Here is a 50,520-nt window from a genome sequence, read left to right as displayed (position 1 = left end):
GACGAATAAAAGGAAGACGAAGACACCGTGATGAGCCAGCGATAATGACCAGCAAACGTATGATGCTCTAGCAAATACAACTACTGAAGGAGAATAGCAGCTTACGCAGCGACAGCGGCAGCGGCAGCAGCAGATATAACTGCAACAGCAATAAGTGCTCGATTTACCATGGTAAGCTCATGATGATGTTGTGCATTCCAATGATAAAGATGTTCCATGGAATAATCGCCTTTATGGTGCTGGTAATTAAGTGTTTATTTTCGCAAAGCAAAAATAATGATGATTATTTTCAAAAATTAGAGCAGGGGATAGAAGCAATATAACTGATTGTTTTGTACGAATTCTTTTTGGGGGCAACTGAATATGTGATGATAGGTGGATTACTTCTGCAATAATAAAAGTTAAGGCGTTTAGTAGTGAGAGGTTGTAGAGAATTTGTTGTTAGTAGGGCAGGTGCAATTGAAAATAAAGGTCAAAGGAATTATTTTATAAAATTTAAATGCAAAAATACTCGAAGAAATTTGGGTCGATTAGTGATTCATACGAATTAGTTAAAAAGGATAAAAAGGAATGTGTCCGGCTGTGCCTGCATAAAAAGGAATTAATTCTGCCTAAAAAGCTTGAAATTTTAATAAAAATTAATTTGTTTTTAATTTTCTACAAAGTTTGATATTTATATATATATTTATATACTTATGTATATAAAAAACAAATTTAAACTAGTAAATAGTTAATGTAATGTGTTGTGAACAGGAGTGTGTTAACTAGGGTGGCTCAAAAAAAAATTTTTTTTATTTAATCTCTTATTCCATGACCCAAAAAAGAGGTCTTTTTCTTAGTTTCTGTTTATATTTAATATTTAAACGTTCGGCAAACGCCTTTAATGTTGCGATTAAACTCCCATAGTAAAAATGTCCACTTCCATAAATTTGACGTAAAATGTTTGCAGATCGATGCTATTTAATCTCTATTATTCGCTACGCTAAGTCTATGTCGTTGTTAAGTTCATCCAGCTCATTGTTCCATCGCCATTACTCCCGTCGTCAATGTGCAAAGGCCCAAAAATCCTCCGCAAAATCTTCCGCCCAATGAAAACAAAGCCTTGGATGAGTTACGCACAAATAGCTAAAGCTAAGGGAGGTTTGCCGGCACCAAACTATGGGGCTATGCCAGGCAAAATCCTTACTGGGGTGGTACAACCAAAACAAGTTCAAAAACCTCATACCTCTCCCCAAGGATAAAATGAGAATGGTCACGGGCATTCTCACAGGCTATTGCAGACTGCGTAGTTATCTGCGCATGATCGCGATTTGGTCTACGGACTTTTGTCGTTTCTGCGACTAATCTCAGGAGACTCCAATGCATCTCCTCCTGAAATGTATCGCTATAGCGCGGAGAAGGTTGAGACATATCGGCCATTTGCAACTGGAAGAAAGGCACATACGCTCATCCCAACCCAGCTCTGTCTTAAGTTTAATAAAGGAACTGGGTCTAGATGAGGTTCTGTGATGAGTAGAGAGCACAAAAGACCATGAGGTCGAAGAGCAAACCTCCAATAAATCTAAATCTTAAATGTGACTCACATGATGGGCATAAAAATATGTATGAATATCAGTTAATCTGCTAAGAAATAACAATTCATATAGAGAGCACTAGAAGGGCGCTATTACTCTGGCCATAACTGTATGTTTTGGGAATGATAGGCCCAATCCAAAATAGATTATGTGTATTTGAGTCGAAGGCGCCGCATACGAGCCGTACGCCATGCTGGAATGAACAAAAACTGGCAGCTTTCTACTTTTGCCATACGGCAAGGGCGGTGAAAATAACAACTGTTTAAAGAAGTACAATTTTCCAATGCGCAAATTTATATCGATGATGTTTTTTATTATATAAAATTAAATGCAGAAAATAAATGAAATTTAAATTAATTGTGTAAATTCAAATGCACGCTTTATCTTTTCCGTAAAAGCTTGAACGAGTAGAGAAAAAGCTACGCATAACCAAGTTGTCCTGAAAAATTAATTTGCGTCCCGATCTCGAAGTTATGATCGCACCCACCGTCTACGACTACATTAAATTATATTAAAACCCCTTTCGCTTCAAAAAGCATTAATTTTATAACATACATTCTGTCAAAAAAATATAGGAAATGGTTTACTTAAAAAGCGAGCGTTATACATAGATCAGTCAACCGCAGGTGTGCTCTTCGATTTTCACTATGGATAAAAATATCGAACAAAGAATTTGTCTTAAATTTTGTGTGTTTGAACGGGATTTCGTATGCCGAATCCTTGAAAATGTTGCAGAAAGCCTATGGCGAGTGTACTTTATCAAAAACACGGGTCTACGAGTAGTATAAGACTTTTGCAGAGGGCCGCGAAGTCGTGGAAGATTTGCCCCGATTTGGTCGCCCATCAACGTCTTCAACGGATGGTGCTGGAAAACCATTATTTAAGTTTGAGAGAGGTAGCTCGTTATCTTAGCGTCTCTCACGAATCTATTCGCAACATTTTACACCATCAATTGAGCATGAGACACGTGGCTGCTCGACTCGTTCCAAGAGAGTTGAATTTCTTTCAGAAAATTCTTCGGAAGAAGGTGGCTGAAGACATGCTTGAGCTAGTGAATTCGGACCCAACGTTTATCCAGCGCATCATAATAGGTGATGAGACGTGGGTATAAGAGTTTGACATGCAAACCAGTCAACAGGCGACTGAATGGCGCTATCCACATGAGCCGAAACCGAAAAACACACGTCACAGTCGGTCAAAAGTGAAAGTCATGCTACTCAAATCAAAGAAAACGATTATCCTGGTGTTGTATTATACTTTCGGAATTCATTCCAAATGGTTCTATGGCAAATAAAGAATATTATTTGGATGTTATGCGACGTTTGAGAGAGAATGTGCGTAGGAAACGGTCCAATTTGTGGAAAGAAACTCATAGATTTTGCAGCATGCTAACGCACCGTCTCACAAAGCTCATAATACTTTCGGAATTCATTCCAAATGGTTCTATGGCAAATAAAGAATATTATTTGGATGTTATGCGACGTTTGAGAGAGAATGTGCGTAGGAAACGGTCCAATTTGTGGAAAGAAACTCATAGATTTTGCAGCATGCTAACGCACCGTCTCACAAAGCTCATATTGTAAACACTTTTTTAACCAAAAACTCGACAAATATCATCGAACAACCACCGTATTCACCGGATTTAGCCCCTGTGACTTTTTCCTTTTCCCAAAACTTAAATTGGCACTCCGCGGACGCCGCTTTGAGTCGATTGAGGTCATTAAGGAGAAGATCTCTTCAAACGCGGTTAAGAGGTGCTTTGATGACTGGACTAATTGCTGGCAAATGCATATTGCTTCGAATGAAACTTATTTTGAAAGCGAAAAAATAAATTTTGATAATTAAACAATTATTTTGCGTTTTATTGAACATTTCCCGGTACTTTTTCGACAGAATGTATTTCACAACCAACACATTCCTCGACATTCACAACATGAACATCTGTTGCTTTTTTGCAATACTTTCATTGTAGCACCACGGTACGTTTTACACGTCACGTCAGACAAATGCGTTGCCGCAAAGGACCCATTATGACAGCCCTATGATGCACATCCTATGACGAAAAAACAAACTTAAAGTACTTTCACATATGCGTTAATTACCGATAAATCCACAAAATTAATCTACCCGTTCACATATGACAGATTACCTGCAAAATTGATAATCAGCTGCCAATACTATTGTGAAAGGTTTTCTTCATAGAAATTATTTATTTTGGTGGAATATTTCGGTGGTTTTGGTTTGGTTAATTATTATTAACTTTAGCTAATTTAGAAAAAGGAATAGCTAATTTAATTGCGCTAATAATAATCAGTTCGAGGAAATCCGCAAACGACGTCTACTGAGGTTTCAAAAAATTATGGCAGCAATACGCACTCGAAATTCGATATTACATTTTACGAGTATAATAAGTAATAAGGGGACACACGTTTATGGACACATGTTTTTTTCTGTAAAATGAATCTATTATTAATAATACCTAACAAACATTTTATTAGAATTATGTCCGCAAACCTGTTTTCTTTGCCGGCATCCATTTTATTTAGTTTTTACTTTGACGTTTTTCTTTACACGCGTAAATATAATGGTCTATTACACAGAAAATACAGGGTTGTATGTCAAAAAGTATCGTTATTATCTGAAATTATTGTTATACAATCTCAGATTTTTGGAGAAATGTTGTATGTGAAATCTCACTTTTTAATTACGGATTACGGAGTTAATCTCGAAAAAGTAGATAATCTACTTATATAACAGATGGCGCAAAATTAATCAATTATGGAAAGATTTATAATATTTGCAAATATCGTCCTACGGCAATCATATTTGACACTTGTGAGCTAGACAGCTGCAGCATATAAACAGACAAGCAATGGAGCACGTAAGGGTCAAAATAAAGATTTCCATCATTCATTCATCATTATTTTTTTTTTTTTTAGTAAAAAGTTTAATGGTTAATTTTACGCCACCCGATTAATTTTGCGCCACCCGTTATATATAATGGGCGCGTACACTCTTTTTGGGTGTTTGGCCGAGCTTCTGCCCCTATTTGTGGTGTGCGTCTTGATGTTGTTCCACAAATGGAGGAACATACAGTTTTAAGCCGACTCCGAACTTTTTATGAGGAGCTTTTTCATGGCAGAAATACACTCGGAGGTTTGCCATTGCCTGCCGAAGGGTGACCGCTATTAGAAAAATGTTTTTATTAATTTTGGTGTTTCACCGAGATTCGAACCGACGTTCTCTCTGTGAATTGCGAATGGTAGTCACGCACCAACCCATTCGGCTACGGCGGCCGCTTATACAGGGTCCGCCATATAACTTTACGGAATTAAAAATGCGATAAAAAAGAAACTACTTAATATTTTTCCAAACTGTTTTTTTTTATTTTGAAGTACAATCCTTCTGGTTAATGATGGAACACAACTTCATTCATATGGCTGCCTCGGCTAGCCATGCACCATCCCACACGATCGGTCCAATTTTTCAACACATTTTTGAAATCGATTTTTTCGCAATTTTTCTCAATTCATCCGTACAGACAGCCTGACGGGCAGATACGGCTAGATCGATTACTACTTAATAATCCGAACTTTTCCGTATACATGTATGGCTGTATAATATCCATTTGCTTGTTTCAACCAAACGTCATGTTAAATAATTAGAACACCCTAGTATTCCAGTGTGGATGAATATAACAATGAAAACCTCCCCAACATCATCTTTTACCTGAACAGCGCCCTTGCACGCCTTTCTTGAATGAAAACACATTCGTATTCATATTTTTTAAATTTGCATATATTTTCTAAAATATTGAATTCTTTGCTAAATTGCAATTTGCGTTGTTGATAGATAGTATTCAATTGTTGTTGTTGGATCGTTGTCCTTGCGTTTATTTGCTCTAGTGGATTTAGTTATGCAATTATTTAGGTGCTGTGTGTGTAGACTACAATTTGCTGCTGATTGGAAATGCAAAAATTACATAATTTTTTTTTTTTGTGTTTGTAATAACAATTTTTTTTTATTCTATTTAATTATAGTTAGAGGAATATCGTTTTATATGATATGCTACTGCAATCTTTTGACACAGTTTAAGTACAATTCGTCTTTTCTTTTTCATGCATTCGATACATTTTACAAGCATTGCACGCAGAATAATAGTCGTAAAAATATGACTTGTTTTGAAGGATTTAAAAAAAATTCATTTTAGTGTTAAGAGTGTAAGTGTACGAGATGTGAGTTTTGATATGGTTCCGTTAAGATTTGCATGTAGTATATTTATTCCTGTTTTTGTTTTTGTAATCGTGTAGATTCAACAGTGTGCTCGGTGTAGATATGCGATAAGATATGCGTAAAGAGAAAAAATGGCCTAAAGCTATTTAAAAGTGATAGTGTGAAATATATTTTTTCATTATTTTTTATTAATGTTTGTATCGGGTATTTTTTTAAGCTTGAGAACTTAAAATGATAATACAAAACAAAAATATTGTTGGATTGGATTTTTTTATTTTTTATCATAATCTGCGAATTAATTTCATGACATTTATTTTTTTTAATGTGATATCCGGCATATGTCCCCGCGGCTACGATTTACATGATCCATTCGACGAGTTCAATTTTTGACTACTTTTTCCTGGCCATATGGCGTTAATGTTGGCTTGAATATTACAATAATTCGATTGTTAAGCGCGCTATAACTCAAGTAGCGCCGTTTTGTTGGATTCAAATTTCGTCGATATTTAGCTGATTACCTTTTGGAAAGAAAGTTCCGTCAGCATGGCTCGATAGCGCTTGCCATTCACCGTAACGGCAGTTCCTTCCTAATTTCGAAAGAAATTATACCGAAATTCACTATGCTGTGCAACTACATACAGAGAATTTTTGAAATTTTTAAGAAATTTGATATTTTTATGGAAATTTGTTGGATTTTTTTTTTAATTTCTTGCAAAGATTGAAACTAAAAATTCAAAATATTCTGATTAAAAGGTTTGAAATTTGATGAAACTTTTTTTTTAAATTTGTACACAGCTTGAAACGTTAAGTTATATTTTTTTGTTGTAGTATGAACTATATTTTTATAAAAAAAAAAATTAAAAAAAAAAAATTGAAATTTGCGCTGCTATTAAGTGAACACATGTGTATATACAAGGTCTGTCTCAAAAGTTCACCAACTAATGCAAATTTAAGAGAGCTAAAAAAAATTTAATAAAATTGGTTTGTTTTATTTAAAATAATTCCCTTCACCACTTTACATGGTGTCTCGGACGCCGTTTTATCGAGTTTATAGTAGATCTTTATATTGCTTCTTTGCTCAAAATTTATTCGACCGATGGTTCAAAGCATGATTCGAAATAATAGTCGCAATACTTCAGTTACATACAGAATTTGATTTCGGCGAGCCCGAAAAAACAATTGGTACAATGAGGAATGTCAAGCTGCTCGCGCAAGCTAGCCATGTAGGATCGCTACCGGGAGCTGAAAAAGGCAGAACGAAATAAGTGAGTGCGAGGAGCTTGAAATGCTGGCCAAAAGAAAAACGCCCGAAAATTCTACCAGAAAGGTAGATTGGGGTGTTTTCCTGTAAGAACAAAGACGACGATCTGGTGACTGACGTCCAGAGCGTGCTTAAATAATGAAGGTTACACTTCTCGAACTTGTTAAACGGTGACAGCTGCGCATGTCACAAAGAATGTGAAGATCCCGATGGAATTTAAGTGTGCTCTACCCGATCCACAAGAAGGGTGATACTGCAACCTGCGCCAATTACCGCAGGATAAGTCTTCTAAATATCGCATATAAAGATCTATCGAGCGTATTTTGTGAAAGGTGTGAAAGGCTGAAGCCCACCATTAGCCAACTAATTAGACCTTGGACCTTATTAGTGTGGCTGGCATATCCACCATCGACCAGATACTCACTATACGCCAAGTCTTGGAAAAGACCCATGAAAGGAGAATCCAAACACCGTATTTTCGTCAACTTCAAAACTGTTTTCGACAGTACGAAACGGAGTTACCTATATTCCGCGATGCCTGAATTTGCCCCTTAAAACTAATACGGCTATACAAAATGACGTTGCTCAATACAAGCAGCGCCATAGGAATTTGGAAGGACCTCTCTGAACCGTTTGATACCAAGCGAGTTTCAGTAACTCGCTGTCGTGTGGCTGCTTTAACCTGATGCTGAAAATATCGTGCGAACCGCAGAACTTAATCGCTCAGGCACAATATTTTATAAGAGCGGACAATTGTTGACGTATGCCGATGATATTGGTGGTAGCAGAGGAAGAGAAAGGCCTCCTCTGCGTTGGAAAGATTAGGTGGAGGACTTAGATTCACTTGGTGTTTCAAATTGGCGTCGGTTAGCACGAGAAATAAACGACTGACGCGATTTGTTACACTCGTGCAAAATCACGTAAATCAAGAACGAAGAAGAGAGCCAACGTGACGCCGCTGCAGAAATGAATTACCATCAGAGTTACGTACAAATTTTTTAAAAACGTTAAAAAAAACTTCAAAAATTTCAGCTCAATGGATCTTGAATATAAACCAAAAGTAAGGCTCTACATTGCAATATCCGGGAAAGGAATTTCGAAGCCTTTGTTCAAGCCAAGATGTTCTTGGCCGAATGTAAATCTGGGTCGCTACGGTAACGCAGGACCGAATGTCGGGGGGACACTACTCTTATAGCTAGACTAGCTAGACGTAAATGTGACAACATAAAATAAAAAATAAAAAAACAGCAAATTATTTACTACACCCACTTGTGGAACATAATATATACTGTCAAAACAGCAACAACTCAATTCTAGTGGAATGATAAAATTAAAGGCCACAATGCCAATTCTTGACTAAGAATGTATGTATGTATATATACAAGGTATTTTTAAAACGTAGACAATTTTAAAACTTAAAAGTATTTTCTAAGTGAGATATTTTTTTTAATTGCACCACTCTATTATTATACTTTTTATAAATATATTTTTAGCTATTTAAAAGCAAGGCGAATCTATACAAGGTGATATCAGTAGAGCAGCTGATTTTTTTATTTTGCCTCAAATATTAGGATGTCAGCACAAAATGAAGTGGCGAAAGCTAATCTATTTTATTTCAACCATTGTACTAAAATTCAAGTAAAACACTCTTCTTCTTCCTATTTTTTTTTTTTTGCAGGTACCATTGGCGTGAGCTTGACAGGCATCCAAGTATATGATAGTGTGAGTGCTTCGTCTTTTTGCGTATTGGTGGGGTTGATATGCCAAATTAGAATTTTTATGGTAATATTAAAAATAATAGAAAAAATATGGAAAAATTGGAATCAGGTGGTATCAGCTATGGGCATTTTTTGACAACCAGCTGAAAGTGTTTTTACTTATGGATCTATACCAAGGCGAATTGAGTACCATAGATGGCACCTTTCCAAAACAGTTACTTTATTTTTCGCGGTTTTGACAAGTCTGACGACAGTTCCCTTTCCAAGACAAGGCAAACGAACAAAACGAAAAAAGAACTTGCATGTTGGTGAAAATTCAGTGAATGGTTTGGTAATATTTGTGAGATTTAGGCTAAAGAAACTAATAAAAGCGAAGTGCTGCATGTTAAATTGTGAAAGCACATATTAATATTATAAAGGGCTTTCCAATAACAGGTGTTATTTTGAATAGTCCGCTATTTCGGTAGATGTCACTTTTAAAGCTGTCATTTTTTGATATTTGACAAGTAGAAACTACACGATTAACAAAAATGGAACAATACACGATTGAACAACACATTGAAATGATTAAAATTCAATTTAAAATTTTCAATATAAACATTTTTCGGTCATCGTGAAGCACCTTGTCGGACCGCAATAAAGAAATTGGTGAAAAAATTCGAGCTGTTGGGACAAGTTATTGATGTGAAGAATAAAACTCGTGCACGTCGCTCAAGAACAGCCGAAAATATTGCTGTTGTAGCCGAAAGTGTTGAAGAAAACCCAGTTTTGTCTATTCTTCGTCGTTCTTTGGAATTAGGCATTCCACAAACGTCATTACACCGTATTTTGCATAAAGATTTGGGTCTTAAGGCTTATAAAGTACAGTTAACACAAGAACTCAAACCGGCCCATCATCAACAACGTCGTGTCATTGCTGATTGGGTCGTTGAAATGCATGAAAATGATCCGGAATTCCATCGAAAAATCATAATGAGTAATGAGGCCCATTTCCACCTCGGTGGCTTCATCAATAAGCAAAAATTGTCGGATCTGGGGCTCAGAAAATCCAAGAGTTATTGTTGAAAAACCTCTCTATCCTCGTGGTTGTTTGGTGCGGTTTATGGTCCGGAGGAGTCATTGGACTTTACTTTTACGAAAATGAAGCAGGAGCAACAGTTACGGTGAATGGATTGCGCTATCGAAAGATGATTCACGATTTTTTTTTAATGGCCGGAATTGGATGGTATTGATCTGGACAACGTTTATTTTCAACAAGACGGTGCTACGTGCCGTACAAGCAACGAAATCAAATTTTGAATATCCACCTCTTATTGGAAAACCCTTTATAATGCCTCCAAATGCAGTTTGCTTCCGTTTTTATACGGATTGCGCATTGGCAAGAGTATGTGTGTGTATTGTTTAATTTCTTCTGTTTGATTATTCCCACTGTCTTCTTCTTCTTCTTCACAAACAAGTAATTCCCCTTTCTTTTGTTTGTTTATTCATGGACTCTTACGACACAGCGAATTCGCAATCTATTTCTCTATTCTTATTGGCTGGTACCGGTAAATCAGCTGATTTGTTTTTTTTTTTTCGCCGAGTCCATGCGGCTGTCAGCAAAGAACGAAACAAGGCGAATTCATTCTGTGTTTTCTACTTTGACAATCAAACGTGCAAAACTTTAATGAATGCACTTTGTTATTACTACTCTACATGCGGACTGATGCACAAAATATTGCCAGGTATGCATTTGCCTTATTTAAAGGGGTTTGAAATTTTCGTGTTTGATAAACAGCGTTTTGATGTGTAACTTTTTTCATTTAATATGCCATTGAATATTTTCTTTTCTTTAGCTAGCACAAAGCAAAAGTACTTTTTTTTATATTTTGTATAAAAAACTAAGATAAAGTATATGTAACCCATTTTGTAGAAACGAGATTTTCACATTTAAAAAATTAAAACTTTCAACAATTCAAATAAAGTTTAACGTCGAAAAAAAAAATTTTATATAAAACATCCTTAATGCTCAATGGAAAGTTCACTTAACTATTATACATATAAAGCACATGAAAATTAAAGCACTATTATTTAGATGAAATATATTTGTTGCGAATAGCTTTTAAGTATTAATCTAACAGCACCCGACGGGGCAACTTTAAGTTTATCAGTTACTTCTCACAAATATTGCATAGAAATTATTTAGCTAATAAGAATTATAATAATTATGAGTTGCTTAGCAAACTAAAAATTTACAATTTAATATATCATTGAAGCTCTTCTCGCACGAGCTTATCTTAAAGTAACTCAATATGTAAATTGTAAACTAAATAGACTTATGGATTTTCATTCACATGTCAGACTCCTTTCTATCAAAATGAAGGCTTTTGTTTTTAACATATTAATTTTCGTGGGTAAATTTGCACTCTCAAGTCTTTTTACTAAACTATAAAATTTTTAAAATTAAATATAAAATCGCCTACGAAACATATTATTGTAATAAACTTAAATCATACTTGACTTGGTTAAAAAAGGCAGTTTAAGCTAAAAAAATATTCTAAAAAATATTGGAATGTTAAAATATGCAGCAGTAGTTGTTGTAAAATTCAACAAAATGGAATGCGTTGTTATAGTCTTAAGCTGCAAAGTGTTTGAATTGCACATTAAAACACTTATAATTTTGTTTATATTTATAATCATAAGAAAATAGATCACTCTAAGTAAGTCTAAAGCAGCAAAATTTCTTTTTGAAAATTTTCATACGCTTATTGTGGCATAAGAATTATAGTATCGGGTTGGGTTTATATGTATTAACAAATTACTTATAACTGTTTTGTAACATTTAAAGTTTCAACAGAGATCTTTAATTGTGAACTTTAGTCGAAAATACAAATTTCTTGAACTTTCTTTCCATACATACGATTATTTATGTTAAGTACATATTTTAAATATGATACACCATAAAAAGTGGCTTTGAAATAGTTGCCTTAATAAATTTTTGAATAATGTATTTCAAATGGGTGTATATGTATTTCCTTGTTTGCAAGATATGTAAAAAATGTGCAGTTGAGTTTCTAAATTTAGTTCGTTTCATTATAATTCGTCTGTAGTTCAGCAGCATATTTAGTAACACAAGTATTTTTGTGTTTTTGATATGCACATTGTTGTCGTTGTTGCTCTTAAAATGTTGCGATTTACAATAATTTGTATCTCGGCTTGAAAAACAATTAAATGATAGAGCAATAAACGTGCGCTAGTCACTAACTGTCGAATAACGTCTTCGAAAAAATGTATTTTTTGAAATTTTCAAAGCGCTCAATTTTTATCATTTAATTTCGCTTACTTTCGTCTTGCGCATTTCATATTTCCCGCATGGATTATTTCCTCAATTATAAATTTTTTTATAAGAATAATTTCAGAATAGTAATTTTCTACTGCGCCTTACAATTAAACCCAAACACCATGCGGATTTTTGCTGGTGGGTACCGCATTTTCCAACTGCCTAGGTGAGCCGATTATGCGACGACTACTGCCGGGTTTATTGGAACCTGCAAAGTAAAAAGCATTTATGTATATATGTATGGTATATATGTATATCTCTTATAAAAACATAACCTAATAAAACTAATTCACTTACCTTCCATAAAATGCTTAATTTCTTCGGACGTAGTGACCGTCAGACTTTGCAAATTTACTTCTTTCATTTCGTTGACCAATTGTTCCACCTAAAATATAACAAAATTGTTAAGTTATATATTTTTGCCGGCATTTTTTCTCTTGCACACCTGACGCTTCTTTTCTGTTATTGCATTCTCAATTAATAAGATTTCTTTCTTCAAATTTTCTGCAGTTTTATTGGACGTGTCCGTGTTGTGTATAGCCTGGTCGATTTCGCTTTGTATGCGCTCCATTTCCATGAGAAAGTCACGCTCAACATTTTGACTAAAAATAAGTAAAAAAATAACAATAATTTAGGATCATTCTAATATTTGGTACTTAATGGAGTAGTTGTTGTTGTTGTTGTTGTAGCAGTATCTTCGCCCTGTCAGTGTAGTGTAAATTACCGGTCGTCTTCGTCTAGCTCATCTAACGGTAGGCCCAGGAAACTGGCAGTTTCGACGGGTTGGGTCCAGAGGGAGAGAGGTGTTAGATGAGTGGGTTTGATGGGGCATGTGAAGAGGTGGTTAGTGTCGTGCGGGGTACCTTCACATGCAGGACATATGTTTAGTATGTCGGGGTCGATTCTGGATAGGTAGGAGTTTAACCTGCTACAATATCCAGAACGTAGTTGTGCCAAGATTACGCGGGACTCTCGAGGAAGCTGGAGCTCTTCGTCTGCGATAGGTGGTGGTTGGACTCCGATAACGGCATTCGGGGGTCGGGAGCTTAGGAAGGTGGTAAGTGTCTCCCGATGAATGTCGTTAATAGCCTGTCTGTATACTGTCTGATCCTGGAGAGGTCTGTCCGTTTTGTCCTGGATCTCGTCCACGTAATTGAGGAAGTGTCTCCTGATGTGCCTGGGAGGTGGCTCAGGCTCGAGCAGGTGTCTGCATGGGTGAGGCCTACGGTGACACCCAAGCAGAAACTGCTTGCCGAGCATTTTGTTATGCTCCTTAACCGGGAGCATGTGCGCCTCGTCATGTAGGTGGTGAATAGGGGACATCAGGAGACATCCTGTCGCGGTCCTGATGGCAGTATTCTGGCAGGTCTGAAGCTTCGTCCACTGCGTATCACTGGTTCCAGGCGACCAGACAGGCGCGGCATAGTTCAGAACCGGTCGGCCTATTGCTTTGAAAGTCGACAGCAACATTTCTTTGTCTTTGCCCCAAGTGCTGCCGGCAAGCGACTTGAGGACCTTGTTGCGATTCTGTACTTTCGTTGCAATAGCGGTTGTGTGCGCCGAGAAGGAGAGCAAGCTGTCAAAGGTGACTCCCAAAATTCTGGGGTTGTTTATCGTCGGAATTGGGGTATCATCGACGTGAACCTGAAGTGGCAGCTTGACCTCCTTTGTCCAGGTGGTAAATAGGGTCGCCGTGGATTTAGTGGGAGAAAGTTTTAAGTTTCTCGCAGTGAAGAAGCGAGAAAGGCTGGCGAGGTAGTCGTTTACTTTTGAGCATAGGCCATCAATGTCATTGCCCGACGCCATTATCGTGCAGTCGTCGGCATATGAGACCAGTGAGACTCCCTCTGGTGGCTGGGGGAGTTTCGAAATATAGAAATTAAAAAGCAAGGGTGAAAGGACACCACCCTGCGGTACTCCTTGCTTTATTTTTCTTTGTTTTGAGGTTTGGTCTCGAAATACTACCGACGAGTGACGACCACTCAGGTAGTTCGCGGTCCACCTCTTCAGCCCTGGCGGGAGTGTCGACTGTAAAATGTCATCTAGTAGCGTGGCGTGGCTGACTGTGTCGAAAGCCTTTTGTAGGTCCAACGCTACTAGGACAGTCCTCTCGCAGGGGCGGTTTTGGTTGAGGCCGCGGTTTACCTGGGTGTTTATGACGGTGAGTGCCGTGGTGGTACTGTGCACTCTACGGAAATGCTGGTGTGGGGCTGGAGTCAGGTGTTGAGTGAGGAGTGGGAGTAGAAGGGCCTCAAGTGTCTTCACTACTGGGGAAAGGAGAGTTATCGGACGATAAGACTCCCCTTGGTTGGCGGGTTTCCCAGGCTTCAGCAGTGGGACCACTCTCCCTAATTTCCACTTATCAGGAATGATGAGAGTGGCCATAGACAGGTTGAAGACCTTTGTGAGATATTCTACTCCCAATGGACCCAGCTTTTTCAGCATCAGCATGTTTAGTCCGTCGGGGCCAATGGCTTTTGATGGTTTCATGTTTTTGATGGCCCCCTGAACCTCGTCGCTGGTGAAAGCAAGCGGTGTACTGTTGTAGGGCAGTTTGTGCAGCCGTCTGGTGGCACAACGCTTGGATCTGTCGACCGGAGGATGCAATATAAATTGCCGGCTAAAGTAGCTCGCGCATCTCTTCGGGTCCGACGAAGTACGACCGTTGAAGGTGATATCCACCTTGTCGTTGTGCTTCGTCGGGTTCGACAGGGACCTTACGGTGGACCAGAGCTTGCTCACACCAGAGGTGAAGTTACAGGACTTCAGATGCTCTACCCATTTGGTCCGCTTATGTTGAGTGACCAGTTGCCGGATCTCCAAATTGAGATCCTTTATACGAGGATCCCCGGGATCGGCCTGGCGTAGACGGTCACGCTCGTTTGCCATAACGGCTGCTTCGGCTGGGAAATTGGGACGTAATTCCCGGATCCGTCCAGCAGGTATGAAGCGAGCCGCGGCGGCTGTAATCGCCTTGCGGAATGCGCGTTCGCCTGCGCGCACATCGGTGGGAGTGGGTAGGGCTGCGAAGATGTTCTCGGTAAATTCCGCGAATCTGGTCCAATCAGCTTTGTTAAAGTTGATATATGACCGGTGATCCGCGGAAACAAAATCGGCGGGTCTCTCGATCGAGATGATAATGGGCAAGTGGTCTGATGCAAGCGATAGCATAGGTCGCCAGGTTATGCTATTTATCAGACCAGCGCTAGCAATTGTTATGTCAGGCGAGCTGCTACAATTGCCCACTACCCTAGTGGGGGCGTCGTCGTTTACAGTGCTGAACGTCGAATCGTCTATCTGCTCTGCCAATAGCTGTCCCCTACGATCATTTGGCAGGCTTGAATGCCAAAGATCGTGATGCGCGTTAAAGTCACCTACTACCAATCGGTTTTCTCCCCTGATGAGCGCACCAATATCGGGGAGATATCCTGCCGGGCAGCAGGTGACAGGGGGTATATAAATATTATAAATTTCGAGCTCGGCATCGCCTGACCGGACAGCTATACCTTGACGTTCTAAGGTGCTGTCCCTGCGGTCGATGCCTTCATCAATAAGACGATACTGCACTGAATGGTGTACTATGAACGCTAGGCCACCACCGTTGTCTCGCTCGCGGTCCTTTCGGTGCACGTTATAGCCGTCCCTGGTAATCAGGGGGGAGCTAGCGTGCAGTTTTGTCTCTTGGACCGCAGCTATCTTAATTCCGAACCGATTCATGAAGTCGACTATTTCGTCAATCTTGCTCGTTAGTCCGTTGCAGTTCAGTTGCAAAAGCTTGAAGCTTCGCGGGAGGGTCGTCGTAATTCGGGGGGTGAGGGATGCGTGATGTTGTCTGCGTTGGACCTGCTGTGCGTTCCGCAAAATGGGGAGTGGCCTGATGTTGTCGGGAGGCCGCGCCACGGGGGGCGGTTGCGGGTGCAGAGCTCTGCAGCATTTCTTTCTTTATTTATGCTTAGTCCTACCATAAGTTCTGTTACAAGCTAAGTGCGCTATATATTTAATCATGTAAATATTAAAAAAAAAATAATAATTTTCATTCGAAATGGTCACCAATTACTTTTACACAAGCCTTCAAACGATTGGACTATTCAGCTATTGCAGCACGCAAGATTTCCAGGGTTATTGACGTCGCTGCTCGAACCAAAGATGGTTTGATACTCTCCAAATTTCTGTGAGGTCTTCGACAGGCTATGTTCCCCAATTCTCTCCACAAACTGTAGTCCAATGGATTCAGATCTGGAGGAATCGAGGAATATTGCTTTTTAGGCACTGCTGTGTCGTTTTGGTCTTATGGGCAGGAGCGGAATCTTGCTGGAAGATCCAACACTCTCCATTGAAGAGAATACTGCTAAACTGCTTCACCACGCCTTCCAAGACATCCTCCCGATACACTTTTACCGCGGTCTTAACATCTTGTTCGCAGAAATGCCTTTGCAAGACTCTTCCCGCCAAACCATTACGGAGGCGGCATAGTGCCCGCGCTAAACCTTCGAAACAACATTTTTTGCGTCTTTAAAAGTTTTAGCATAAATTTTGTCGTTTTGCTTATTAAAAACTTATTCAACAGTGACAATTTTCTCATCTGTGGAAAGAATATTTTCATGGCCGTTAACCACGTGCCACCGACGTAGCTGCTGGCATCTGTCGCGTTTAATTTTCTTCAAGCGCGTTGTCAAAATATGACCAGTTGAGAGACGGAAGGCTTACAAGTGGAGATCGTCTCTAATTGGTCTTCACATGGATCTGGTCGATACATTCATTTCCCCGGACATGATTTTCTGCTTTCTAAGAGGTTTTTTTCGAATTCTTTCTCGAACAGCTTTTATGGCGGCACTAGTTCGAACCAGCCGAAGACGACCACTTCCTTTTCAGTCTGTCACTTCAGACGTTTGGGAAAAACGATTGATCGTGCGGTGAGCAAACATTCTCGAAATAGTAATTCAATATTTTTTCAGCAATTCGTAAATCTCACTTACACTTTTACCACACTGTTGCAATGCCATTTTCCTTAGCTTCCCACTCCGTTGTTAAGATGCGAAATTTGCCACAAAACTGAGTACAATTTATGAGTAGACAATGCATACGAACAAAAACAAAAATAACGGAACTTCTTTCTGCGAATTTGTTCTCGTCGTATGCATTGTAAAATTTGCCATTGAGTTTATGACAAAACTAAGTATACACTTAGACTTCGGACAGGTGGTTTTGCTGGGCCTCTTACAAATTTCTTCCAGCAGAAACATATAATTAGAAAATTAAACATTTAAAATTTATAATTACCGATTCGCCTTCTGTTTAGTCACATTACTCCGCTGCTCCACTTCAATATCGTTCATCAACAGGCGAATCTTGTTCTTGCACTGCAGCAATTCAGTTTCGCAATTAGCCAATTTGGAACGTAGCAAAGCAATTTCAGATTTCAAAGTCTTCTCCTGCTGCTTCACTAGTTCATTCTCTTCCTCAACATACTGTAGGGTTTGCAACTGTAAGAATAATCAATATTTTGTAAATGTGTGTATTTATCAAGCCACCATCATTGATATTACTAAGCACTATAAGTGAAAATTATTCAAAAAATTCGTACACGATCCATATTACAGGAATTTTCAGTTTGTTCTCCGTGTAACGCATAATTCAAGTAGAAGCTGAGATATCTCAGTGAAACAGCCGTCTTCAATAAACGATATTTTAGGCAATTTAAAAAATTAGATGCTAAAGTGCTAATTGTAGGTATATGAATAATTTTCATTAAATTAGAAATAGAAACCTTATATGATTTTGCTGTTTTTATTCCACTAAAAATATTAATTTATATTTATATATTTATTTCGACCATATATTGATTCCGAACGTAGACACTTCTTTTAGCTGCAATTAGTGGTGCGTAGCCATAACGCCACAGCCGCAACATTACAGCATTTGTCTATTAGTCAAGCCGTAAACACAAACAGCTGATATTGAAGTAGAATTAAGGACAACAAACACGGATAATTTTCCACCAAGTCTATTAAGTTTCCGTCGTTTATTTCAAATTTGTATTGCAAATATCAAAACAAAGGTCAAGTATTTCACAGCTGCTTACTGTTACGGCGAAAACCCAAAATTCGATAGATACATACGGATGCGGTTATGGTTACGGCGTTATGGTGCGGTACCTATATTCATTTAAAGTTATGGTTACAGTTACGGCTTAGGTACCGAACCACTTAATCGCAGCTTTATTTATTAATTTCGATATTTAATTGGCGCGTACACCCTTTTTGGGTGTTTGGCCGAGCTCCGCTTCCTATTTGTGGCGTGCGTCTTGATATTGTTCCTACAGTTTCAAGCCGACTCCGAACGGCAGATATTTTTTATGAGGAGCTTTTTCATGGCAGAAATACAATCGCAGGTTTGCCATTGCCTGTCGAGGGGCGACCGCTTTGGAAAAATGTTTCTTCATTTTGGTGTTTCACAAAGATTTGAACCTACGTTATTTCTGAATTCCGAATGACAGTCACGCACCAACCCATTCGGCTCAGCTACCAGCTTAAAAAAAAAACATTCGAAAAAATGCATACTATGCTTACCTGCTCACTCCCCTGTCGAAAGATCTGATCGGCTTTAGTAATTTCACGAGAAATCGCTTCAAGCTCTTGCGCTTGATCACGTTCTTTGTTCTCCAAATAAATTATCTCGGCATCGTACTGAAGGTGAAATTAATCAAATATTACACATTTTTCATCTAAAATATTTCAAAAGCTACTTACTTTACTCAACTCCAGTTGTTGCGCCGAAATCTTTTCTCGTTGAAATTTGATCAACTGCATCAAATCATTGTATTGGGTTGCCTGAAATATACTTTCGCTCTCCTCTATACTGCCGACACTGCCACAACCTTCCCTTACTCCTACACCGTTGCTACTGCCGCTCAAATGCTCCACGTCGTAATCGCTAGTGTTGTTGTAATCTTGGTTATAACTATTCACCACTGCAGAACCCAGTCCAGCTGATGACATTTGCTGAGTATGAAGTTGATGTTGCTGCAATTGCAAGGGGCTATTGCGCGGTGGCGGAGGATCACGGTAGGGTGGTGGAACTAGTGCGCCGTTCGCCGATATTGTCGGTGCATTTTTATACAATAAATCTGGCGGCATGTCACCGCCACTACGATTAACATTACCATTGTAGATATCGAGGAGATTTTCGCTGCTACTGCTGCTACAACTGTTGCTGCTATTGTTATTATTGTGCTGATGGTTGCCGCTGCTATTGAAGTTTTTGCTGTGCGGTGTAGCATACAGCACATCCGGACTGTCTGCGGCTATGCGACGATCAAGCGATTCTCGCACAACAGCCAAATTGATTTCATTGATTGATTTGCTAGTCTGCGTACCTAATTGATGATATATATTATTGTTATTGTTGGTGTCACTGTTTGTGTGCTGCGAATCGTTAAAAAATCCGGCACCGTCGGAAAAAGTGTGAGCATGCGTTCGGGACATTTCAGTGGGATTTGAATGGGATTTCTCATGGCGCGGTATGAGCTGCGGCAATGGCGAAGAGTTATTGTTGTCTGCTGTTGAATTGGGTGAACGTGAGATGCGCGCGTCGTGAGGAGAAAGTGGAGAGCTTGTGGGTGTGGGTGATTTTTGGAGCGGCACATGTTGTTGGTTGTTTACATTATTATTATTATTGTTGGTACTATTAATTTTACTGTTATTAGGACGCTGTGGAATACCCTTAACAATTCCAATGTTTTCAATGTGTTTAACATCATGAGGTCTGCAAGAAATATAGGGTTAAATTTAATTAAAAAAATTAATTATTCCAAAGTCATACGCACCCAAAACTTTTCTTTTTCAATTCTCGTGATATTTCTAGGTGTGGCGATATATTCAAATTCGAGTTTAATTCGGACAAGTGTGGAGACTTTACTTGCTGTTGATTATAATTACTGCTAGTTGTGTTGTTATTATTGTTGTTGATATTACTATGACTATTACTAGTATTATTATTATTGCTATTGCTTAAGCCTAGAGGCTTTCTCAACATCACAGCTGTGGCATGGTTAGTAGTACTGCTGTTGTTATTGTTGCTAGTGTTGCTTGCAACAGTGTTTTCTATGCGTTGCGCTTGTTGTTGTTGTATTTTATTTTCCGAACGCTGCAGTATAAATTGCACATCATTGGCATATTCACCCCATTCTATCAATAGCTTAAGCGGATTTTCATTCGGCGCCAGCAAACGTTCATTGTTGCGCCAACGTTCTATAAGCGTAAAGCGGCCCACTTTACCAGTGGCATGCGCCAGCGCGAAAACCACATCCTATTAAACGAGAAAAAGCATTGGTAATCTTATTAAATATACTCATAATAGAAAATAATGTATTTTAACAATATATAGCTCGGTAACCACATACCTACCAAGTAATAAAATATGTGTGTATAAAACATAAGAGTGTGCGCTTTGATAGCCACGCATCAATATAGGCTTAAATTACACACCCATTATATACAATTTTCTTTTATACCTAAGTAGCTAAAATTAAATTGTATTTAATTGGGTTTAAATTTTAAGAGTGAAATTTCATGTTAACAATCACGAACCTGACATGTTGTGTTCACTGTAACGCCACACACGATCCGCTGAATGCCTTCCACCCATACTTTTAATTCCATTGTTAGACACTATTTGGGCTTAATGCGCCAATTTTAAAAATTTTTCTAATAATTATTAGCTCTAGATTTTATCGTACTACATTGGGATATCATCCAAACTTCAACCGAATGGTTTTGCTACCAATATTGTAGTGGTTGGTTTCTGCAGTCAGCGCGAGCACGATGCGTCTGCAACTGAACGCTCCAGTGAAGCGAAATAGATTTGTCGTTGTTATTACGGTCACTAATGTTCTTACTTTTTTAATGCATTTTGATTCTTGCAACATGCAACAAAAACATTAGTATCAACAGTGTACGCCCTACTGTCGCAAACATCTTCACACATTATATCAATTCCAAATTGTTATATGGACTAAACTTTTGTATTTTGGCTTTTTGTATGCATTTTCATTTAAAAATTTAACTTTGTGCATCGGTCTCAGAGGAAGTTAAAAAATCGATTCGTCCAAACAAAATCTCGCAGAAATTTTCACTTTCCACAATACACATTAGATGTTTCCCTTTCTCATCACCAATTATTGCCTCGTCACTTCATTTGTTGTTTTCATCTTGAGTGCTGCAAAAACTGCACTTGACAAGTTCTAGTTGTGCATTGCACAAACACCTGTGTTGTTGTATGTGTTTCGGAGAAGAGTGCGAGGAATGTTATTGAGGGCGTTTAATATATGATTCACTACAAATTCCTCTTAACTGGGTTAGCTTTTTTACATTTTCATTGATTTTGTATACTTATTTCCTTATGAATGGTTTTATTAATGCAAGCTTTTATAATACAAACTGCAATATAATTTATTTTCTCTAAGCTTTACTGCACAAAATTTGTAACTTGTTCTTCCTAAAATTCCTCACTGAGAAAAAACGCCATTTTGCCCTTTCGTTTATCCTGTTTGTGGCTGACATTTATCGTGCTTGCAATGCATTCTGTTGTTTAGACATAAGCGCATAAACATAAAGTCAACTGAGTTACCTACTTCCTGGCTAAAAGTTTAGTAGTAACAATTCTAAAATTATACGCTGTCGTTAATTTTCCTTCTGATAACGAGATAAATGTACAGCTTATGAGAATTTGATAAGTTTTACGTCGATTAGAATTTGATTAGTTGACAACTAACAAATTGGAAACGTTTGGTGAATATACATATACATCACTCTATTGCTATTGGTATTCATACCTACAATAATGTTCTAAAAAACAAGCATGAACTTTTTTTAATTTTACGTTTGGTATAATTTTTTCTTGAATTGATTTTTAAAAAAGGTTTATGCTTAAAAAAGTAAATTTGCAACTCTGCAGCTCTGTTTTTGTATGGTTTGTATTCCCTGATTTTCCAATTGGAAGTGTTGCCCTATCGCACTCTTATAAAATCCATAATAATTCATTTTCGAATATATTATTCGAATTTAATCATTTAAAACCAAATTTTATCATAAAGCTGTGTTTTGAAGTTCATACACTTTGTATTAATACATATTTGCCAATTAATTTATCGCGCCTAAGAATCACATTGAATTTTTCCGCTGCATTCGTACGCTATTAAATCTAATCGGAATAGTACTCAAAGCTGGCAACTCGTCGAATTTCCCAATTTTTGTCTTCGTATGTGAACTTTTTCAGTTCTTTGCAGTGGTTTTTTCAACTCAGCAATGAATGTCCGACAAAGTGTTACACTGTTATTCTATTTCTGCTGCAGTTATTAAAATTTGTGGAAAATGAAAAATTTATTGATTTTGTTTTGGAAAAATTAATAGAATTTATATTTTTTTCTTGTGAAACGAACAAACGCGTATGTAACGACTTTATGTGCAAAAGAAAAGTTATTTTGCAGTGTGGTTGGGGGAAAGTTCGCAGGCAGTGAATGAAAGTCATAAAAAAGACGATTGGAGGATTGTGTTTGTCTGGTTGGTATGTGGCTAAAGTCGCGGATACAAAAAGAAAGGTGTGGAGCTGTAAACATAGTGGATGAAGTGCGTTGATGCCACAAGGACAAAGCGCACACAGCTTTGAGCAATACAGCAAATTCATAGCTAAGAGATAACAACTGAAACAGAGAAAAAAGTTTACGAAACAAATACAAAAAAAAGGTTTCCCAAAGCGGAAGTTATTAACTTCCAAGCAAGTGGTTCAGCGTTTTTGCTGCTGCTGCTGCTTGTTTGGTGTTTGCAGTGGTCAGTCTTGAAAAAATCGTTAAGTATAACTGGCATTATAATCATAATCTTACTGTGGAAGAACCTGCTCGCTGCGACCGTTCCAACATGTCGAGTCGCAGTCGGGCAATACTCAATGTGAACCTCGATGCCGCAATGGCCAACGATCCATTGCGAGAACTCTTCGAAGCATGTAAAACGGGTGACATTGCAAAAGTAAAGAAGCTCATAACAACACAGACGGTGAATGCGCGAGACACTGCTGGTCGCAAATCGACGCCTCTACATTTTGCAGCAGGTAAATGCGTATTTTAATGATTCATTCTACTTACTGGCTACAAGTATTTGCAAAAATAAAGAGTGGTTTAAGGCTAACATTGGAGATGGTCGTTGGGTGTGTTGCATTGATGACGCTGCTGCTGCTGCTGATGCAGCATGAAGTACATACACAGTTAGCTACATAAGCGCACGCTCATTCAAGTAAACACACCAGCTAGGTATGAGCGTCCTTAACTTAATTCGTCCTTGAATCACTGGGGCATGCGACTGACGCGCTGCATGTAGTCTCTGCGGCTGCGATTGCGTCTACAATGCAAACGTTGCTTTGACCCAGTTTGCCTGCTGAGTACATGTGCTGCATTTCGGGGTGCGAGGTAATGCGGTACCAAGGGTGGGATAGTTCTCACAAGGGCAAGGGAGTGACTGACACTATACTTACTATGTGTCGAATAGAATGGTTTTGATGAGGGGGTTTCGGGTCGGTTGTGTTTTGTTGTTATATATATGCAGTTAGCGACGACTGAAGCTGCAAGGAGCTTGTTGCGTTGGTCCTTGCTTTTGCTGCTTCTGTTTGACTTTGCTCTATTTTAGCTTAATTTTGTTTTTCATCCAATGTTGTTGTTACGAATAATAGCTGCTACACATTGTTGGCGCTGACGTCTTTCGACATATCCTGACTGTTATTGTTTTACTTATTTACCTCACTGGAAGCTTCAACGGTGCGCACATTTTATGCTTACGTTTATATTATATGAATAAATGCGTTCATCAATCAATGCGCGTTCAAGCGGTGAGCGTTTCTAATCACGGCATCTAATCAGTTGCTGCAAATTAATTTACTGGTGCTTATGTGCATGCATATTTGTAGTTTTTCTTAAGCTTGGTGCACATGTATGTGTGACTGCACATAGCTTATAATAGTGCAAAAATTGTCTATAGGACAAAATTAAGACACTAATTCACCTTCACGAATTTATGTCAGCTTAAAATAGTGTATAAATACAGTGTAGGACAAAATTCAAAAAAATTTCTAATGAACTCTACAAATTAATTATTTCTTATTAGTTTTATTCCAAAATAATTCTTGTTATACATTAGACATTACATTGGAGGTCTTATAATGATATCAAAACGGTGCTTTAATGCTACTGGGGAGTGCCAGTCTGGTATTTCACCTACTTGCCTACACATCACGACTCACTAGGTTAAACCCATCACAAATCCAAATGTTTCTTAAGCTCAATTTTTAATTTACTATCCAACTTTTGTGAGCTTTTCAAATTTAAAAGGTTTTGGAAAATAATTTACTAAATAAATTGATGCATTCTGTTTTTGTATCATAAATTTGATTAATTTGAAGTGTGTAAGATTAATTAAGTGTTTTTGTATCAAAAATTAAACTAATTGTAGTAAAATAATGAATATTTGAATTTCAATTGGTGATTTATTGCTCAGATCATTGTTTAGTATGGCAGTCTTGTAAAACAAATTTTTGGGAGATGATATTTAAGTAGCAATTCTTGGTTTCATAAAAAATAGATCATACGATATTGTAGATCCAACGACCGCGGGAGGTGTTTAATTGCTGTTGTACCAGCTTAAGGGGTAACACCACTGTAGAAATTTCAAAAAATTGATTTTTTTTTTTATAAGCTTAAAAAATTCTTTGAACCTTTTAAAATAGAGAACAAAAAGTTTTGTACGTTACCGAAGTTTATGTCATAAATATTTTAAGCTTTTAACCAAGCGTTAGTGACTGCTACCTAACGACTTCTCCAAATTTCCAAACTTTAAACGCGTTTTTCTCAAAACACGTTTTCTGAAACTGGCACGCAGCATAACTCAAACAATTTTAAATATTTTTGATCAGGTTTTTCACTACGTCTGTATAATAACCTTCTTAAGAGAAGAGCGTAGGGGATTTTCGATAGATTAATTTAATTATATTGTTATAATTATTTAAGTGCCGTTTTTTTAGTCCAAAATAGAGTTTTTTCCTTCAAATGCTTGCTAATTCCACAAAAATAAATATTTTTTAAATCCCCTACGTGTTTCTCTAGCTATTCTTATCTAGATTAAGAAAAAAAATGTTTCTTTGTTCCAGATTAAAATTTGCATCCTCTGTGCTGCGTGCCGCGGAGCTCTTTCAAGAGAAACCACATTACAAAAATGTCTCCTATGCCGCCAATTTGTAAAATTTTTCGATCAAACTTTGTAGTTTTGTATTTTAGTATATAAGTTATAACTTCCCAAATCAGAGTGATTGTTTTCCCTTTCCTTCTATACAAAAAAATTCTTTAAAAATCGTGTTTATTTTACGCGTGTACAGTGGTGTTACCCCTTAAAGAATTCGCAATAGAGCGCAAGTGTGAAAACGTTCGAAAATCCACAAAGCAACAATGTGGCGAATAGTGCGTACATATATACATTTGCAGGCAATATTCAACATTCTATTGAATTCGTTAATGTTTTCTCCGTTAACGTTAATTCGCATGAGATGCTTCCCCGACAGTGGGCTGTATGTTACCGAAACGATCTGGATTGAAATACGGTCAAGAACTAGGTTAATTCAGCAGAATACCTCAAAAATTGTTCGGGAATCTTTTATGCTATTGCAACAACAATAAGAACCCCGAATGACACTAGCTATCTTTTCATATGCTCGCTTAAGCACTTTTTGGGAATAGGTATAATGTTGTTGTTGTTAGCAGCTTGCTATACCTTGTAAGGGCAATGTTGTTACAGGTCGTCTTCGTCTAGTTCATCTGAGGTTGGGCCCAGAGGGTGGTTAGGTGGTTAGTATCGTGCGGCGTGCCTTCTCATGCTGAACATATATTGGGTATGTCGGGGTAAATTCTGGATAGGTAGGTGCTTAGTCTGCTACAGTATCCAGAACGTAATTTTGCCAAAGTTACGCGAGTTTCTCGGGGTAGCTGAAGCTCTTCATCTGCTATGGGTGGTGGTTGGACTTCGATTACGGCATTCAGATGTCGGGAGTTTAGTAAGGTAGTGAGTGTCGCTCGATGAATGTAATTTAGCGTATGCCTCAACACTGTACGTTACAGTAGTTGTCGGTTCGTTTTGTCCTGGATCTCGTCAGAATAGTTGAAGAGATGTTGTTTGTTTAACAGCGGTTGTCATTTCCATGGCAGCCGGTTCTACGTTACCGGAATGACTCGGGTTTTTCCCGACCAAGGGCTGCCTCCCCAGTACACTAGCCCTGTCTAGTTGAAGAGATGTCTCCTGGGGTGGTGTCTGAGAGGTGGCTCAAATTCTAGCAGGTGTTTACAGGAGTGAAACCTTCGGTAGTACCCGAGTATAAATTTTTTGCTGAGCATTTTGTTGTGCTCCTTGACTGGGAGCATTAGTGCCTCATTATGTAGGCGTTAAAGGGGGGGGGGGGGGGGGGGGGGGGTATCAGCAGGCATCGTCTGGAACTTAGTCTGCTGCGAATCACTAGTTTCAGGCGACCAGGCAGTCGCAGCATAATTGAAAACCGACCGGGCAATTGCTTTAAATGTCGCCAGCAAAATTTCTTTGCCTTTGTCCGAAGTCCTGCCGGCCAGCGATTTGAGGGCCTTATTGCGGTTGTGTGCGCAGAGAAGGAGAGCAAACTATAGATGTTAACTCCCAAAATTGTGGGATTTTTTACTGTCGGTATTTGTGTGTCGTCAACTTTAACATTAAGCTGTAGTTTGGCCTCCTTTGTCCAGGTGGTAAAGAGGGTTGCCGTGGATTTAGTGTGGAAAAGTTGGAGATTCCTCTCAGTGAAAAAGCGAGAAAGACTGGTGAGGTAATGTTGTAGTTGTTGTTGTAGAAGCATAAGCAATCCCCATACATATTCTGGGAATGCTGCTGAAGTGACAGTTCTTCATAGGATATAAATCCGGGTCGTTCAGGTTGCGTAGAACCGATTGACGTGGGAACGTGGTGAGGTAATCGTTTACTTTGGCGCGCGTGCCATCGATTTCAAACGATATTGATTGCAACAACTTTGGTTTAACCGCTCTAAGCAGAGATTTGTATGCTGCTACAACAGTAACTTTCTTTAGTATAGTAAAATTCTGTACTTGCATACAAATATTATGTTGTTTTTTTGTAACCATTTATGCTTTGTTTTTGGTGTTCAACTGTCTAATAAATAGTTTGTAAGAGCAGAGTCTAAAATAAGCAAAACTGATAAAACTGATTTAATATGCCTCAGTAAACTAATTAAGTTTGCATTGAGTGGCAAAAATTTCTTTCAAAATAAAAAAGGCTAAAATAAACGAAACTAATAAAACTGCTGGTTTAAAATCTCTCACTTAAATAATCAAGTTTGCATTGAGTGGCAGAATTTTCTTTTGTTTGTACCCCTTCTCAACTTCAAACCAACAAAATTGTATTTTCTTTTTTTTCCTTTAGCTCACGATCTTTTTCGGTATTATTTAATATTCCAATTGTGTCGCTGCAACAAAAACTGGGCTTCACTTGAAGTTAACATCAATTTTAAGTTTCACTCTTTGCATGCGCCTGTTATTGTTAGTTAGCCCCACAAACTTACAAAAAATTCAAATCACCTGAAAGTGAAGCGTTTGTCGGCGCTCAACCACTGTTTTTTACTACATACTTAATTATTTCCTTTCATTTTATACTTTTATTTTCATTTTACACATTTTACGTTCGACTAAACTTGACTGCCAGCTGTAGTTCGTTACTACTAACTTAGTTTCCATCACATGTTGTAAATTTGTGAAACTCGGCATGCTACTTCCCTTTCACTTACTTCATGTCTTAATGCACCTATTCGCCCGGTTTGCGTTGTTTAAACAAAACCAAGACACCAGCCAATAATAATAATAAGTGACGACCAACGACGACTCATCGTCTCTTTTTTTATCAGTAGATCCTGTTCGAATTTATTATTAGAGAAAAAATATGGGCATATGCATATGTACGTATGTAAACATGTACTTTTATTATGTTTATCTGTTGGCTTTTTGCGATCAGATTAAAAATTCTTGGAAATGCCAACTTGTAAACTGCTTTCCAAGCAATTTGTCGAGTGTATTTGTGATAGGTTTTTGGTTGCTGTCAAACGTGTTAATAACATAATAACACATAAACATATTTGCAACTCTTATAGCAGTTATTGCATACCTGCATCCCCTGTTAGGTGCTTGGACGAGCTTCTTGGTGTTGTGCCACGAATGAAGTGACCTACAGTTTAATGTTGCCTCCGAGCGACGAATAGTTGATTTACGAGAAGGTTTTTCATGCCAAAAATGCACTCGGAATTTTGGCACTGTCTGTGGAAGAGGGACCGCTATTAGAAATATTTTTTTCTAGCACTGTCGGGTAACACAATTTTTTTGTTGCTGTGGAGCATTTGTATCATATCTCATGTGTATGTATTTCAGGGCGGAAGTATCAAATGTGTCAACTAAATCGACTAAGGAATTAATAATTTTCTGCAACCTGCGAAAACTCAACGGTATTTTTGAAACTTACACTCAGTTTTACTAAAATATTCCAAAAATTCTGATTTAAAAGTTAAAAGTTTTCAAGAAATTTAAAAAAAATGTGTGCAATGTTTGAAACTTTGCAAAATATTTTTTTTTCACGTTTTTGTAGAATTTACTATATTTTTTACTAGCTTTAACCCGCGGCCCCGCTCGCGTATGAGTAATTTTGAGGGATTTAGGATATGTATATAAAAGAATTACAAACAATAATTTCATAGAAAATAATTTTTTTATTAATAACCATAATATTATAATACCCGGCATCCGTTGCTATCCCTCGTTGAATAAAATCAAAACAACCAATCAGAAAAATATCAAGCAAAATTATTTTTATTAATTTTCTATCTCAAACCGTTTTTGAACTTTACATTTGGGTCATAGTTGAACAGCTTATGCGGATTATGAAGTCTAGAGTGTGCTATAAATAGTGGGAAATAGGAAAAACTAAGATTTTTTAGACTAAATTTAAGCAAATATTCGATTATTAATGACGAATGAGAGTGCCGGCGCGGCCTGGGGGCTATGGGAAGGGAGTTCCATCATAAAAACATGTGTATAACCTTCATTGGGTGAAAATATGAATGTATAAAAATTTTAACGTCATTTGGTGTTGTCGGTTCGTAGTGATGCGCGGACAACGTACAGACATTCACCTTTATAGTATAGATATCCTGGTTCATTCCGCTCGAAAGTACAGGGCCTCGACAAGACTTCCATCGTATATGGTTCTGGTCTGTTGTTTTTGCGCCGTCCCATAAGATGCCGGCATCTGTTAGTTCGCGCAACTTCGAATTTGCCAAGTGACCGACCACGACCTCTGCTCTCTTCCAGCCCAGTGCAATTCTGGTGATGCTATCTGGTGGTTTTCTAAGCGTGTGACCTATCCATTACCACTTTCTGCTTTTGATTTGCCATAGGAGGGGCTCCTCATTCTTTAATCTCCACAGCGCATTGTTGCTGAAGGTACTAGGTGAGAATATTCTACAGATAATGCGGAGTTATTTGTTGACAAATGATTGTAGCCTCTGTGTGATGGTGTTGGAGGCCAGCCATACTTCACTTGCGTACAACATTCAGACTTCTCACATGAGCTAAATATTCGCAGTTTAGTGCGTCTGGAGATTTTCGAACTGACCCCTTACCGTATGAACGCCGAGCTTTCTTTGTTTAGCCTGCAGTTGACATCTTCGTCTGCTCCGCCGTCTGTCGTGATAGTGCAGCCGAGATAGCAGAAGATTTCGACAAATTCTACCGAACACCCGTCAACCATTCTAGGTCTTGCTTTATTGTGGTTGACTCTGATTGCCCTAGTCTTGGCGATGTTGACCTTCAGTCCGACAGCACGTGCCAGTTTGACTAGTCTGTCCGCCTTCGCTTGCATGCCAGGCAAGGTTGTCCCCTGTCGCCCCTCCTCTTCGAATGTACTATATTTTTATTAATTAGTGTTGTGTTTATAACTTTGCAACGGGGAGGGAGTATACGTTATGAGAAGAAATTGTACTAGTACAAATCAATAGCGGCAAATATGTACCAATGTATTATATGTTCAGTTAATCTCAAGTTTTTAACCGTTCATGGTTATTAAAGGAAAATCGAACGAGTCGCATTCAAATAAAAAAAAATTATTTTTAGGCAAAATGTCGATTTTAATACTGCAGAAATTCGACGAGCCTAAACTGTACCTATAATCGTTTCGATTACCTTCATTATTCTAAACCTTTCCTTATATACTTATACATATAATTATGTCTCCACACAAAAACAAAATAAAGCTACATTTTCGCACTTGTGGTCCAAGTTGGCTCCAGTTAGCTCCAAAGCAACTCTGGTGATAAAGGGGTGGTGAGTCATGTCAGAATATGTGCGGTATTGTACGGACGGTTTTCGCATGGTGGGCAAATATTTTTCGGTTTCCGAATCGGAGTTGGTGGAAATGGGTAATGACCGGATGTAACTGCTTATTACGTGGCATGGTAATATTATTCTATCTTTCATATTGAAATTTGGAAGGTGCGCTCTATAGCATTCTAACGGTAATTGTTTGGGCATAAACATATTGTACAATCTCACCTATATAGGGGCAGTATAGTAACCTCCTCCATAATTTATATTACTTGGTTTACTTTGGATATTGTTGGTCCTGGTCTTTTAGATTCCCATTGATAAATTATTGCAATTATTTGGGACTGTGGTCAAAAATTACTTCTTGATGGAGCTGAAAAATCAGCCGCTTTCTGGATAACCGATGAAAATATTCGATATTTGAAAGAAGATATTGATAAGAAAAATATTAGCTTGTTAAATAAAAATTGATTGAAATATCGTTAAACTGTAGGAAGGGTAGGTGAAATGGTTGAAGCACCACTCTGGCACTCCTCAAGTAGCACTGAAGCGCCGTTTTGATACCATTATGAGACCTCCAACAGGCAGATATGTACAGCCAGCCAGAACTGTGGATGTAATGGAGAAGATTGATGGGCTTTGGGTTGGCACACAGTTAAACTGTTATACTAAAAAAAAATTCATAAAAATTCACTTTACTGTATGAATTGCTCCTTCAGTATTGACTTATCTAAAATTTTACTATTACGTTATCATAAAATATACGGATTTCGATGCATTTTCTAATGTTAAATTTCGAATCTAAAATTTTCTACTACCGCACATAATATTTATTTTTATTACTTTTATTACATTTATTGCTCGTTTTGCTTTTTTCTTGCAAATATGAGCTACACAAACCAATGTATTATTTTTTGCGAAGTTAACAATGCATTTCTTTGAGAACGGACGAAGACAGAGCAAACAAATAGATAATATAAGTACGTGCATATGTTCAGTTGTGGTAATTTTTTGGTACACAATAGATAGCGGCAAATCATAAGGCGCAATCAGACATGGTAAAAAAGGGGTATTTTTAACTCATTTTATAATCACTAGAAAATACTTGAGGAAATTCTTCTACATTTTTTGGCAGTTAATTTCGAAGAGGAAAATTTGGCAACTTCTGCAGTCATCTGGACGCAAACCAATGTGGAAAGTTACTTTCAGCGTTGCACTGGCAAGTTTCTCTTTTTCTGAACGCCGATTCCGGTCAACCATATGTTGGAAGTTATTCGGAATCAGTGTCTGCAACTTACTATCTTTATGACATGTAATTGGGTGATCACCAGAGTACAGTCAAGACAAATTTCTCTAGACGGATTAAGTTGCTTCACTTCCCCACATAAAAAAAAGCTAATGTTGGAAAACTTCTGCTAAATTTCAAAAAATTGATTTAGGTAAATTTTATTGACTTTGTGTTATGATTTATGCTCCCTTTAACCCCTTGGGTACATTTGACGGCTGAGACAGTTCATGCACTTGTTTACCCTAGAAGCGGATGACGTGCCGCTGTTATTTGTTATGCAAATATAATTATCTGAAGTCATCTCAATACTACATATCCCACTAATATTTTATAAATAAATGAATTCTTACATGGTGAAAAGATTTAATGGTGTGGCCAATATCAGACCGTTAGCCGACTCTCAGCGAATGCCCTGTTTTTACATACTACTCCAAGCAACGAAAAATAATCCGTTCTACATGCAAATCAAATAAATCCGTATCTAAGTGGTTAAAAACGCCGTTTTCGGGACTGTCTGTTATGTATTTATATACTATCCACAAACTTAATTTAACATTTCAATTCACTCGCTAACATTTGTCGCTTCGAAAGTACCATTAATTTTGCGTGTAAACATGAAACAGCTGATGGAGAAGTTTAAATTTTAAATCACAAATTATTTTCGGTGATGGTCTTTTATTGTGAAAATCGCAATGGAAAATAGAAGTGTTTTAATATTCATACAGAAATTTTATCATGAGGAATATTGTTGCTGATCCACCAAGTTAACCAAATCTAAAAGGAGCAAATTTTCCTATGCAATGGCGTTTTGTCACTTTTTTTCTTTTATTGAGGATCCATTTTTCATTTAGGATTAAAGTTTTTTTTATTTTTTTAAATCTCATAACTGCATAATATCTTAAAAAAATTGCGTCAAGTTGATCGGAGTAAAACTAACGAACATATGAGTATTTCAGCGTCTGTTGCTCCAAACCGTGACTCTATCCAAACCGAGGTATATCTAAGCCATAACTCAAATATACTGGATATGCAGCCATCAATGCTATGATTAGCAAATGGGTTAATTCAGCCCACAAGCGAGCTTGGCAGGCTGAGAGAGGCTGCAGTTTAACAAAACTGATGTTACCTGTCATGTCTGAACTGATGGCGGGCCACTTTCTATGGGTGAAGATGAGACGGCGGAGCACTTTCTGTGCGTCTTCCTGGCCTTCGCTCGAATCAGGCTTGAGGTTTTTGGCACTGATGTGTTAAGAAGCGACCACCTTGGCTCCTTGGCACCACAAGATCTACTCAGATTTCTTCGAGAGTCGGGTAGAATTAAAGAAAATTAAAAAAGAAACCCGGGTGCAGTACAATGGACTTAACTCGGACAACAAATGCTGTACTTGCAACTTGTCCCGACAAAAAAAACACCGATTTTTGTTTTTGAAAACCGGTTTTAGGCTTGTAAGTGCTACGAAAACAAAAAAAAAAACCAAGGATAGCCCGAGAAACAACTTTGACAAATGCATTTTGATTATTTTTTTTTTTGGTTCAGAAGATTATGTTGCGAATAATGATCGATACCGCAAAAAAACGTTTTTTCGAAACATCTCCACCACCAGATATTCACTGCCATGCGCTCTTTTTTCAATATTAAAAAAATTAATTTGAATTTTTTGAAGTGTAGAAAAGTCTTATTCAAAATTATAACTCTTATAAATTAACTGAATAAACTAACATCGTCTGTATTGACAAAAAAGTTTTAAAAACAACACTTTTTTCACCGAATTAACTTGCCTTAGCATAAGTCCGCTGTTCATATGCCAACATTACATAAACGTTTTACTAATTACTCTCTCATAAAGCATTTTCCCCAGATTTAGCACCCTGAAACTATCTTTAGTTTCTTAAAAGTAATGTATGGCGCGCCTATTTTGCAGGCCTCGAGAAATCGTATTATTTGGAAGGCGTTAAAATATTACTTAATTAAATTTTTTAGAAACTTATGAATCCACCCTCGGACAAGTTCGCTAAAAGCACTTTCTTTGCTATAGTCAGTACCGCGCAACTACTGACCTTGCTTGGTTACTGCTACTGTTATTGTTGTTGTTCTTGTTTTCATTGTTATACCTGATATGAGCATTGTTGTGGTTACTAACACACAATGAAACTCATTTGCAATGCTGGCCAAGCTACAGCAGCGGGCGCATTTCAATTTATATAGATAAACATAAGCAAAAATTATAAATTAGCAGAAAATTTAAAACATACCAAAATGGCACAACCAAATAACCAACTAACTGATATTTATGTGCGTGTGTGTATGTATGAATTTCTTACAAACATTTGTCTGCATCTAAAAATGTGAATGCGCTGCTGCGATTGTACGTATTGCTGTTGCTTTACCTTTGTGTTGTTGTTGTTGCTTTCTATACAAAATTCAGATATCACGTTTTACCCATGGCACTAAGCTTAACCACTGCAATGAACCATTGCCAAGTAGTCGCTTGAAGGCGATGACTAATTTGTGGCAACACATCTGAGAAGTAGCTTGAAAAAATCTCTAAATAAAACCTACTTTTGATCTCTAAATATTATATTTAAAAGCGAGTAAAGATTTTTGCAAATCAAGGAAATGCGTAATTTTTATGAATCATAAGGGAGGAGTTCGGTGTTGCTGCGCTCTTATATTGAAAATAGCAACACAGGTTTGGCAATTTTTCGTGATTTTGATATGTTTTATTTTTATTTCTAAAAATTTTACGGCCGCTGTTTTTTTTATTTAATTTTTATTGCGTTTAAGACAGGTTTAAGCTTTTTGCCCACATATGGCTGATATTCACTAAATATTGGGAACAGCTTTTTAAATAAAATATATTATAAATTCATCGTCTTATGCTGTGAGTTTTACAATCCGTAGTCTTATATCTAAATCGGCATATTATTTGAATTTTGCCGTTTTTTCGCGCAAACGAGATATGCAATTAGTATTATATCTTGGCGGTGCAAAATGAATCGCTTTACGCTTAAGAGTTAAAACCAACATGACGGAATGGGCATTAGACGGCTACAAATATTTTTTTACGACCTGTTAGACGTAGAACTTTTTCAAATTTATTTACGTTTAGTACCTTAATCAGCTTCAAAACGTATATATCTCAAGGAGTAACTTTTCAAAAAATGGTTTTAATTATTTATACTCATTCTATGATATTCGAATGGATATCAAATAAAAGATGATATATCCATCCACCTATTAAAAAATTGTATGTACACTATCGTGCAATAATGTACTTCGAAAAATGTATCCTTAAATATCCTCGAAAATTCTTAATGATTTATTTGAAAAAAAAAATGTGTTAAAGGTTTAGGTTACACATAAAAATAGGAGTAATTTATATAAAATTTACTTTAAACTGTTGGCATTAAATGCCTTCAAAGCTTTATAAAACGAAAAAAAAAAATAAAAATTTTACCGAGATTTTGTATAGCATTTTTAAAAAGATAACCAACCGATGGTTCCATTTATCTTATATGCAAAATTAATACGTTAACGGCTCCTTCACCACATTTGCCTCATAGCTGGCGGCATGACCTTTTATTTTTGGATTTTCGAAAATTTTCAAAATACTTATTCAAATTTTTTTATTAATTTTGGTTATTATTGTTGTTGTAAAAGCTGCTGAAGTGACAGTCCTTGGCTGGATATAAGTAAATCTGGATCGATCCGGAAAAAATTGGAAACAAAAAAGGCGATAAAACCAATTTTCCGAAAAATTTTGAACAAAAAATTAAATTGCTTTTCAAGTGAAATTTTCCTCGAATATATTTTGTACTAAAAAATTAAAGAAAAGAAAAAGTACATCAAAAACTTTTAACAAAAAATTTAAATTAAAAAAAAATCGTAAGCGTAAGTTTTATTAAACTTAAAATTATTGAATTTTTTACAAAAATTTTTCTTCGAAAAATAGAGAAAAAAATTATAAAATTTGAAAAAATCCCAACATAATTTTTATTAATAAATCATAAATTCTAATTTTTTTTTCAAAATTTTTAACAAAAAGAAATGAAAAAATCATAACATTATTTTTATGAGTAAATCATAACATTATTTCTATTAATAAATCATAAATTGTAATTTTTTTTCAAAATTCTTACTTTCAAAATTTTTACTAAATAATAAAATTTTTCCAAAAAATCATAACATTATTTTGATTAATAAATCATAAAATTATAAAATTTTTCCAACATTTTAACTCAAAAACTTTTAACAAAAATAATTTTTTTGAATAATCATAACATTATTTTTACGAATAAATCATAAAATTATTAAATTTTTTCAAAATTTTACCTCAAAAACTTTTCATAAAAAAATAGAATTTTTTAAAAATTATAATATTTCTATTAATAAATCATAAAATCATGGCCTGCAAGTAAATTGTATTAGTGAAATGGATTGTAAATGCGGAAAATTCTGACAAAAAAGTTTGAAATTTTGATAAAAATTGGCTGAGTTTTTGTTTAAAACTTTGCGCTTTATATAATTTTTGTTGTAGTATGAACCATATTTTTATAATTTATATTTTTTATAAAATAAAATATAAAAATATTGTTGGAATGAATTAATTTCATGGCATTATGATATCGAAAGAAATAAAGACCGATGATGCCGCCAGTGCTCTATGAAAATCGCAAACAGATTTTTTTTTAGGTAAATTTACACAATTTGTAAGCTCTTGTGCCGTTCTATTTCAGCTTTTTGCCCGTAATACTTTTTTCCGAATTGAAATTCCATTTAAATTATTCCTAACACTGAGATCCATGTTTTGAGAACCATACATTAGGAGGAGTTCTAACATCTCGCTAAATGAAGTAGATTCTGTCTGATAATTCCCCCGAACCCACATCCCGAAAGTGGCCTCGTCGCAGTAATGAAGACAGAATTTAACCCATCATTCACCTCAAAGTTTCGAAAATTCATTATGAGTGAAAATCTGATTCGGTAAAAATTCATTTTAATTATACTCGTATGTGTGATAGTAAATCCATTATCACGTAATACCTTCATTTTCAAGACGAAAAAACCTTACTCGATGACCTTAATTACACTTTTGCTATCCAGCACAATGCAAAGATTTGTGGACAACGACAACATACTTAGTATCCTTGTGCATCTACTGCCGTATTTACCTGTCGCATGGTGCATAGAATAGGCAAAGTTACCAACGCCCGATGACCCCATTTAGCGTGGTCGCACAGCTTTATTCTGTAACCCTGTATACGCCAATCTCCCTTTACTACTTTCACATGACTTTTTCGTATGCGGCGCTGGCTTTTGTCCAGTTTGCCGTTGTTCAATAGTTGTTATGTGTGATGACCACGATTGCCAGCCAGCTTATTTTTGTATTGTGCAATACATACAGTGGTGGCAAACAACTTAAGTACAGAGCGCCGCTATTCCTTCTACTATTATATACTATTATTCTTGTATTCAAAGATATTTTTCTATGCGGTTTGTTTGTTGGCGGCCGCCGTAGCCGAATGGGATGGTGCGTGATTACCATTCGGAATTCACAGAGAGGTCGTTAGTTCGAATCTCGGTGAAAGCAAAATTAATAAAAACATTTTTCTAATAGCGGTCGCCCCTGGGCAGGAAATGGCAAACCTCCGAGTGTATTTCTGCCATGAAAAAGCTCCTCATAAAAATATCTGCCGTTCGGAGTCGGCTTGAAACTGTAGGTCCCTCCATTTGTGGAACATCATGAAGACGCACACCACAAATAGGAGGAGGAGCTCGGCCAAACACCTAACAGAAGTGTACGCGCCAATTATTTATTTTTTTTTTTGTTTGTTGTTATTTTATTTACACAATATGAAGTTAGGTATATATAAAATAAAAAATGCAATAATTACCAAGTATGTAATTAAGAACGACTTGAAAAATGTAATGTTTTTATTAAAAAGCTTAAACATCTTTTAATATATGTATTCGGAAAGCTTTCATTGCCTATTAACTTCCCTCGCCATGCTTTAATGTTGTCAAAGCGTATTTGTGGTGAAATTCTGTGTTTATTGCACTGCCCATCGAGCAGAACAGATAGAGCTCCATTTCTTCGTATGCTATTTTGACAACCTTTGGCCCCAGTACAATAGACGGAGGACTCAGAAAGTTCTGGGACTCCACGCCATTCAATTTCCAAACTCGTAGCTTCGGTTACCGGTCATTGGACGATGGGCTCAAACGCGGAAAAGCTAAGCTTTTAACTTAACCCCCATAGCAGAAGCTGTGTGGACCTTTCAGTGAAGAAGATTGTTGAGTACTTTCTCTGGAAACATTCTAGCTTCCGTTTTACAGCTCTAAAGTGTACCTGAGTGTTCTCAGTTTTGAAAAACTAGAATGTATGCCTGAACTGGAGCTTAAGAGACTCCTAAAATTCGCGCATCTCGAGTAATGCATATTTTCGCTAAAATTGGAGTTTGATCTGCTATCACTATGGACCAAAATGTCTCTGCGTGGCTTAGGCCAGCCAGTATAACCAAACCTAGCCTAAATCATTTTCCTGAATTCCTTTGAAAGTTAAAAATGGATCTTTCTTTTGACTGCACGGATTATCCGCCGCTCGGCCATTTCATCCATTTTACGCTGTCGTCGGCGTTTGCTCTTCAGTTTCTTAGCTGTAGTCTTAAATTTCTTAAAATACACCCCTCTCCCTTGGAAGGGTGCTATAGCTCGTTTTCTTTTCCAAAACTCAAAAAAAAATCTCTGAAAACTCGTAATTTCAGTACCTAAAAATTGGAAATAATTTCTTAAAATTTTTTTTTACAATATAATTAATTTGCATGTATGTAAGAGTAAATACATTAAGGTAACCAAATTTGAAATTTTCAAATAGAAATTAAAAAAAGGCGTTCTTATTTAGTCCGCCTCCACTGTATCCATACATTTATTCTTGAATGCTTGAATATGTAAATCTCTAGGCATTACAAGATAATGTTTTGTTATGCTTAACTAATAACTTATGCATTATTTTACCATGTAACCCTTTAGGTTATGGTCGCCGCGAGGTGGTCGAGTTTCTATTGAATGGTGGCGCTTCTATACAGGCTTGTGACGAGGGTGGCCTACATCCGTTGCATAATGCCTGCTCATTTGGGCATGCTGAGGTGGTGCGATTACTGCTAAAGGCCGGCGCGAGTCCCAACACAACGGACAACTGGAATTACACACCGCTGCACGAGGCGGCGAGCAAAGGCAAAGTGGACGTTTGCATAGCGTTGCTGCAGCACGGTGCCAATCCGAATATACGCAATTCGGAGCAGAAGACGCCACTGGAATTGGCCGATGACAACACACGCCCCGTGCTGACAGGCGAATATCGAAAGGACGAGCTATTGGAAGCGGCACGCTCCGGCGCAGAAGATCGCCTTCTGGCATTGCTTACACCACTGAATGTTAATTGTCATGCCAGTGATGGTAGGCGCTCGACGCCATTACATTTGGCTGCCGGTTATAATCGCATCGGCATTGTGGAGATTCTATTGGCAAATGGCGCTGATGTGCATGCCAAGGACAAAGGCGGCTTAGTGCCATTACACAATGCCTGTTCGTATGGACACTTTGAGGTGACAAAGCTGCTGATTAAGGCAGGTGCCAATGTGAATGCCAACGATTTGTGGGCGTTTACGCCATTGCATGAGGCGGCATCAAAGAGCCGGATCGAGGTGTGTAGCCTGTTGCTGAGCAAAGGCGCCGATCCTACGCTGCTCAACTGCCACAATAAGTCAGCGATCGACTCGGCGCCTACACGAGAACTACGTGAACGCATTACATGTACGTTGCTTAAGTCTCTTGAAGTGCTGTTGTGTTTCCAATAAAATTATTTTGTGCTCTTATTACTTTCAGATGAATTCAAAGGACATTGCGTGCTAGACGCTTGCAAAAAGGGCGATATAGCGCGCCTTAAGAAATTTCTCTCTTCCGAAACTGTTAACTTTGTTCATCCATATTCCGGTGATACGCCTTTACATGCCGCCGCCGTGTCTATCGATCCAAAACGCAAGCAGATTGCAGAAATACTCATACGCAAAGGCGCACTGTTGAATGAAAAGAACAAGGCGTTCCTCACGGCGCTCCATCTTACAGCCGAACACTTGCACTACGACGTGATGGACACACTCTTGAAGAATGGCGCCAAGGTAAATGCATTGGATGGTCTGGGTCAAACAGCGTTGCACAAGTGCGCCAGGGATGAGCAAGCCGTGCGTCTGTTACTGTCTTATTCCATTGATACAACTATCATTTCGTTGGAGGGCTACACAGCTGCACAGCTCGCGTCTGATGCTGTGTTGAAGATACTTAAGGATCCGCCGGATACGGAAACACATTTGTTGGAAGCCGCTAAAGCGGGCGATCTGGACACAGTACGCCGCATTGTGCTCGCCAATCCGCACACAGTGAACTGCCGCGACCTGGATGGGCGTCACTCCACTCCACTGCACTTTGCCGCCGGCTTCAATCGTGTGCCAGTTGTTGAGTTCTTACTGGAGCACGGCGCGGAAGTGCATGCCGCCGACAAAGGTGGATTGGTGCCACTGCATAACGCTTGCTCGTACGGTCATTACGAGGTCACAGAGTTGCTGGTGAAGCATGGCGCCAATGTAAACGTGTCGGACTTGTGGAAGTTCACGCCGCTCCATGAAGCAGCAGCCAAAGGCAAATATGATATTGTGAAATTACTACTTAAACATGGCGCCGATCCCTCGAAGAAGAATCGCGATGGTGCCACGCCAGCTGATTTGGTCAAGGAGTCAGATCACGATGTAGCGGAATTGCTGCGCGGTAACTCAGCGTTGCTGGATGCCGCGAAGAAAGGTAACTTGGCGCGTGTACAACGTTTAGTCACGCCGGAAACGATCAATTGCCGTGACGCACAAGGGCGGAATTCAACACCACTGCATCTAGCGGCTGGCTACAATAACTACGAGGTCGCAGAGTATCTGCTGGAGAATGGTGCCGATGTCAATGCACAAGACAAAGGGGGCCTAATACCGTTGCACAATGCATCCTCTTACGGGCACTTAGACATAGCAGCTCTGTTGATTAAACACAAGACTGTGGTGAATGCCACCGATAAGTGGGGCTTCACGCCGTTGCATGAAGCCGCCCAAAAAGGCCGCACACAATTGTGTGCGCTACTGCTCGCGCATGGCGCTGATCCGTACATGAAGAATCAAGAAGGCCAAACACCAATTGAATTAGCGACTGCGGATGACGTAAAATGCCTGCTACAGGATGCAATGACCACATCATTGGGCGACTCGACACTTAGCTCATCACAACAGTCCCTCATCAGCAATTCTCCTTCACCGGCGCCAACAGCAGCTGGTGCAACAGCGAGTACATCAGCAGCTAGCGCTGGTAGTTTAACTGCCGCCGCTGCAGCCTGCAATGTCCTTTCACCAACAACTGAGACCGTAACACTGCCTTCTGGTGCCTCGATGACGCTTAGTGTGCCGGTGCCTCTACCGTTGTCAACGCGCATGAGTCCTGCGCAAGGTGCCGAAGCGAACTCTGGTGACTTGACCAGCAGCGAAGAGGTGCCCGATCCCGAGTCTATTACCAATGTGGCCAGTTTCTTGTGCAGCCAACAGTTGGAGCATCTAATCGATCTCTTTGAACGTGAACAAATCACGTTGGAAATACTAGCCGAAATGAGTCATGAGGATTTGAAGCAAGTGGGCGTGTCTGCGTATGGATTTAGGCATAAAATATTGAAAGGTATTGCGCAGCTGCGCGCCACTACAGGTGAGAAAGCGGCTGAAATGTAAAGAAAAAATATTTGAATACATATATTTGTTCTTTAACTCCACGCAGGCATTGGTAGCAATGTCAATCCAGGTACTCTGTTAGTGGATCTCTTGCCAGACGATAAGGAATTTCTCGCGGTTGAAGAGGAAATGCAGGCTACTATACGTGAACATAGAGACAATGGCCAAGCGGGTGGCTACTTTACACGCTACAACATCATACGAGTAAGATACGAATCAATAAAAATATATGCATTTTAAAAAATAAATTCGAAATTATTGAATTTGTTTGCAGGTACAAAAGGTACAGAATCGCAAACTTTGGGAGCGTTATGCCCATCGACGTCATGAAGTGGCCGAGGAGAACTCCATACAAGCCAACGAGCGTATGCTTTTCCACGGCAGTCCTTTCATAAACGCAATCGTACAGAAAGGCTTCGATGAGCGCCACGCCTATATTGGCGGGATGTTTGGTGCTGGAATTTACTTTGCCGAACACAGCTCGAAGAGCAACCAGTATGTCTATGGCATTGGTGGAGGCATTGGTTGTCCCTCGCACAAGGATAAGTCTTGTTATGTCTGTCCAAGGTGAGTCTAAGTGCCCGTTATGTTAGTGAAAAGTTGAAAAAAAGAAAACAAAATTAAAGCAATTTTTGTAATTTCTCCGGCTACCATAGCCAATGGGTTGGTGCGTGAATACCATTCGGAGTACGTAGGTTGGAATCTCCTTGCATTAAACACCAAAATGAAGAACACGTTTTTTGCAATAGGGTCGCCCCTCGGCAAGCCTCTGAGTGTATTTGTGCCATGAAAAAGCTCTTCATAAAAACCATTTGTGTTCGGAGTAATCCATTTTTATCATTTCGATTTTAAACATTTTTAAAAATGTTCCTGAAAAACTAGAGGGTTTTATGATGGTAAACACATCATTTCTTGATATTTTTCTTCCGTTACTGGTCTAGTGGGTGGTATATAATGGAAGTAGTTTAACCTTTCCGAATATACTTTTAGTCTTCCTCTTTTAGCTGAAAGATCCAAAACGTGGAATTTAGAATCATCTAAAGCACTTTTATAGAACATTTTATAAGCTTAATTTTTCAAGAATCTCATCCATTGTATTTGCAGCCAAGAAACAGATTCGCCCACGGTATTTTTACCCTTCTTGTAGTTGGCTCTTCTAGTGATTTCGTTGAAATAAAATCCGGCTGCCTGAGACATTCGTTTTATCGAAAATGTATTTCTTCTTCTACACTCAGACCACTTTCATAATTAACATTAAATGAATTCCAGATAGTGTTGAAATTACAACCGCAATCTAATACTTCGTTTTTGGCGTTATCGTAAAAATTATATTGAATAAATTCAGTTTAAAATAATGTGGTGCGAAATAATTGATAAACTCTTTTTGTTTTTACTTTTGACTTAGACCACTTTCATAATTATGGGCACATATACAGTCTGTGTCAGAAAAAAGGCACCGCGGTTATTCATGAAATATAAAATATATATATTTCGAATTTTCGAGTCGCAATTACTCAATAAGCCGTGTAGCTTTCATCGTTGTTCAGCATAGCCTGGCATCTTCTTCATGCTTTGAACCAGCTTTTCTGCGTAGCTCGTCGACCAACAGGACTAGATTTTGCGAACTTGACGCACGAGTTGCTCAAATCATGGACTGGCCGTCCGGCAAAGTGCGTTTTCATAGTTCCCCACACATTTTCAATGGGGTTGGCGTCTGGGGACTAGTCCAATACTGTGACGCCATTTATTTGTTTTGTTGTTTCTCGAATGTGTTTTTCTGAGAGCAGTGGTTTGGACGATGTGGGACGGTAGGATATGTTCGCCTCCTTCAGTCAACGTTCGATGGTGTTGATACTCACATCTATTACCTTTTTAACAAGAACTGATCGTGCTTGGCGTAGTCACAAAGAAGTTGGATTATCACTTTATCCTGCTTTTTTGTCGTCAGTCGCTTCAAGCTGCGCTCGGAAAAGTCATCAACATTTTTGTACATTTTATACCGCTGATTCCCCATCACAACAAACTTTTTTGATTTTTTAATCACATTTGCAGCCGCGGCGTAAGATAATTTTGGCCCTTTCGAATGCGTGCATAGAAACACCGCCTCAAAACGCTTCGCCTACTTCTCACTAATTTTTGTTTGGCTGCGTTTACGGGAAAGTTTCTAACGGCACTGACCTGAGTTAACACTGGCGTCGTAGCCCTTGAGTGGGACTTTTATGCAGCAAAAAACAGAACGAAATATATCATGAAGTTACAAGGAAAAAAACGGTTATTTTCTTCTGATATAGAATGTATATACCTAAATTTGATATGCTACTAATCTGAAACTCAGTCTTCAAAACAAAAAAAAAAAACATGTATTTTGATATTATAAATTATTTACAATTTTAAACTTTTTCTTAATTGCAAGGCAACTGCTTTTGTGTCGTGTGGCACTGGGCAAATCGTTCTTACAGTATAGCGCAATGAAAATGGCCCATGCGCCGCCAGGTCATCATTCCGTAATTGGTCGCCCGTCGGCCGGTGGCTTACATTTTGCTGAGTACGTCGTCTATAGGGGAGAGCAGGTAAGTGAAATATAAATATATTACAGTTTAATAAAACCATTTTTTATAATACAAATGTTTTGCTTTAACGCTTTCTTAGGCTTATCCCGAGTACTTAATTACGTATCAGATTGTCAAGCCCGATGACAGCAGTAGCGGCAACGAGGAATCGAGATGATGGCCCTCAGTTGGTTCAACGCCTACCACTACTTCGCCTGCACAACAGCAACACCAACATCCGCAGCCACAACAGCAGCAGCAGCAACAACAACAGCAGCAGCAACAGCTAACGTACCAACAACCTCAACAGCAACAGCAAAAACACCACAATTCGATAATAACAACAACAACAGCCACACATCACTCGCATTCGCATCCGCACACGCACGCGAAATTGCAACAGCAGCACTCACTGCCACTGCAACTGCAGTACCAACATCACTCGCATCACCAGCAACAGCAGCTCGTGACCACCACACAGCCTTCACCGGCTGGCACGTTCATCAATCAAGCGGCCGGTCTTATCACAACTGTCGCCAATAGCGATATGTTGGGCCACAATGGCGACATTTCTCCTCTCTCTTCCAGCAATTCCTTTTCGTCAGTGGACACCAATCAAACACTACTCAACTCGATTGCCAATCAAACGCAACTCCAACAGCTCCAACATCAACAGTCGTCGCACATGTTGACCCAACTGCCGCCGCCGTTACCGCCGCCTACAAACAACAGCAGTGCCAACCGTCACAGCGCAAGCAATCGCTCCTATCGCACCAAGTATGGCCAATTTATGATCATCACACCAGCGGTCTCGATTGACCGCGATTATGACCACGATGAAGCGTTTGGCAGCGGTGGTTCTGCTGCAGCCGCTTTAACCAACAATTTTGACTTTGATGAGGATGCCTATTGCAATGACAACAATACCAATGCCAATGGCAACAATAGCAATGCAAACAATGGCAATATTTTTCGCATGTCACTACTGCAAAATAGCAGTAGCATCGACAGCGGAAACAGCAGCGACAGTTCATTCCGCTCCAACTATAACCCCTATCTGCATCACAGTCGCCAACATTTACTACCAAAAACGGCGCCACACTTCTATACGTTCTCGTCGTGGCGTTGGTGTACACTAATTTGCGCAGCAATGCGTTGCTTCGGTGGTGGGCATAGCTCGCATGGCCCGTACAGCACCAGCTTTGCGCGACCGCCATATCAACGTTCGCGCAGCTCGGGTGCGCAAACGACCCGTTCCTCGCAGCCACATCGTCGACTGCGCTCCTCTTCCTTCACCGCCGAAACGGCTTTTGAGCATTTCTCGGCACCCTTTAAGGCGCGCAAAACGCGCGATCACCTCAATAACATTACCTACGAATTGTGACGGTGGCGGCAGCGATCACGACGACACCAATGCCAATTCGAATTTGAGCCAGCAATTATGATGGTGATGATGACAACTACAATTGTACTACTACGAACAATTCGAACGACTGCAGCACAGAAAGTTAGCGCGTTTTTTGATCTCGTATTCGTATTTATATTCGCTTTGCTAATCGGCGGCGCAACGCCTCAGCCATGTTGTGGCAGGAGTAGTAGTCTCAGTACCGGCAACGCCTGTCGTCGTATTCCACTTTGAATGTTTATTATATATACTTATTATGAAGGAAAGAAAAAAAAAAACACAAAACGAAAATGAACAACAAAAAAACAAAAAACTATTACTCGTATTACACTCTTATATTTACTCCATATTTCTTGTACTTTTAACTTATAGTCGTCGTCGTCGTGTTATAGAAGAAAAACAACAAGAAAAAATATACAAATAAATTAGCACGTAAATTTTAGGTAGCGAACGTTTCGACAGAAAGCAGAAAGACTCTTAGAAAGCGAAGCAAAACGATTTAAAAACCACTAGCGACGAAACAATGAAAATCAAAAGCAGTAAAGAAAGAGGCGCAAGCAATAAAAATTAAAAATAAACAGGCTTGAATGCGTTGTTGAAGTAGGTTTTGAAGCGAAACGTTTACTTGCCCTAGCCACTATTAATACGCACCCTGCGATTTCTACTCGTTTACAACCCGTTGCAGAATTATAAACACACCACTATATTTATTCATAAATATATAATTTTTTTCTTTAAATATAATATTTATTTGCAAAAATATAGTACTAATATAAAGTGTCAAACATTGTACTAAAATTTTCAAGATTTTATCAAAACTTTTAACTTTTTAACCGGAATTTAATAAATGTTTCTAAATATGATGTTCCTCAGCCCATTGAATTCTAGCAAAGTTCAAGTTTTTTGTTGGCGTTGCTAGGATTTTTCTTCCATATAAAAAAATTCGAAAATTTACTTTGCATTCGCATTCCGCCTTAGCGGAAAAATATATAAAAAATTAACGCGATTTTATATTCACTTGAAACTTGCACTTTGTTTGTTAAAATTTAATGGGCAGAAAACCGCAAACCCAGAATAATTCTGAGTAAAAAGTTGAAAGTAGGTAGGTTTGGTGGCAAGAGTAGCACGGGTACACTACGAGTGGCACTAGAGTGCCAATTTGATTCCATAATGTAGACCACTACCTGCGAAATATTTCACAAGGACTGCCTCTGGCTATCCTCGAAGAGTACACTAAAAAACCTCAAGCGCCTAGCCAGCAAACGCGGACTTTTGTAAAAAAAGTGTTCAACAGTCTCCTCTGCCGGATACCCACAGTTTCTGCAATGGGAGTTGTACGGAAGTCCAAACTTCTCTGAGTGAAAGTTTTGATAAAATGTTGTACAAATTTTGAAACTCCACGCTTCGTTTTTGGCGTTCCTACGATATTGAGAATTTTCTTTCATATAAAGTGCGTGTTCGGAAGTGTTTTAAATGGAAGAAAATGCTCAACACCTCGCGAAAAAAATTATGAAAAATCAACGAGAAGTTTGAACGAGGTGAAGCTTTTAATTCGCTACTTTAATATTGAATGGGCTATTAAACTGTATACCCATAATTTTTCTAAGACTTCTGAATAAAAAGTTGGAGTTTTTTAATTTTTGTGAATTTTGTAAAAATTCTGAATAAAAAGTTGAAATTAGGATATTTTTTTGTAATTTTTATTTTTTATTTATTTTTATTTTTGTGAATTTTGCACAAAATTTGAAACTTAGCGTTATTGAATGGGCTATAAAACTGTATACCCATAATTTTTCTATAAATTCGGAGTAAAAAGTTGGATATTTTTATTGTTTTGTTTTTGTATTTATTTATTTATTTTTAATTTTTGTGAATTTTCTACAAAGTTTGAACCTCCACGTTATTGGATTGGCTATGAAACTTTTTTTCTAAAAAATCTGAATAAAAAGTTGGAAATTTTGATTTTTTTTTTTTTGTTTGATATTTTTCTATTATTTTTATTTTTATTTTTGTGAATTTTGTGCAAGTTTAAAACTTAACGTTATATAGTTTTTGTTGTAGCATGAACTATGTTTTTTGAATGGGCTATACGACTGTATACCCAGAATTTTTTAAAAATTCTGAATAAAATATTGGAGGTTTTGATATTTTTTATTATTTTTATTTTTGTGAATTTTGTGCAAGTTTGAAACTTAGCGTTATATGGTTTTTGTTGTAGTATGAACTATGTTTTATAAAAAAAATAGTGGTGTTTATAATTTTCCAACGGGGAAGAATCCTAGGTTACGAATCAGTTGTGGTTAGAGCAGGTACGTATCAAGTGGCTCGTTCTTATGCGGTTCAACAAGTCCCCAAATTCACATTCACAGTAAAAGCGCTCCTTGCGGTCAGCTACCATAATAAGCGGGTATCTCTTTTAACCGAATAAAGAAACATTTTTTTAGTTACCATGACAATCGGTTCTTCCTTTTCGAAGGGACCCGAATTTATTAAATCAAAATAAGGGCGGTAATTTCAGGACCATTCCTCAAAAAATGTATGAGGAGTGTTCTTTGTAGTTATTTTTTGTTCCTACTCCTTTTTGCGCCTACTCGACAAGCAAATACCTCTCTTGTAGCCGGACAAAAGCTCTGGAAACGTGAGTGCCGGCCTATGGAAGCAATTATTGAGTATATTTCCTTCATTTTCTGCAATTACATGAATGATGGCTTGTTTTGATGGCTTGATATGCCTATTCCTTGATAAAAAAAAGTGTCCATAAATGAATTAATTTCGTTTTATTTAATTTAGTATTCCTTTGTAATGCACGAAAGTATGGTTCTCCTGCTCCATTCAATGCATTGAAAGACCGTATATTTATGTAGTGCCGCTAAACCAATGAAATGTTAAGCTGCAATTAGAGGTGCCATATGTCATACCATAGCCACATGTATGGCATAGAATAAACATATGTTAGACCACGCAACATATGCCATAAATATGCATACATACATATGAGACTTAGTAATTATATTCCATAGATTTATGTCGTACTATAGACACATATAATGGCATACCATTGGCGCAAAGACACTTGTGAATGTAAATTGTGGCACCAGAACCTTTGAATCTTTGCGTAGCCGTTCATATTTATCGAGTTTTGATTTTTCCCTGTAGCCGTAGACAACTGGCTTGTTGTGTTTATGTTATTCCTTTGGTGTTATTTGGTTTATTAGGTTTCCTAAAATATATAATATATTTTTTTTTTTAGTATATTATCTAAACTTTTTTCCAATTTGTTTCATGTTGGCGGGATAAACCACTCTCCACACATGCATACATACTTGGCTATGTACCCTTGACCGGTTATAAAAACGGGTCGTTCGAGTAAACTGTCTATCCGGGGCCCGTTTTACCCATTTACAGCTAAAATACGATTCATTAGCTTTAAAGTTGTGTAGCTATAACAATATTTGCCTGTGTGTCATGGGGGTTAAGACGCCTCTAATGCAGCTTAAAATGCGCGCTTCGTTTGATGATAGGTTTATAAGTAGAACGGAACAAGCAAGCAAGCGAATCTGAAAACAACAACAAAAACATCTATTTTGTCGTATATGAAAACATGCAGTTACACCAACAAACATACATATACATATAAATTATATATATACTTATATATACATACATACATATTTTACTTAAGTGACTTTGAATGCGTAACCTTAAGTGTTTACAATTTACGATCTTCAATCCATTCTCTACCTATATATTATTATTGATATATAAATGATAATTGTATGAAGATACAAAACAGATGATGAAAAATAAAACGCAATGTTTAACTTCAATTAAAACGAATATGAAAATTTGTTGTTGTTGTTTTTTTAATTAAAATTTTCTAATTAAAGTGGGTTTTATTCAAATTTCAGAAAGAGATGGCCTTGGTTTTTTTCTTTGTTCACTCTTCTCGGGAGCATAGGGTCTCGACAAGACTTGTCTTGCGTTGGTTTCGTTAATCTATTTGATTTCTGACAGGATAGAACGCTACCAGTCCTAAATAGTGGGAATGCCTACCTGTCGTTGCTTAGGAACAACGCTTTGAGCGCCATCAGTGTTTCGAATTTTTCTGCCAGAAGGATCGCACAGATGGTTGAGGACTTCGCTACATTTGGTGAGTCTGCGCTATTATTGCGGTTGCCCACTTCCTCTTGCTGGCGCCACGGATGCAATGTGTAACTGTGTGTTTTTCTTTGTTGATGCTTGTTTTAGCAGCCACAATGCAAATAATACGCTGACTACTGTGCGGGGTTAAGGATGGAAAGGATAAGTTTTTGAGTTTGAGGAATGAGATTTTTTGTTTTTTTTTTTTAGAAACAGAGAAAGTAGGTAAATTTGGAAAAGTGCGAGGACCGTGCTTTACGTGGGATTCGAACCCACAACCTCTGGTATGGCAAGCTAAGCTAATGCACGCTAGACTACCGAGACCTTGATTGGGCACCCATAAATAAAAAAATATAACCGCACCACTATATTTTTCATAAATGTATTATTTTTTGTAAAAAGTATATTTTTTATAAAAAGTCTCAAACATTGTGCAAAAATGTTCAAGATTTCACCAAAACTTTTAATTTTTTAACTAAAATTTAAAAATTTCTTCTGAATATGATGTTGCAAAGCCTATTGAATTTTAGCAAAGCGCGAGTTTCAAGTGAATACAAAATACCGGTGATTTAGGATTTTTTTTTGGCGGTGCTATCCTTTTTCTTGCATATAAAATTATTCGAACATTTACTTTGCATGAAAGAAAAGGCGTGACAGCTCAGTGAAAAAAATTATCAAGAATCAACGCGATTGTATTCACTTGAAACTTGCAATTTGTTATGCTAAACTTGAATGGGCTATAAAACTGCATATCCAAAAATTCTGAAAAAAAATAAAATTATAATAACCTTGG

General features: G+C 37.9%; 2 protein-coding genes across 3 annotated transcripts; one reads left to right on the top strand and one right to left on the bottom strand.

Annotated features, from left to right (window-relative positions):
• Positions 1-5,784: 5,784 nt before the first annotated feature.
• LOC129253087 (uncharacterized protein DDB_G0283357) lies at positions 5,785-21,657 on the bottom strand. 2 transcript variants are annotated; one of them, XR_008583696.1, is made up of 9 exons: positions 20,694-21,657; positions 19,931-20,412; positions 18,855-19,869; positions 18,675-18,791; positions 17,386-17,588; positions 12,551-12,707; positions 12,403-12,490; positions 12,109-12,313; positions 5,785-6,394 (listed from the first exon to the last, which is right to left on the bottom strand). XR_008583696.1 is itself a non-coding variant. In XM_054891332.1 (8 exons), the coding sequence occupies exons 1-8, from the start codon at positions 20,763-20,765 to the stop codon at positions 12,213-12,215; spliced, it is 2,235 nt and encodes a 744-aa protein (XP_054747307.1). In that variant the 5' UTR covers positions 20,766-21,657; the 3' UTR covers positions 10,678-12,212. The 2 variants fall into 2 exon arrangements, 1 of the variants encoding a protein (XP_054747307.1); XM_054891332.1 differs by lacking the exon at positions 5,785-6,394 and having other exon boundaries at positions 10,678-12,313.
• Positions 21,658-22,401: 744 nt separating this feature from the next.
• LOC129253085 (poly [ADP-ribose] polymerase tankyrase) lies at positions 22,402-47,261 on the top strand. Its single transcript, XM_054891330.1, is given in 7 exon segments — positions 22,402-23,208; positions 38,854-39,636; positions 39,709-41,610; positions 41,680-41,837; positions 41,908-42,200; positions 44,047-44,203; positions 44,283-47,261. Coding segments are annotated over 7 exon segments (4,767 nt in total). The 5' UTR covers positions 22,402-23,018; the 3' UTR covers positions 45,567-47,261.
• Positions 47,262-50,520: the final 3,259 nt, after the last annotated feature.

The sequence above is a fragment of the Anastrepha obliqua genome, chromosome 1 (genome assembly GCF_027943255.1).
Source record: "Anastrepha obliqua isolate idAnaObli1 chromosome 1, idAnaObli1_1.0, whole genome shotgun sequence".
In the NCBI taxonomy this organism is placed as follows: Eukaryota; Metazoa; Arthropoda; class Insecta; order Diptera; family Tephritidae; genus Anastrepha; species Anastrepha obliqua.
This window is presented reverse-complemented; position numbering and strand designations above follow the sequence as displayed.

Bases quoted from the DNA above. Each gene is read 5' to 3' on its own strand.
- LOC129253087 (XM_054891332.1), bottom strand. From the start codon at position 20,765: ATGGAATTAAAAGTATGGGTGGAAGGCATTCAGCGGATCGTGTGTGGC. The intron at 20,413-20,693 runs GTTCGTGATTGT...CTCGTTTAATAG, and splicing joins CAGTGAACACAACATGTCAG to GATGTGGTTTTCGCGCTGGC. The intron at 18,792-18,854 runs GTAAGTAGCTTT...TTTCACCTTCAG, and splicing joins AACAACTGGAGTTGAGTAAA to TACGATGCCGAGATAATTTA.